At 39.9% G+C, this 72,089-nt stretch overlaps 1 protein-coding gene across 1 annotated transcript; it reads right to left on the bottom strand.

Moving 5' to 3' along the window:
• Positions 1-24,902: 24,902 nt before the first annotated feature.
• SHCBP1 (SHC binding and spindle associated 1) lies at positions 24,903-54,624 on the bottom strand. The gene is made up of 13 exons (XM_028091233.2): positions 54,508-54,624; positions 51,390-51,557; positions 51,099-51,214; positions 49,453-49,661; positions 44,169-44,261; positions 40,370-40,603; positions 40,111-40,279; positions 39,695-39,815; positions 35,763-35,894; positions 35,004-35,122; positions 28,368-28,454; positions 27,849-27,990; positions 24,903-26,032 (listed from the first exon to the last, which is right to left on the bottom strand). The coding sequence occupies exons 1-13, from the start codon at positions 54,614-54,616 to the stop codon at positions 25,707-25,709; spliced, it is 2,025 nt and encodes a 674-aa protein (XP_027947034.1). The 5' UTR covers positions 54,617-54,624; the 3' UTR covers positions 24,903-25,706.
• Positions 54,625-72,089: the final 17,465 nt, after the last annotated feature.

Genomic DNA, 72,089 nt, shown 5'->3' on the forward strand with positions numbered 1-72,089 from the left:
ATCCTGCAGGTAGGTACTATTGTTATTCCAGTTTGTAAAGGAAACAATCCTCACATTATCTCAAAGCATTAGCAAGAAGAGAGAGGAAAAGGGCTCAGCACAGTACCAGGTTGCTAGTAAGTTCTCAGTAAGTGTTGACTAGCAGTACCATGCTTTCTGCTACTCTTAGTAACACCAGTATGCTAGAAAATGTCTGAAAAAGACCTAGTGACCAGAAATTTTAGGAAAAGCTGCACACATCCTCCTCTGGGAGTCTGACAAGACACTTTTCCCAGTCTTTAAAATGTTAAAGGCACTTTTAACTTTGAGAAATATTGAGTTAAATAAATTAACTTACATATTTGTTGTTACGAAGAATACCTGCGAACATCAAGATACAGAAATATTATGAAGATCAAATCGAGAAATGCTGAACTTACACATTCTCAGCTCATTCTCCTCTCCCTTCGATAATAACCTACCATACACACTCCCCCAGGCACTGGAGCCCCACCCCCATCCCCTGCACAACAATGGAGCGGAGGCCCCAGGGAAAGCAGCAGGCAGAGGGGCGTGTCCAGCTTACTGTTCAGATACTGACTTCCTCTGTAGTACATTTCCCTCCCTCCAGATGGGATCATTCAGGCTGGAGGCCACTGTTCATTTATCCTGCATTTTGCTTTTGGACTTAGTAAGCTTTTAGCTGTTTTTAAATATCTTACCACATCTCTCTTTTTTTAATAAAAGACAAAAAACGTGGAAATTGGACTGAGACAATCAGGTTGTTCATTCCATCAGTTTCATCTCTGCAACCTTTTAAAAAAAATAAATTGGGTCAGTTCGTTCACTCTCTCAATATCTGCAGCCCCAGTGGAGAGCCTGCCTTTTTATTACAAAATCTAAATTAGGAACACGCTTCTCTTCAGGAAGGAATTTTTCAATATATGGGAGTTGGGCAGCATCACTCCACTACAAGGAAGGCCCTAACTAGCAAAGTGAGCTCCAGGACCCCCCCAAAAATGTCACTTGCACTGTTTCTTGTGCAAAAAGAGGCCAAGGCGCCTGCCAGTTAGACTCAGCCACTTCCAATTCATCATTACATTCCTGTCTTTCTAAATCTCCATGCTGAGCCCAAAGTCCTGCTTCACCTCTCCAGGAATTATGGGGGTTTCCAAGGGTTTCAAAAAAGATCCTTAGAAACTTGCATCCGTAAGTGGCAAAGCAGCATTTCCAGCCCCCAATGCCTTTTAAACTTTCCCTGCTACCAGAAAATTCAAATTCATACCCACAAGCGGCTTTCCTAAGGATAAGCTGGTGATGAGTTAAGACAGACAGTGGTGTATAAAGAGAGTCTCATTTGGCTTGTCCACTCTGTCCCCAGGTGGATGTATAGGGTCATTTCTTTATTTCCTTTCCAGACCCCAGGCCACCTTCTTATAGTCAGGGTCTGACCCAAGTGCAAGCCAATAAAAGGGGTTAAGAGTTCGAGTTCTAGAGTCAGCTGCTCTGGGCTTAACTTCCAGTTGTGTGAACGAAGGGAGGTGGCCTAACAACACAGAGGCTCACGGGCTCAGGTTCTCAGACAAAGAAGCTAACAACCATCCCACGAGCCAACATGACAGTTCTTAGCTCAGCTCCTGAAACATAATTATTTAGCCAACATTTATTGAGGACTGAAAATCATCATCATTAATAACTAACTAAGGGGCACTTAGCGGCCCAAAAGAAGAGGAGGAGAAAGAAAAGGTTTAGAATCAATCAAGAGAAAAACTAACATAAAATTTGCATGTTGGAGATGGGTTGGAGATGCATGGGTTGGAGAGCCCCCCCACAGACACTGCCTCCCTTTATTTTGGTGAATGTGTGAAAAGAGGCAAAACAGGCAGGATTATTCCCATATTCCCACACCACAAGGAGGAAAAACCGCAGGGGGGGTTGTGAAAGGATTTGCCCAAGACCACCTGGTCAGGTAGCGGAAAATCCAGGAATGGGGGTCCAGATCCTCTGCCCCAAATCCTCTGTTCCTCCCACTAAACTGTTTCCCACTAAAAACCATGAGCTCCATTCTTCATAACCTTCCCAGAGGGCCAACTTTGTTACCAAGCAGCGCTAAAGGTGAGTTGACTAATGAATCACCTTGAGAAAGACCAAAGGAATCTTGCACAAGTGACCTTCATCCTGGCCTCATATCTTGGCCCCCAAAACTCTGCTACTTGTCAGTGTTAGACAGTGAAGTAAGATTTGCCCCCAAATCTTCCTGGTACCTTTCCCATCCACCCTGCCCAGGGGTGGTAGCTCTGGAGCAAGTTCAGTGGTCCATTTCTTAAGAAAACTGGTGCTTTTTGAGAATGGGTTAAATGGTACTGAAAAAAATCAAGTCTCAAAAACAGAAAAAATCAGATGTAGTAATTTAAGATATAATAGGGCCTGCATGACTTTTGAGATGAAAAGTGAAACATACTGGGGGGATGGGTTAACCTGGTGATGGGTGTTAAAGAGGGCACGTACTGCATGGAGCCCTGGGTGTTATATGCAAACAATGAATCATGGAACACTACATCAAAAACTAATGATGTGGGTGCCTGGGTGGCTCAGTCGTTAAGCATCTGCCTTCGGCTCAGGTCATGATCCCGGGGTCCTGGGATCGAGCCCCACATCGGGCTCCTTGCTCAGTGGGAAGCCTGCTTCTCCCTCTCCCACTCTCCCTGCTTGTGTTCCTTCTCTCACTGTGTCTCTCTCTGTCAAATAAATAAATAAAATCTTAAAAAAAAAAAACTAATGATGTAATGTATGGTGATTAACATAACATAATAAAAAAAGGTGAAATGTATTTTAGAAAGAGATTTACTTCATATTTGAGGCTCCCCAGTGCAATTGCTATAGATTGCACCATTTTTACAGCTACACTCTCCAGCTTGGGGCCTTTTTGACTCACCCTGAGGCCATAGTGTAGCTTCCAGCACTGCAGCTAAGAGAGCTCTCCCAGGGAGGGCCTCTGCTTAAATGGCAGAGGGAAGTGTTTCCAAAAGTCCACTAATTCTTCTCCCTGCCACCAAGAAAAATCTGTGATCAAGTAAGCTTGGGAAATGTTGCTACTCCACCTGCCCCTCACTTCCACCCTTGGGAATTGACTGTGCACGCCAGCATGTTAACCCCGAGGTAGAAAGGTACACTGAAACCTTTCAAGCCCAGGTTCTCCAAACTTATTTCCCCCAAGCCCTTTCCACAGATAACACCTACAGAACTGGTATTCCTTGAAACATGCTTTGAGAAATACTTTCATAGTGGTCAAGAGAAATTCCCTCACCTTTTCTGGGCCTGTTCCATAACGTGGCCAATATCTACATTGTCAAGATTGCTGTGAGGATTAAAATGCTTAACACAGCGCGGGGCACATATAATAATGTGCTCAATAAATGGCAGCCTTAAAACAATTGTTTTGAGAAATATATTCAATAAAGTGCACAAATCTTAAGTCAACAGCTCGGTGAATTTATATATATGCACACACCACCCAGATCAACTACCCAGAACCTCTCCAACACATCAGAGGCCTCCCTCAAGCCCATTTCTAAAGAGGCCCACAAAGGTAGCAAATCACTCTTCTATCATATAGATTAACTTCCTGTAAATGGAATCATATAGATCTTATTTTTTAACTTCCTATAAATGGAATCACATAGATCCTGATATTTTTTATGTCTGGCTTCTTTTTTTTTTTAAGAATTTTTTAATTCTTTTTTTTAATATTTTATTTATTTATTCATGAGAGACAGAGGGAGAGAGAGAGGGAGAGAGAGAGAGAGAGAAGCAGAGGGAGAAGCAGGCTCCCAAGGAGCAGGGAGCCCGATGTGGGACTCGAGCCCAGGACCCTGGGATCATGACCTGAGCCTAAGGCAGACACTTAACCATCTGAGCCACCCAGGTGCCCCATGTCTGGCTTCTTTTACACAACATTATACCTGAGAAACTCACCCATGTCATTGTTATGTAATAGTCTGGCCTTTGAATATACCAAAAGTGTACATCCGTCCTCCTGTTGGTAGATACTTGGGGTGTTTGCTGTTTGGGGCTAGTATGAAAAATGCTGCTATGAAATAATTCCTTGTGGGTTTACAGCTGGGATTAAAATTGCTGGGTCATGAGGTGCTTGGGTGGCTCAGTTGGTTAAGCATCTTCCTTCAGCTCAGGTCATGATCCCAGGGTTCTGGGATCGAGCCCCGCATTGGGCTCCCTGCTTTGCTTCTCCCTCTCCCACTCCCCCTGATTGTGTTCCCTCTCTCACTGTGTCTCTCTCTGTCAAATAAATAAATAAAATCTTTTAAAAAAATTGCTTGGTCATGGGAGCAGGGGAGCAGGGGTATGTCAAGATATAGTAGCGAGGCACTTTCTTTTTACCAACACCTAAAATACTCCTTCAAGACACATTCCAGTCACTGCCAAGCCTTAGTGATAGCAGGGTGATGAACTTTCCTGTTCTGCTGAGGACAGAAGCATTTCTTGGGACATGAAACCTTCAGTGGGAAAACCAGGAAAGTCCCCGGCAAACCTGGCTGAGCTGATCCTGCCACCCAGTCTTCAGTGCCCTCTCCTCCTCTGTATACCTTTAATTGATATCATTTCGAACTTAATGTGGAATAGTATGTGACATTTTTCTAGGTGTTTCTCCACTCACAAAAGCTCCTTGAAACCAGGAGCTAGGTCTTACACATGCTTCATGTTCTGACAATGCCCAGCAGAGTGCCTTATATAGAGCATTCTCCAGGTAAGTCACTGGGTGGATACTGACATTATTATGGAAAAGTACATCAGCAAAGCTGTATTATACCCATTCCTCAAATGAGAAAACATTCAAATGGGTCATTCACATGCTCACAGTCAGGTAGTGGAAGTCAGGAAAAAGCAACTTTCACACAATTCTAGATATTGGGTTCTGGACTCTGCAAACATGGCCACCAGGCAACAAAGCAACAGCTGTGGAGGAGTTAGATCAAGGATTAGCAGATCTGTTTCTAGGCTTGAATATTAATCAGACCTATCACTTCTGCAGAACACAAAACACAGTGTTAAGAAATAATACAGGGCACAGCCCACCACCCTCATTCTCTAAACAGTATTAAGATACTATTCCCATTGCCTACCTTTCCTCACACGAGTGGTTATTCCTCCCAACACATCAGAATCTCCTGGGGTGTTTTTAAAAATTATCTATGCCTGAACAGACTCTAGACCAGTTAATTCAGAATTCTAGGGGGATGTGGGCACCTAAGTATAAGGTTGGGGTTTTTGTTAAGTACACAAGGTGATTCCAAACCAAGTGCATCATCTAATGCTCTTGCCTGGTGTCATTTTATTAAGCTTGTATGGAAACGGAACATAAAAGGGGCTGAAAAAATGTCCCTACTTGTGTGGTCTCTAAAAATGGCTAGAGCAATAATGGGAGATTCAGACTCACATGCATTCATAACCAACCCCATGAGTGACAAATCTGAAATAATTCTGCCTTCATGTTCTAAGGAAATTATCCTTAGACTCTCTTAAGCAAAAGTGCTGGATAGACATGAGATATTCAGACATTTTAACAATCTCTAAAATAGTATCTTCTGAGAGCCTCCTATACTCCTGCCATTTCCACGTCCTTAAGTCTTCAAAAATTGGATGTGAAAAGAGATCCAATCTCTTTCCTCAAGCTACTAGGTACCCTAACACATGCTATAGAAAAATTCCTGTAAACCAACATTTCTATCTTGGGGGAAATGACTTAGCTTTACTATTGTCAATATTTGCTTTAATATTCTCAGATCTTTCCATAGGACATTATGCAGTTAATTTCATAGTGTAAACACATGTCTAACATTACCAGTTCCCATCAGCCTCCCCTCCAGAAAAGCTTTTCTGTACAGTGTCCTACAGAGCAGAATTCCACCCTTCCCCCACCACAGAATAACGCCATCAGCAAATTAGTCATTGCATTCCACAGAGCCAAGCAGAACCCTCCCCTGTCAATTGCTGAATAGTCGATTACAGTCTGGACATACACGTTTTACACTGATTAAAAAAAGAATTACAGCCATTAATTCTGCTTTTGAAATTAAGGGACAACATCTATGTAATATGGAATTACAAAGACTTGGCTTAACAGAATGGTTATTTAAAAGAACAGAAAATTGGATTTAGAGGAAAACTCTGTGACCAAGACAATGTGACTTTCCAAAAACAAGTGGTATGAAATCTGTTAGCCCTTCTAAACCCATAAGATTGAAAGACCCTAGGGAACCATAAACTCTAACTTAATATCAATACTATGTTGAAAAGCCAAAATGTTAATTTCCTCCAGCACCAGAGAGGATTTGTCTCACTAGCAAATTTTGGATATAAACACCAAGTCAAAAATTATTCTCCAATGACTCTGAGCATTCTACCAATGACAACAGATTTGAAATGCATTTTAGAAGCAATGACAGGGAATTAAATAGATTTCTAGTGCTATAAAGCTTAATATTACTTTAGAAAGTGTTAAACTGTCTGCTCATCTTCCTTGCAGCTCATTTGGTACCTTGTAAGCACTGAAGAAAAGCTAAGTACTGGAGCACTTTATTAATGTATTAAAAGCCACATCACTATTAGTATGCCTAACACCTTCAGAAAGTTTTTTAAAGATCTAAAATAAAACAGTATGTGAGTTCCTAAAAGCCTTGATGGAAAATATCACCAGCTATCATCTAGAGAGCTGCCTCTAGCTCAAGGGCCAACTATAAATTAAGGATACTTGATTTTGCAAGAACATTCACAAGTAACTGCAATGTATTATGCTTCCCATGAAAATAATGCATAGATTCTAATTAGTTTTTAATTGCTTGCTAAATTGGTCCTTTTATTCAAAATATCCTTTAAAGAGCTACCTATGAAGATTATTTCCAATATTTCAGTAAGAAAGTTGTCAGCCCACTTGGGCTGAAAGTAGTAAAAGCTAAGCTCCAGAAGTATGTACACATGGTGAGCTCACACAGGCTTCTCAGTAAGGTAAGAGTTTGCCAACCAGCCATGACCTCGCCCACATAAATAAGCCTGAATGCAGAAAACTCTTAATTTTGGCTGTAAGCAAATGAAATTAAGGTTGACTGAGATTCTGGAAGGTGTATATATTCAGCTGAAAGATTTAATGCCCTGTGATACTACCCCACCCACATTCCCCTTTCGTTAAATATTTCAAAAATATTTTTATGGTCAAATACTAACTGTTCTAGTAAAGATTTCAACAGAAATGAGCTAGAGAAACTCAGAAATTTGAGCTGGTTACCAATTGGTTACTAATATAGAGTCCCTCACTTCCTTTGAAAATACTTCCAACCAGGATTCAAAAAGAGTTCCAGTTTTAGTCAAGATTGAGTAACAAGTATCAGCTCTACCATCCTGCCTTAATAGAAATAACTAGAAATCTGGACAAAATAAATGGAACAATGGTTTTCCAGACATCAAACAACACAAGACTGTGTGTGATACCTGAGAAGGGAAAAAAAGGGAAGTTTTATAATTATACCAGTCTTGTGCCTAGAGGCACTTTTCAGGCCTCAATACAGGGAAGGGAAACAGATGCCAGTTGATTCATGAAGGTAAGGAAACAGAAATCAGAGTTTAGGAGACAAGGCAGCCAGAATTTTCTAAGGTGGAATACTGGAAGAGGGAGAGGCACAGAGAGCTCTGGAAACCTGCAGTGGGTCCCCTTGAGTATTGGTTGAGTACCAATCTGTGTGTGTGTGAGAACTACCCAAGGCTGGGGAAAGGCCACCAGAAAATAATAAGCAAAAAAAAAAAAAAATTTGACTCCTACCAGCCAGAGTGAAAAGATCTTACAATACATGCGGCACCAGATACAATTCTAAAAGGGGGGGAGGGTGGGGTGGGGGTAATTTAGCCCTAGAATAAAAGCTGCTCTGGTCTTGCCCAAACAAAGCGTAAAAACAAACAGTAAAAGGATCCAACTGATTCCAAATAATGGCATTCCAGAAAAATATCCAACACTACTTAAAGGAATAAAACAAATTACAACAATAACATAAAATTCATAATGCCCAGCACCCAATCAGAAATAATGAGACCACAAAGAAACCAGAAAATATGATCCATAACCAAGAGAAAAATCAATCAATAGAAACAGACCCAGATACAATAGAGATGATAAAGCTAATAAATTAGGATACTAAAATAACTATTATAAATATGCTCTACATATTCAAGAAAGTAGAATATGATCGTGATGAAAAGAGAAAGAGAAGATATTAAAAAAAGTTCTCCCAGGGTCACATGGGTGGCTCAGTTGGTTAAGCGTCTGCCTTCGGTTTGGTCATGATCTCAGGGTCCTGGGATCAAGCCCCATGTGGGGCTCCACACTCAGTGGGAAGTCTGTTTCCCCCTCTCCTTCTGCCCCTCCCCCCACTTGTGCACGCACTCTCTCTCTCATATAAATAAATAAAATCTTAAAAAAAAAGTGTCCTCCCAAAATACCATCTTGGGATAAAAGATATATCTGGGGTGCATGGGTGACTCAGTCTGTTAAGTGACCAACTGTTGATTCTGACTCAGGTCATGATCTCAGGGTGGATCAAGCCCCACATGGGGAACAGCGCTCAGCAGGAAGTCGGCTTGAGATTCTCTCTCCCTCTCCCTCTGCCCCTCCCCCACCAAATAAATAAATAAATCTTTTTTTTTTCAAGTGCAGAAGAAAAGATTGGTAAACTTGAAGACACAGCAAATAAAACCACCCAAAATGAAACACCAAAAGAAGACTGAAAGATGAATAACGCATCAGTGACCCATGGGACAAAATAAAACAGAGTAACATGCATGTATTAAGAGTCAAGGAAAGAAATGACAAAAAACAAAAAACAGAACAACTGGGGGGCAGAGCAAGATGGCGGAGGAGTAGGAGACCTAGGTTTCCTCTGGTCTCAGGAATTCAGCTGAATAGGGATCAAACCATTCTGAACACCTACGAACTCAACAGGAGATCGAAGAGGAGAGTAGCAACAACTCTCTGAACAGAGAGGCGACCACTTACTGGAAGGTAGGACGTGCGGAGAAGTGAATCCGAGGCGATATTCTGGGGGATAGACGGCGGGGGAGGGGGTCTCCATCGGCCGCTTCTGGCAAGTGATAGAGCCACGGAGCACAAAATCGGAACTTTGAGAAGTTGGCTCTGCTGAGGGACGTCACTGCAGTGGCTAAGCGGGGAGTGGAATCCTCCCAGGACACTGTGGTCTCAGGACCCTTGGGGTCACAGAAAGACTGGGGGTGCCTGAGTGCGGCAGAGCTCCCAGGTATCGGAGCAGGGAAGCCGGCTGCTGAGACAGAACCGAGGCGCAGGCTCTCAGCTCAGGGTTGCCATAAACTGTGATCCATGACCCAGTCGGGGTACTGCTCCTCCAGCAGGGACCCAACAAGTGCCAGAGCTGGGGAGACTCCCCTTTCTCCCCTGGGAGGAGCGGAGCATGAACGCACCACAGGGATCTGCTGGGTTTGGAGACTCTACACGGGGTCAGGTGCCAGAGATAGAAATGCTTGGTCATAGGCCGGGTAAGCACGGAGTGCGGCCCGAGACCGGGGACACGGGAGTGACTGCTTTTCTCTGGGGGCGCACTGAGGAGCAGGGCCCCGAGTTCTCAGCTCCTCCGGGTGGAGATTGGGAGGCCACCATTTTCGCCCTGGTCCTCCAAATCTGTACCGAGAGCTTGCAGGGAACAAAAGCTCCTGAGAGCAAACACGAGCAGCTTGCTTAGTCCAGACCAACAAGGGCAAGGCAATTCAGCCTCGGCAAAGACATTTGGAAACCACGGCAACAGGCCCCTCCCCCAGAAGATCATCACGAACAGCCAGCAAGCCAAGACCAAGTTTACGGATCAAGGAGAACGGGAGAACTCCAGCGCTAGGGGAATACTGCACATAGAATTCATGCCTTTTTTTTTTACCATGATTCATTAATTCATCAAAGTTAATTTTTTTAACTGTTTTTTTCAATTTTTCTTTTTCCCTTTTTCAACCACCATCTTATCAATCCTTTAAAAAAATCATTTTAATTTTCATTTTTAGAGTCATATCTTATCCCTTCATAGTAGTTACCCTTACTTTTGGCATATATTTATAAGTTCTTCTCTCTTTAAAATTTTAAGATACAGTTTCTTCTAACAGATCAAAATATACCCTAAATCACTAGTGTTTGGCTTTGTTCTAGTCTCCTGCCTGACCGCATTCTCTCCCTTTTTTCTTTTTTTTTTAAAACTTCTTTCTTTTTTCCAACAACTTATCTTATCAATTCCTTTTATAAAATCTTTTATAATTTTCACCTTTACAGTCATCTTTCATCCCTTCATTGTATCAACCCTTATTTTGTACATATATGTCTTTCTTCCTTGAAAATTTTAGGAGGCACTTTTTTCTAACAGACCAAAATACACCCAAAATCTAGTGTGTGGCACTGATCTATGCACTAGCCTGATCATATTTGATCATATTCTGCTTTTTTTGTATTGTTCTGTTTTTGTTTTTATCTTTTTTTTTCATTTTCTTTCTTTTTCTCTTTCTTTTTTGTTTCTTTCCCTTTCTTTTTCCCTGGTTTCAGGTCTTTTCTGATTTGTATACAGTATATTTGCTGGGGACGTTGTTAACCTGTTAGCATTTTGTTCTCTCATTCATCTATTCTCCTCTGAACAAAATGACAAGATGAAAAAAATCACCTCAGCAAAAAGAACAAGAGGTAGTACCATCAGCCAGAGACCTACTAGATACGGACATTAGTACGATGTCGGACCTAGAGTTCAGAATCATGACTTTAAAGATAGTAGCTGGGCTTGAAAAAAGCGTGGAAGTTATTAGAGAAACCCTTTCTGGAGAAATAAAAGAACTAAAATCTAACCAAGTCGAAATCAAAAAGGCTATAGATGAGGTGCAATCAAAAATGGGGGCACTAACTGCTAGGATAAATGAGGCAGAAGAGAGAATCAGCAATATAGAAGACCAAATGATGGAAAATAAAGAGGCTGAGAAAAAGAGAGAGAAACAACTACAGGATCACGAGGGCAGAATTTGAGAGATAAGTGATACAATAAGATGAAACAACATTTGAATAATTGGGATCCCAGAAGAAGAAGAAAGAGAGAGAGGGGCAGAAGGTATATTGGAGCAAATAATAGCAGAGAACTTCCCTAATGTGAGGAAGGAAACAGGCATCAAAATCCAGGAGGCACAGAGAACCCCTCTCAAAATCAATAATAATAGGTCAACACCCCGACACCTAATAGTAAAACTTACGAGTCTCAGAGACAAAGAGAAAATCCTGAAAGCAGCTCGGGAGAAGAGATATGTAACCTACAATGGTAGAAATATTAGATTGGCAACAGACCTATCCACAGAGACCTGGCAGGCCAGAAAGGACTGGCAAGATATCTTCAGAGCACTAAACGAGAAAAATATGCAGCCAAGAATACTATATCCAGCTAGGCTGTCCATGAAAATAGAAGGAGAGATCAAAACCTTCCAGGACAAACAAAAACTAAAGGAATTTGCAAACACGAAACCAGCCCTCCAAGAAATATTGAAAGGGGTCCTCTAACCAAAGAGAGAGCCTAAAAGCAGCACAGATCAGAAAGGAACACAGACAATATACAGTAACGGTCACCTTACAGGCCATACAATGGCACTAAATTCATAACTTTCAATAGTTTCCCTGAATGTAAATGGACTAAATCCCCCAATCAAAAGACACAGGCTATCAGATTGGATTAAAAAACAAGACCCATCAATATGCTCTCTGCAAGAGACTCATTTTAGACCCAAAGACACCCCCACATTGAAAGTGAGGGGGTGGAACCCATTTACCATGCTAATGGACAGCAAAAGAAAGCTGGGGTGGCAATCCTTGTATCAGACAAATTAGATTATAAAACAAAGACTGTAATAAGAGATGAGGAAGAACACTATATCCTACTTAAAGGGTCTATCCAACAGGAAGATCTAACAATTGTAAATATCTATGCCCCTAATGTGGGAGCAGCCAATTATATAGGGCAATTAATAACAGAAGCGAAGAAACACATTGACAACAATACAATAATAGTGGGGGACTTTAACACCCACCTGACTGAAATGGACAGATCATCTAAGCAAAAGATCAACAAGGAAATAAAGACTTTAAATGACACACTGGACCAGATGGACTTCACAGACATATTCAGAACATTCCATCCCAAAGCAACAGAATACACATTCTTCTCTAGTGCCCAAGGAACATTCTCCAGAATTGATCACATCCTAGGTCACAAATCAGGTCTCAACCGGTACCAAAAGATTGGGATCATTCCCTGCATGTTTTCAGACCACAATGCTTTGAAACTAGAACTCAATCACAAGAGGAAAGTTGGAAAAAACTCAAATACATGGAGGCTAAAGAGCATCCTACTAAAGAATGAATGGGTCAACCAGGAAATTAAAGAAGAATTAAGAAAATTCATGGAAACCAATGAAAATGAAAACACAACTGTTCAAAATCTTTGGGATACAGCCAAGGCAGTCCTGAGAGGAAAGTATATAGCAATACAAGCCTTTCTCAAGAAACAAGAGGTTGCAAATACACAACCTAACCCTACACCTAAAGGAGCTGGAGAAAGAACAGCAAATAAAGCCTAAACCCAGCAGGAGAAGAGAAATCATAAAGATCAGAGCAGAAATCAATGAACTAGAAACCAAAAGAACAGTAGAACAGATCAACGAAACTAGGAGCTGGTTCTTTGAAAGAATTAACAAGATTGATAAACCCCTGGCCAGACTGATCAAAAAGAAAAGAGAAATGACCCAAATCCACAAAATCATGAATGAAAGAGGAGAGATCACAACCAACACCAAAGAAATACAAAGAATTATAAGAACATATTATGAGCAACTCTATGCCAGCAAATTAGATAACCTGGAAGAAATGGGTGCATTCCTAGAGATGGATCAACTACCAAAATTGAACCAGGAAGAAATAGAAAACCTGAACAGACCTATACCACTAAGGAAATTGAAGCAGTCATCAAAAATCTCCCAACAAACAAAAGCCCAAGGTCAGATGGCTGCCCAGGGGAGTTCTATCAGACATTTAAAGAAGAATTAACACCTATTCTCCTGAAACTGTTCCAAAAAATAGAAATGGAAGGAAAACTTCCAAACTCATTTTATGAGTCCACCATTCCCTTGATCCCAAAACCAAACAAAGACCCCATCAAAAAGGAGAATTACAGACCAATATCCTTGACGAACATGGATGCAAAAATTCTCACCAAAATAGTAGCCAATAGGATCCAACAGTACATTAAAAGGATTATTCACCACGACCAAGTGGGATTTATCCCTGGGCTGCAAGGCTGGTTCAACATCCGCAAATCAATCAACGTGATACAATACATTAACAAAAGAAAGAACAAGAATCATAGGATCCTCTCAATAGATGCAGAAAAAGCATTTGACAAAGTACAGCATCCTTTCTTGATCAAAACTCTTCAGAGTATAGGGATAGAGGGTACATACCTCAATATCCTAAAAGCCATCTATGAAAAACCTACAGCAAATATCATTCTCAATGGGGAAATGCTGAGAGCTTCTCCCCTAAGGTCAGGAACGCGGCAGGGATGTCCACTCTCACCACTGCTATTCAACATAGTATTAGAAGTCCTCGCCACAGCAATCAGACAACAAAAAGAAATCAAAGGCATCCAAATCAGCAAAGAGGAAGTCAAACTCTCACTCTTTGCAGATGATATGATACTTTATGTGGAAAACCTAAAAGACTCCACCCCAAAACTACTAGAACTCATACAGGAATTCAGTAAGTAGCAGGCTATAAAATCAATGCACAGAAATCAGTGGCATTCCTATACACCAACAACAAGACAGAAGAGAGACAAATCAAGGAGTTGATCCCATTTACAATTGCACCCAAAACCATAAGATACCTAGGAATAAATTTAACCAAAGAGGCAAAGGATCTGTACTCAGAAAACTATAAAATACTCAGGAAAGAAATTGAAGAAGACACAAAGAAATGGAAAAATGTTTCATGCTCATGGATTGGAAGAACCAACATAGTGAAGATGTCAATGCTACCTAGGACAATCTACACATTCAATGCAATCCCCATCAAAATACCATCCACTTTTTTCAAAGAAATGGAACAAATAATCCTAAAATTTGTATGGAACCAGAAGAGACCCCGAATAGCCAGAGGAATCTTGAAAAGAAAAGCAAAGCTGGCGGCATCACAATTCCGGACTTCCAGCTCTATTCCAAAGCTGTCATCATCAAGACAGTATGGTACTGGCACAAAAACAGACACATAGATCAATGGAACAGAATCGAGAGCCCAGAAATGGACCCTCAACTCTATGGTCAACTTATCTTTACAAAGCAGGAAAGACTGTCCAATGGCAAAAAGACAGTCTCTTCAACAAATGGTGTTGGGAAAATGGGACAGCCACAAGCAGAAGAATAAAACTGGACCATTTCCTTACACCACACACAAAAATAGACTCCAAATGGTTGAAAGACCTAAACGTGAGACAGGAGTCCATCCAAATCCTAAAGGAGAACACAGGTAGCAACCTCTTCGACCTCAGCCGCAGCAACTTGTTCCTAGAAACACCGCCAAAGGCAAGGGAAGCAAGGGCAAAAATGAACTATTGCGATTTCATCAAGATAAAAAGCTTTTGCACAGCAAAAGAAACAGTCCACAAAACCAAAAGACAACCGACAGAATGGGAGAAAATATTTTCAAATGACATATCAGATAAAGGGCTAGTATCCAAAATCTATAAAGAACTTATCAAACTCAACACCCAAAGAACAAATAATCCAATCAAGAAATGGGCAGAAGACATGAACAGATATTTTTCCAAAGAAGACATCCAAATGGCCAACAGACACATGAAAAAGTGCTCAACATCGCTTGGCATCAGGGAAATCCAAATCAAAACCTCAATGAGATACCACCTCACACCCGTCAGAATGGCTAAAATGAACAAGTCAGGAAACGACAGATGTTGGCGGGAATGTGGAGAAAGGGGAACCCTCCTACACTGTCGGTGGGAATGCAAGCTGGTGCAACCCCTCTGGAAAACAGTATGGAGGTTCCTCAAACAATTGAAAATAGAGCTACCGTACGATCCAGCAATTGCACTACTAGGAATTTACCCCAAAGATACAAATGTAGGGATCCGAAGGGGTATGTGCACCCCAATGTTTATAGCAGCAATGTCCACAATAGCCAAACTGTGGAAAGAGCCAAGATGTCCATCGACAGATGAATGGCTAAAGAAGAGGTGGTATATATACACAATGGAATATTATGCAGCCATCAAAAGGAATGAGATCTTGCCATTTGCAACGACGTGGATGGAACTGGAGGGTGTTATGCTGAGTGAAGTAAGTCAATCAGAGAAAGACATGTATCATATGACCTCACTGATATGAGGAATTCTTAATCTCAGGAAACAAACTGAGTGTTGCTGGAGTGGTGGGGGTTGGGAGGGATGGGATGGCTAGGTGATAGACATTGGGGAGGGTATGTGCTATGGTGAGCGCTGTGAATTGTGCAAGACTGTTGAGTCGCAGATCTGTACTTCTGAAACAAATAATGCAACATATGTTAAGAAAAAAGAAAAAGAAGAAAATAGCAAGAGGGGAAGAATGAGGGGGAGTAAATCAGAGGGGGAGACGATGGACTCTGAAAAACAAACTGAGGGTTCTAGAGGGGAGGGGGTAGGGGGATGGGTTAGCCTGGTGATGGGTATTGAGGAGGGCACGTTCTGCATGGAGCACTGGGTGTTATGAACAAACAATGAATCATGGAATACTGCACCAAAAACTAATGATGGAATATGTGGTGATTAACATAACAATAAAAAATTTAAAAAAAACTAATGATGTAATATATGGTGATTAACATAACAATAAAAAAATAAAAATTAAAAAACAAAACAACCTTCACACAATGAAGAAATACAATAAACTCCATGCAGAATAAACATAAAGAAGTCCACACAAAATACAGGATAATGAATTGCTGACAACAAGTGATAAAAACTAAAACAGCCAGGAGAAAAAAGATACATAACAGCAGTCTACTTGTCAGAAACTATGTAAGCCAAATGGCAATGGAGCAACATCTTTAAATACTGAAATAAACTGTCAGTTTAGAATTCTCTAAGCAGCAAAATTCATCTTTCAAAATTGAAGACAAAATAATGACATTTTCACAAATGCTAGAAGAATTCACTGTCAGCAGACCTGTACCAAAAGAAATGATAAGGGAAGGTATTGAAGTTATAATATGATACCAAATAGAAATTTGGATCTACACAAAATGAAAAACACCAGAAATGGTATATATGTTAATAAATATGAGATATTTTTAAGATCTTTTTGAAGAATAATAGTTCAAAGCAAAAATAACAGCAAAATATTGAGGAGCTTATAACATATGTAAAATATTTGACAGCAATAGCACAAAGGATGGAAGGGGGAAATTTCCAGACCTTACATATAAGGTGATAAAGTATTATTTGAAGGAGGGGTGGGGGATGAGATAACTGGGTGATGGACATTAAGGAGGGCACATGATGTAATGTGCACTTGGTATTATATAAGACTGATGAATCACTGAACTCTATCTCTGAAACTAATGATACACTATATGTTAATTAATTGAACTTAAATTTTTTAAAGGAAAAAAAATAATTTTTAAAAATATATTATTTGAAGGTAATACATGTATATTGTAAAACCTAGAGCAGGAGTCAGCAAACTCAAGACACAGGCCAAATCCAGCCTACTACCTATTTTTGTACAGTTCAGAGCTAAGAATGGCTTTCACAATTCAGAGGTAGTGGAGGGTGGAAAGGAGATGTAAGACCATATATGTCATACAGAGCCTAAAGTATTTACTATCTGGTTCTTTAGAGAAAAAGTTGCGGAGCCCAGTCCTGAAGCAGGATTTCTCAACCTCGGCACATTTGACATTTTAGGCCAAAATGCCATTCCATGATGTGAGGGTAGTCTTGTGTATTGTAAGGTGTTTAGTAGCATTCCTGGCCTCTACCTAATAAATGCCATTAGCACCACTCCCAGCTGTGACAGCAAAAATGTCTCCAGACACTGGCAAATGTCCTTTTGGGACTGGGGTAGGAGGCAAAACTTGCCTGTGGTTTATAACTATTGCCCTAGAGCACAGCTTAAAAAAAAAAAAAAAAAAGTATAGCTAATTCACCAAATCTGTATATATAGCTATATATATTAGCCAATAGTAAGGATAAAAAGCATCCACTAAAAAATATTTTTTAAGCCCTCAATCCAAAAGAGGGCAGGAAAAAAGATTTTTCAGATAAGACATAAAAAACTGTAGAAAGCAAAATGGAGTGTCTCATGTCAAGCAGGAGCGCGTGTCAAACAATGACACAAGCAGGTAAGGTCCTGTGGCTAGGAGATATTGCCGGGACCTGCATCACCTGACGCCCCCCCCCCCGCCCCCAGAACTGATAACGAGCAGAACCAGAGAAGGTCTGCAGAGAGCCGAAACTGATTAAATCCCTTTAAAAAGGAAGGATTTGGGCAGTAAACCGTCAGATTCTTCACACCTGACCCCTCTATGTCTGACCACTTAAAAAAGGCAGCTGCCCCCTGAAGGCTCTGCCTGATGGGTCTCCGAACAGAACCAAGAGCCTTCCCTGCTTGAACATCAGAAGCAGTCAGTGCCGAGAGCTGACCCCGACCTGACCGAGGCCTTATCTCAACTGCGCCCCCACAGACCGACTTCGCGTTTGGTTCGTTCACTTCCTGCACCCTTCTGTTAGCTTGTCTGTTGTGTGGCTTGTCTTCTGTCCTGCTTTGTGTGCTGTAAAAAGCCAAGTTTAATCACTTGGTGAATTGCCATTGAGTTTGGAATCCTGAACCTGCTTTATAACTGTGATTTAACTTCGCTTTATGATTAACTAAAGCTGACACCGTGAAAAGACACAACTCGTGTGTGCACCTTCTTAGTGTGCTCATGACAAAAACACAAACCATAAAAGAAAATGTTGATAAACTGGACTTGATCAAAATTTAAATTTCTGCTACTCAAATTATACTGTTAAGAAAGTGAAAACCCAAGCCACAGATGGAAAGAAAATATTTGCAAAACATATATTGGATTAAAAACTTGCATCCAGAATTAAAAACAACAAAACTTACTACTCAATAAGACAAATAACCTGATTGGGGCAGGGGAGGGAATAGGCAAAAGATTTGAATGCACACTTCACCAAAGATAAAGAAATGGCACATACGCACATTAAAAAGATGCTGAACATCATTAATCATAAGGGAAATGAAAGCACAATGAGCTATCACAGCATACTCATTAGAACACTTAAAATTTTAAAGACTATATCAGATATCAAATATTGGAAAGAATGTAAAGCAACTAGAACTCTCATATATTGATGGTAGGGAAGCAAAGTGGGATAGTCACTTTGGAAAACAATTTGGAATTTTCTAACAGAGTAAAATGTGCACTTACTATACAGTTTAGCAATCCCACTTGTAGGTGTTTACCCCCAGAAAAATTAAAACCTATGCTCAAAGACTTTTACTCAAATAGCCTTAGCAACTTAACCATAATAACCAAACACTACAACATCCAATGTGGCCCATCAACTGTTGAATGAATAGATAATACTCAATATCCACACAATGGAAAACTACTCAACAGTAAAAGGAAACAAACTAGTGACACATTAAACAATATAGATTTATTTTAAGCACATTATGCTAAGTTTAAGAAGATGGGCAGAAAAGATTACATACTGAGTCATTCTTTTTATTATGTACTCTAGAAAAGGCAAAAATGGTGACAGAAAGCAGATCATTAATCTCTAGGGTCCAAGCATTGGGGGAAGGGATTGACTGCAAAGGAAAATGAAGGAAATTTTAGAAATGATAGAAACATTCAACATTGTGGTTTTGATAGTGGTTACACAACTACATACATTTGTCAAGACCCAGAGAATTATATACTTAAAATTGACATTTTTTGGTATCCAAAAAACTGATAAGAGCAGATTAAAAAAAAAAAACCTCAATAGCCAAGAAGGTTTTGAAAAATAAGAATGGAGAGGGAGTAAGACTAAATTTTCCCCAAGTCACCTTACTAGGAAACACCTTGCTATATAGAAAGTAGCCAGGAAACAGTTTTTCCAGTCACATTTGACTGAGTACTAGTGATTTGGATCTTGGTAACAGAATATATATTTAGCTGGAGATTATTAGCCAGTAGTACTTAAGTCAGAGAGACAAACAGGGGAACTTAATAAGATTCCAAGAGGGAAAAGGATGAAACATTCAATAAATGGCATGGAGAGAACTAACCATTTAGCAAAAAAGAGTTCTATATCATATCATACATAAAACCATATTATAGATGGATTAGAAATATAAATTTAAACAAGATTATAAAAGTACTAAAATATAAAATATTTTTATAATCTGGTGATAGGTAAGCTTTATGTAAACAAGTCACAAGACACAGAAGAGCAGATTTGACAATTAAAATTTAAAAATTTCAGTGAATCTCCATACTCTTTTCCAGAGTGGCTGCACCAGCTTGCATTCCCACCAACAGTGTAGGAGGGTTTCCCCTTTCTCCACATCCCTGCCAACATCTGTCATTTCCTGACTTGTTAATTTTAGCCATTCTGACTAGTGTGAGGTGGTATCTCATTGAGGTTTTGATTTGGATTTCCCTGATGCCGAGAGATGTTGAGTACTTTTTCATGTGTCTATTGGCCATGTGGATGTCTTCTTTGGAAAAATGTCTGTTCATGTATTCTGCCCATTTCTTGATGGGATCATTTGTTCTTTGGGTGTTGAGTTTAAGAAGTTCATTATAGATTTTGGATACTAGCCCTTTATATGATATGTCATTTGCAAATATTTTCTCCCATTCTGTCGGTTATCTTTTGGTTTTGTGGACTGTTTCTTTTGCTGTGCAAAAGCTTTTTATCTTGATGAGGTCCCAGTAGTTCATTGTTGCCCTTGCTTCCCTTGCCTTTGGCGATGTTTCTAGGAAGAAGTTGCTGCAGCTGAGGTCGAAGAGGTTGCTGCCTGTGTTCTCCTTTAGGATTTTGATGGACTCCTGTCTCACATTGAGGTCTTTCAACCATTTTGAGTCTATTTTTGTGTGTGGTGTAAGGAAATGGTCCAGTTTCATTCTTCTGCGTGTGGCTGTCCAATTTTCCCAACACCATTTGTTGAAGAGACTGTCTTTTTTCCATTGGACGTTCTTTCCTGCTTTGTCAAAGATGAGTTGACCATAGAGTTGAGGGTCCATCTCTGGGCTATTTTGCTCCATTGATCTACCTGTCTGTTTTTGTGCCAGTACCATACTGTCTTGATGATGACAGCTTTGTAATACAGCTTGAAGTCCGGAATTGTGATGCCACCAGCTTGGCTTTTCTTTTTCAACATTCCTCTGGCTATTCTAGGTCTTTTCTGGTTCCATACAAATTTTAGGATTATTTTTTCCATTTCTTTGAAAAAGTGGATGGTATTTTGATGGGGATTGCATTGAATGTGTAGATTGCTCTAGGTAGCATTGACATCTTCACAATATTTGTTCTTCCAATCCATGAGCATGGAATGTATTTCCATTTCTTTGTGTCTTCCTCAATTTCTTTCATGGGTATTTTATAGTTTTCTGAGTACAGATTCTTTGCCTCTTTGGTTAGATTTATTCCTAGGTATCTTACGGTTTTGGGTGCAATTGTAAATGGGAACGACTCCTTAATTTCTCTTTCTTCTGTCTTATTGGTGTATAGGAATACCACTGATTTCTGTGCACTGATTTTATATCCTGCCATTTTACTGAATTCCTCTGAGTTCTAGCAGCATTGGGGTGGAGTGTTTTGGGTTTTCCACATAAAGTATCATATCATCTGCAAACAGTGAGAGTTTGACTTCTTCTTTCCTCAAAAAGTTGAAAAGAGAGCTACCATACTACCCAGCAATTGCACTAATGGGTATTTACCCAAAGACACAAATGTAGGGATCTGAAGGGGTACGTGCACAATGTCCACAATAGCCAAACTGGAAAGAGCCAAGATGTCCATTGACAGATGAATGGATAAAGAAGAGGTGGTATATATATACAATGGAATATTATGCAGCCATCAAAAAGAATTGTCATTTGCAACGACGTGGATGGAACTGGAGGGTATTATGCTGAGCGAAATAAGTCAATCAGAGAAAGACATGTGTCATATGATCTCACTGATATGAGGAATTCTTAATCTCAGGAAACAAACTGAGGGTTGCTGGAGTGGTGGGGGGTGGGAGGGATGCGGTGGCTGGGTGATAGACATTGGGGAGGCTATGTGCTATGGTGAGTGCTGTGAAGTATGCAAGACTGTTGAATCATAGATCTGTACCTCTGAAGCAAATAATACATTATATGTTAAAAAAAAAAAAAGGAAGATAACAGGAAGGGAAGAATGAAGGGGGGAAACCGGAAGGGGAGACGAACCATGAGAGACTATGGACTCTGAAAAACAAACTGAGGGTTCTAGAGGGGAGGGGGGTGGGAGGATGGGTTAGCCTCGTGATGGGTATTAAAGAGGGCACATTCTGCATGGAGCACTGGGTGTTATATGCAATGAATCATGGAACACTACATCAAAAACTAATGATGTACTGTATGGTGATTAACATAACATAATAAAAATAAATAAATTTCAGTGAAAAAAATATCATAAACAAAGCTCAGATAGCTCGAGATTATTTTATATATATATACATGTATACTACATATAAGCATATACACTTTTATGTAAGTATGCTTATATGTAATATGCATACTATATATGTATGTATATATATACATGCTTGCAATATAAAGGATTAAGAAACACCCTATATAAAACTCCTATTAATAACAAAGTTGAGCCACCCAATAGAACAATAGACAAAAGATAACAGGCAATTTTCTGAAAAACAGATATATGAAAATATAGTTAATGATAAAATATCAAATAAAATAGTAATCAAATAAACAAGTCCAAATTATTTTTTCACTCATGAGATAAGCAAATTTTTTAAGATTCTAAGTAATCTCTACACCCAAAATGGGGTTCGAACTTAACAACCGCAAGATCAAGGGTTGCATGCTCTACTAAGCCAGCCCAGTGCTCCAAGCATATTTTTTTAGTTGACAATATTTGGTACTATCAGAATATGGCAAACTGTCACTCCCACATACTGTGGGCAGAGTATAAGCCAGTGCTCGTTTTCTTACTGAACAGTTGGGCAATAGTTATCAAAATATAAATCTACAACCCTCAACCCAAAAAGTCTTCATCCAGTAATTTTTTTTAAGATTTTATTTATTTGTCAGAGAGAGAGCACAGGCAGGGGGTGCAGCAGGTAGAGGGAGAAGCAGGTTCCCCGCTGAGCAAGGAACCTGATGCAGGACTCAATCCCAGGACCCTGGGATCATGACCCGAGCTGAAGGCAGATGCTTAACTGACTGAGCCACCCAGGCGTCCCTTCATCTAATAATTTAACCACAGAAAATCTTAGAGATGTCACAAGTGTTGCATTGCATCCTTTTATGTGTCTATTTGTAATAATGAAAAACTGAAAACCTGAAAGCCCATCAACACAGGGGAATATGTTAAGTTATGCCTCATCCATCTCTGGCAAGACATCTATGTTTTTGCCTCCAAAGCAGCCCTTCCATCTGCTTCTAGAAACAGAACCTTTTCCTCTAGAAACTGCTCTTTCACCACCTAGAGAATGAGTCAATCACGAAGTTCGACCCCTCATTATGTGACTCAATGAGAGCAGATGGCACCATCCCTCAGGTTTCTAGTGACTGGTCAAAGGACAAGCAGATACTGGCAGAACCAACCAGACATTAGGTCTCTCTCCCTTCTGGGTCCATAAAAATGGGCTACTGATGGCCATTTTTGCCACCACATGGAAAAAGCCAACCTGAGGATGAAGCCAACACCAGGAAAGGCAGAATTAAAGGATAGAACCACCCAACCATGCCCAAAATCAGCTCTAGTCTTCAGACCTCCTACTTCCAGCAACCAACCCTCATCAGCCTGAGTTGGGTTTCTATCACTTATAAATGAAAGAATTCTGACAATGGAGTTTAACACAATCAACAAAAAGAATGAGATGTATCTGTACATAGATTTTTATGTGTTAAGAGAAAACGGCAAAAGTAATTTTCAGAGCATTATATACTATGCCTTTTTTATTGTTTTTAAAGGATATATATTTTTCTATTAATAGTGAAAACTGGGAAAAGAGGAGAATGTTCACTTTAACACATATAAGACTTTAAAAATAGAGGCACCCGGGTGGCTCAGTCAGTTAAGCATCACCTTCAGCTTGGGTCTTGATCTCAGGGTCCTAGGATCAAGCCCCGTATTGGGCTCCCTGCTGAGCGGGGAGTCTGCTTCTCCCTCTCCCTCTGCACCTCCCCCTGCTTGTGCTCTCTTGCCCTCTGTCAAGTAATAAAATCTTTAAAAAAACACTTAAAAATTTTGTACATATATGTAATTTTTTAAGTCATAGAATAAAATATTATAAAATTATATGCTAGATATAAAATTTGCATCAAGGCCTAATCATCAGTTTCCATAGAAGCCTATGGAATTTTTTTCCTAGAACGTAATAGAAATAAAAAGAGTAAACTGAATTACAAAGCAACATAAGCGGGATTACTCCTAGGGACTCATCAAAGTTCTATAGGTAAGTTTCCTCAACCTCCCTCCGAAGAGCCAAACCTGGTAAGTGGGTATTTCTCCAACCTCCTACAACTAGAAGTTTCAGAAGTCCTAGAAAAGTGGGATGGCCACACTTGAGAATAAATGACCTCTGGCTGAATGAATGAAAATACATTCATGTACATATCTGTGGCATAAGAGAATAAGAAATGAAAGGAGATACTTCTAGAGAATCTCAAATACTCAAAACTCGGTACAGAATTTTACTACCTGCCATAAACCCCGAGCTTACACTCAGAGCAGCCCACAAGGATAGGACATATGGTAATTCAATCAACACTGGGGATAGTCCTTCTTCCATGTCAATGTTTTTACCTCAAATGTCAAATCCACATCCTTCCAGAGCTCTCTCTACCCCCTGTACTAAGTCATCTAAAGTGTTTAACTCTTCACAACTGAAGCAAAATGTACTCTACATAACTTAAATAAGAATGCATTAGGGCCTACTCACTAATAACTTATCACATGAATAAAAATTAATATGTTTAGACTTAAACTAAGATAGAAATGAAATCTAAAAACTATCATGCTATAAAAAAGAATAAAGAAGGTATTAATTTTACTTATCTTGTTATTGTCATTCTCTTGACACTCCAGCAAGTTACAATATACGGAATCTAAACTCCAAGATAAAATGGAAATTTGATTGGAAAACCAATTTGATTTTTTTTAAAAGTTGAATAAGTGGTTTTTAAATCAGTATTTGGCTCAAGTTGATGCAGAATCAATGGACATTACCTCTGCAACAGGATTTAAAAAGAGTAAAAGAAAAATGCCTTTCAACGGTCAAACAAAATACCCAACATAAATTCTTCCACATTTAGTAGCATCTGAAAAATAAGAATAATGTATGCAAATTTAAGAAATAAACAACCACACTGAAGAAAAAATTTAATACTTCTTCTGAAAGACTAAAAAGATAAAAAATTTTGTGTGCGTTCCAAAGGACCACATATGCTACACAGCACGATGGCCCATAATGCGTCTGGAAAAATATAACAACATTCAATTTATTATTTTATCATTTTAATTTTAATAAGCATATTAATGTCACATATACTTTTTAAAAATATAAATATTTTTAAAAGCTGTGTTTTACAATACAATATTCAAGAACACAGAGCTGATATATATTGTAAAAGTAATCACTGTGTGTAAGACATTTGAATTTGATCAGAATACTGTTATGGTGAAAGAAAAACACCTTCTTTTTAATCATTCATATTCAGCAACAGTGAAAATGCTCTACATACGCATTGGCTCTGAATAACACATCTCATATGTTTCAAACCTGCCATGCTATCTATTACTGTTTTGATGATTACATAGTTCAACACAAAAATGCATCCCAGATTCTCAATAAGTCTGATTATGCAGATAACCTCCCAATCATAAAAGCTTTTAAGACAAGTATTATGCAAATACAGCATGGAAATCAGACTTGCTGTAATTGGGAGAAAAAGACAAGTGTAAGAACACTGCACATTTGACACCTATTGCATTTCTGAGCACTCACCTTGCATTCCCTGACTTTTTTCCTCATCTTTGAAGTGCTAGGTTAAAGTGTATTTACACTAGAAAGTTACTGATAGGCTTAATAATATGATAGAATGATGTGTTTGAGAAAGCAAGACTTTCTAGATAAGAAATCTTTAAATATTTTCTATTTTATGTTTTTATGACCTTCCTTATACAGAGGGAATGTTTCACGTGCAACACTTGCAGATAGAAATAGATGTAGGTACATTTCACTCAAACCCAATCAAATTTATCTAATATAAAATCCAGACATGAAGCGAACTATGATAGCAGCAGTGATTCTCGGGGCAGCATGTGCAAAATCCAATATTTTACTATCTATTTACATCATGGTGGTCAGAAAAGAAATGTGCCAAAACTCCCTTTCCCATTCCACTTGAACTGGTTCCCCACAATTGAAACAAACATCTCCTGTGACATTAAGTTGTCATCAGCTTGTATGATCCCCAGTTCACTCAACCTTTTCTTCTTCATCTGGCCCTTCTGTGTGGAGGCAGCAACTAGTTCATTTACAATTTCACAGTTGCCTTCAACTTGCTCAGAAAGGCTGGATCTTGTGTAAAGCTCCATTTTGCCAGTTGCACACTGAATCAGCTCTTCTAGATCCACCCTTTCCGCTGTGCCTGCCTCCTCACTCGTTGGAATTTTAAGGGCTCTATTTTCTGGAGAAACAAATTATAACAAAGTTAAATGTACAAAATAACCCAACAACAAAAAAAATACATATATATGTGTGTGTGTATATATATATATATGTGTGTATATATATGTGTGTGTGTGTGTATATATATATATATATATTTCTACATTCTATTAGAGCTTTCAAGTGTTTTCTGCCAAGGATTCCTGCTGTCATCCGACTGGATTCTGCAAATTCTTTGCCATTAAGTATCTCAATGAGCAGCTGTCTTACTCTTTGTACCAAGGCTTTCTGACCCTCATAAAGGATTACCAATTTTGAATTCTTTACTCTTGTTATCCTAGAATCTCATTCACTCCACGGACCTTTTGTGGGTAGGGTATTTGCCTACTAAGCGTGGTGTTAGAAGCTAGATGCAAAGATTAATAAGACAGTGCCACTCTTCCTAAAAGAACTCCCATTCTAGCAGCTAATGCCAGCATTATGAGTGTTTATAGAGGAGAATTCTGGATGGTTCCTATGATGCACAACCCCCAGTGTTACTTTCATGATTGTTAAATGGCAAAAGGATTTTCTGCATGTAATCAGCTGACTTTAAGAAGATAATTCAGGTGTCCCTAACCTAATCATATGGACTCTTTAAAAGCAGGGTTTTCTCTGGCTAGATGAAGAAGAGGAAAGCATGAAGAAATTCAAAACATGAGAGATTTGAAGCATAAGCAAAATTTGCCTTGAGGGAGGTTCTCTTAAGGAAGGTTGCTGAGATAGAGAGGTTATGGGGCAAGGACCTGACAGTGGCCTTTAGAAGCTGAGAACAATCCCAAGCCAATCCCAAGCAAAAAAATGGAGACCTCATGCCTACGGCCTCAAGGAAATGGATTCTGCCAACAATACGAATGAGCTCAGAAGCAGATTTTCCCCCCAGAGCTCTCAGATAAAAACCCACTCACCTTAATTTCACCCTGTGAGACCCTAAGTACATAATGCAGCCAAGCCCACCTGAACTTCTGACCTACAGAACTGTGAGAAGAAAAAGACCTCACCGAGAACTGGAGTGGGTCCTGAAGGCTGATGAGGACTACTTTCCTCACCCATGCCAATGCTTAATCCCTCGGACTGAGATTTCATAGTAATCTGGGTCATGGCTTGAAAGTCATGAATTTCCTACTGAATGAGCTCAGCTTTGCTGCCAAGAAAAACAGTTGACAGGGAGGCATTACTTCTGCCAATAAAAAGTAGAGATAAACGCCACGATTCCCTCCAGTAAGTGCAGCCCTCAAGCTGGGACACGCAACACTTCTCTGCCTCCATCTTTAACAAATGCCAGTGGGGCCTACCACTGCTATTATAGGCCCAGCTTTATTCTATAAACGTACAGAAAGCCAAGCATGTTATGAAGGGAACTGTGGGACCAAAGAAACCACACACCAAGGTTTTGAATGAATAGGTGAACTAGTTGACCTTGAAAGTTTCTTTCACCCTGAGAGTCTTTCCCAAGCTTCTCTACCTCCATGTCCAAGCATATGCCAGTGATCTTTGTTAAGGAGGAGAGGAAGACTCAGATCCTTAATCAAAGTTTAATGCTGAAACAAAGCAAACTAGATCTGGTTTTTATTTTTATTTATTTATTTGACAGAGAGAGACAGTGAGAGAGGGAACACGAGCAGGGGGTAGTGGGAGAGGGAGAAGCAGGCTTCCCACTGAGCAGAGAGCCTGACGCGGAGCTCGATCCCAGGACCCTGTGATCACGACCTGAGCTGAAGGCAGACATTTAACGACTGAGCCACCCAGGCGCCCAATCTGATTTTTATTTTAAAAAATCACTAAATATAGCATACCTTCAATTTCATCTTGGACATTTTCCTGCAGGTCAGAGAAGATTGTAGGTTTCACCAAGACAACACCATAACCTTCATTATTATGTATGACATTATTCACCATGGATATTTTGGGAATGTCATAATGCTCATCTAAGAAGTCCTGTTACATTGAAAACAAATGTTTTAAGGAACTGTCATATTCAACACAGCCTGATTTTAAAAATCTCACTTTTTTCAGGCTATTCTAAAAATAAAGGAGAAAGCTATGCTTATTAATAAGTGGTAACACAGTCTGAGTGACACAGCATTCCTCTGTCATTTCTGCAGATCTACAGACAGCAAAGTATTCTCACAAAAGACCCTCAATCACCAGCTACTAGTATCAAGAGCATTATTAAGATGTATATACTGTTTGTGCTTTTCAAAACCAGAAAACAATAGAACTCAACATGGGAATTTAAGGAAACATAACTATTTCTTAGATGAAACCATTCTAACTAACCTTCAGAAAGAGGGTATTTTAGCAGGTGCACTCACCTTAATGAGTATCCCTTCCTTGCAGTGATGGATTTCATTGTCACTTAAGGTACACTTACTCCCAGGATATATTTCTATACCAGCACCCTACAAGTTACATTTTAAGGTATCACAATCAGTTTTTTAAAAGCAGGACTACAAGAGAAGGTTTATTACAATCACTTCTTAAACCTTAATACAGTGCAAATATAAAGTGTTTTACAGAAAGTTTTATCAGGTATTTCTAATCAACATTTCCATTTGCTCCATTTCCAGCAAGTTGTCTATCATTTATCACTTTCAAAACCATACACAGATACACACACAAAACACTGGCTAAGATTATCAACACCTGATTACTGTCCCACTCCCTTTCATTCTGGGCAAGTCAGTTTTCTGATTCTGCCAAAGAAAAAGAACAAATTATTTGTTTTTGCACTTATTTAAAATGAACATCCTCTCTCAGATAGTCAAGTAGTTGGAGAACAGTATGAGTCTATTGAAATATTGTAACATAAGGATAGAAAAAAGACCCAATATTTTTAAAAACACATCAGTTTTAAAACATCCCAATGTAACTTAAAATCACTTCTATGAGCTAAATAATTAATGGCCTCCACTACTACACACATGTTAAAATTAGCAGCCAATTCAAGTGTTTCATTTATACAAAGTAACCAGAAAGATCCATGCATGGCCCAATTCTTTCACACTGTCCCTTGGGACCACAGGGTACCAATTAAGAAGTAATAGTAACAGGAATAATTTATTTCCTGAAGTTATACTAAGCACTTTGGGAAGTAAAAATAATTTACTCAAACCTTTATAGTTATTTAAGAAATCACTTTTTGGAATAATTTCATACACAATATCACACATGAAGAAGAGCTGCTATTAGCCATTTATAACACATCTACTACATATATATTGAGTTGTTTTTCTAAGAGTAATATATGCCATGAGAAAACATTTATTATTAATTCCCCCTTTGGGGATACAAGAACATATATGCCCACATGGCCCACCACACACCAGTCTAACTCTCTGTTAGGTAAAAGATCTGCTAAGTGGGCTTTCTTCCCCAGACTTGAGGCTGAAGAAGCTGGCAATCCATAAACACCAGACACAGACCAGAAAAGCCTCCTGAGAAGCCTGTTCTCTCTAGCCAAAGGACCAGGCAGCCCAGACAGACAGAAAACTTTCAGACAATTATAGCTCCATGCCAGCCAAACACCAAAGATAAAAACAGTGGCCCATCCTCATGCATGCTGGCTAATGCCAAGAGAGAATAGACTTCCACCTTCTCAAGGCTGTTACCAGGCACCCCAACTCTCCCCATGGTGTGGTGTCAGAGAAGGCCAATCAAGAAGCCAGGATATGCATACCCACCAGCCAATAACAAGGCCCTAGCAGCATCAGTGGAGACTACACACTCCCACCGGACAGTAACAAAGGGCCACTCCCCCTCCCCACTAGAGTGGTATCAGAGCAGGCCTGGTAGAAAGTCTGGACTTTCACCATTGCCCAGTGGTAACAAGGCCACTGCTGTGGGCCTCAGTGTCAGTGGACACCATGTGAGAAACCAGAATTTCCAACCCCTCTCAGCAGTAACACCTCCCCCATTCAAACCGGGTATCAGTGGAGGCTAAATGGGGAACCTGGACTTCTATGACCCTCCACCTGGCAGTAACAAGGCAGTGGCCTCCACCCCATCCCTTCCTGCAGTGGTGTCACTAAAAGAGAAGATTCAGGCTCTCATAATACAGTACAAGATACCCAGGTTTTAGTTGAAAATCACTTGCCATACCAAGAGCAAGGAAGATGTCAAACTGAATAAGATGGTCAATAGATGCCAAAACCAAGATGTCCAGAGATGTTAGAATTAGCTGACGATGATTTTAAAGCAGCCATGCTAAAAATGCTTTAATGAGCAATTATGAACATACTTAAATGAAAAATGAGGGGTGCCTGGGTGGCTCAGTTGGTTAAGCGACTGCCTTCGGCTCAAGTCATGATCCCAGAGTCCTGGGATCGAGTCCCACATCGGGCTCCCAGCTCAGCAGGGAGCCTGCTTCTCCCTCTGACCCTCTCCCCTCTCATGCTGTTTCTCTCTCTCTCAAATAAATAAAATCTTTAAAAAAAGAAATGAAAAATGAAAGGCACATACAGAAATAGAAAGTCTCAGCAAAGAAACAGAAGATATAAAGGACTAAATGGAAATTTCAGAACTCAAAAATAACAAAAAGCTCCGTGGATGGGCTCACCAGCAAAAAGGAAAAGACAAAGCAAAGATTCAGTGAACTGGGAAGACAGAACAACAGAAATTACCCAATCTGAACAACAGAGAGAAAATGCACTGAAAAAGAAAAGTGAATAGAGCCTCAGGGACCTGTGGGACTATAACAAACTACCAATATCAAGAATGAAATGAGACAGCAGCATTGACCCTACAGACATCCAAACATTAAAGGAATACTACAAAGAACTCAAAACATGTAAACTTGACAATTTAGCAGAAGAGATGTCACCTGCCTCCCCAGGCTGGTGTGAGGCCTAAGAGGCTGGGTGGGAGGTGGTGCATATAACACCCGTAACACCAGAAGCCATGCTGCCACTGCCAACAAACAGGAAAGCCCTTCACCACCAACCTGGTGCCCACTCACAGGAGCTCTGTAACCTCTGAGCATATCTGTTAACTCACCTCATGCGAAATAGGTCATTTGAACAGCCCTATAACTACTTAGGAAATTGAATTCATAATTTTAAACCTGCCAAAAAAGAAATCTTCAGGTCCAGATGGTTTCACTGGAAAAACCTACTAAACATTTAAAGAATTAATGCAAGCTAGGGAAGGGAACACTTCTAAATTTGTTTTATGAAGCTAATATCCTGATACCAAAACTTGACAAAGACAGTGCAAATAAAGAAAACTTCAATATCCCTCATGAATACAGATGTAAAAACTCCTCACAAAATATTAGCAAATATAACACAGCAATATATAAAAAAATATACACTATGACTAAATTGTGTTTATTCTAGGGATGCAAAACTGGTTCAAAATTTGAAAAAACAATGTAATCCACCATTTCTTTTGTCCAAAAAGAAAAATCATGTAATCATATGAAATGATGTAGAAAAAACATCTGACAAATGTCAACACACATTCATTATAAAAATTCTCACAAAACAGAAATAGAGAACTTCTTCAACTTGATAAAAAATATCCACGGGGCACCTCGGTGGCTCAGTCGGTTAAGTGTCTGCTTTGGCTCAGGTCATGATCTGAGAGTCCTGGGATAGAGCCCTATGTCGGGCTCCCGGCTCAGCGGGGAGCCTGCTTCTCCCTCTCCTTCTGCCTTTCCCACGGATTGTGCTCTGTCTCTCTCTCTCTCTCTCTCAAATGAATAAAATCTTAAAAAAAAAAAAAAAGAATATCTACAAAAAGCCTACTTACCCTTGTACTTAATGGTATAATACTGACACATTCTCCCTAATATCAAGAACAAGGTAAAGATGTCCACTCTGACCACTCTTATTCAACACAGTGCTACAAGTTCTAGTCAGTGCCATAAAGCAAAAAAAGGAAACAAAACCATACAGATCAGAAAGGAAGAAATAAAACTGTCCCTATTTGCAGATGACATGATTGTCTACATAGAAAATCCCAAGGAATCTACAACACTCCTAGAACTAAGAAAAGTCAGGAAGGTCACATGATATAAGACAAAAGTCGATTATGTTTCTATATAGTAGAAATGAACACATGGAATTGAAATTAATAACACAAGATGACTTATAATCACTTAAAAAAATGATTTACATACAAATCTAACAAAACACATACAAGACTTGTATACTGAAAATTATAGAAATGCTGATGAAAGAAATCAAAGATGTAAACAAATGGGAGAGACACAGTGTTCACAACATTGGAAGATTCAACATAAAAAAGATGTCCATCCTCCCCAAATTGATATACAGGTTTACTAGAATTCATATCACAATCTCAGCTAGATTTTTTATAGATAGAGACAATATTTTTCTAAAACGTTTATTGAAAGGCAAAGGAACTAGAATAGCTGAAGCAATTTTAGAAAAGACAAATAGAGTGGGAGGAATCACTCTATCAGATTTTAAGACTTTACAGTAGCAGGTTATGGTGGAGGGATAGCTACACAGATCAGTGGAACGGAATAGAGAACCCAGAAATGGGCCCACACAAATTTCCCAGATGATTTTTGACAAAGGTGCAAAACCAATTTATTGGAAGGACAGGCTTTTCAAGAGATGATGTGGTTACAATTGAACATCTATGGACAAATAAATAAACCTTAACCCAAAACTCACATTTACACCAAAATTACTCAAAAATAGATCATGATCTTAAGTGTAAAATGTAAACTATAAAATTTTTAGGAAAAAAAAATAAGAGAAAATCTTTGCGATCTAAGGCTGGGCAAAGAGTTCTTACACTTAACACCAAAAGCACTACCCATACCAGGAAAAATCAATAAATTGTGCTTCATCAAAATTTAAAGCTTTGTTCTATAAAAGCCTGTGTGAAGAAAATGAAAAGATAAGCTATAGACTAGCATAAAAATCTGCAGGGGCACCTGGGTGGCTCAGTCGGTTGAGCATCCAACTCTTGATTTTGACTCGGGTCATGATTTCCGGGTCATGGGTTCAAGCCCCAGGTAGGGCTCTGAGCTGGACATGGTGCCATGGCTGGACTTGGGATTCTCTCTCTCCTTCTCTCTCTGCCCTTCCCTCCCCGCCTGCTCGCAGACATGTGCGCATGTTCTCTCTCAAAAAAAAAAAAAAAAAAATCTGCAAAACAAAATACCCACCAGAGGACTAGTATCTAGAATATAAAAAGAACTCTCAAAACTCTACAGTAAAAAAGAATAATCTAATTAGAAGATGTGCAGAAGTCACAAATAGACATTTCACTGAAGAGAAGGATGGCAACATCAAAAGGAATGAGATCTTGCCATTTGCAACGACGTGGATGGAACTGGAGGGTGTTATGCTGAGTGAAATAAGTCAATCAGAGAAAGACATGTATCATATGACCTCACTGATATGAGGAATTCTTAATCTCAGAAAACAAACTGAGGGTTGCTGGAGTGGTGGGGCGTGGGAGGGATGGGGTGGCTGGGTGATAGACATTGGGGAGGGTATGTGCTATGGTGAGCGCTGTGAATTGTGCAAGACTGTTGAATCACAGATCTGTACTTCTGAAACAAATAATGCAATATATGTTAAGAACAAAAGAAGAAGAAGAAGATAGCAGGAGGGGAAGAATGAAGGGGAGTAAGTCGGAGGGGGAGACGAACCATGAGAGACGATGGACTCTGAAAAACTAAATGAGGGTTCTAGAGGGAAGGGGGGTGGGGGGATGGGTTAGCCTGGTGATGGGTATTAAAGAGGGCATATTCTGCGTGCAGCACTGGGTGTTATGCACAAACAATGAATCATGGAACACTACATCAAAAACTAATGATGTAATGTATGGTTATTAACATAACAATAAAAAAATTTTTAAAAAAAGAGAAGGATGGCAAGTAAGCATATGAAAAAATGTTCCACATCACTAACCACTAGGTAAATGCAAATTAAAACCATACACCTATCAGAATGGCTAAAATTAAACAGTAAAAATACCAAATGCTGGTGAGGATACAGAGAAACTATCATTCAAACATCATTGATGGGAATGTAAAATGATAGAACTACTCTGGAAAAGTTTGGCCATGTCTTTAAAAAGGGTAAACATGCAGCTACCATGTGACCTACAACTGCACTCCTGGGCATTTACTCCAGAGAAATGAAAACTGTTCACATAGTAACCTGTGCACAAATGTTTGTTGCAGCTTGATTTACAATAGCCAAAACCTGGAAACAATCCAGATATCCTTCAACAGGTGAACAGTTAAACAAACTGTGCAACAACCATATGCTGGAATACTATTCTGCAATAAAAAAGAACAAACGTTTGGTACCCACAACTTGGATGAAGCTCCAGAAAACTGTGCTGAGTGAAAAAAGCCAATCCCAAAAGGTTATGATGATTTACATTTACATAACATTCTTGAAATAGTGAAATAACAGAAATGGAGAAGAGAGTGATTTAAAAAGTCTGAAGGAGAAGCAAGTGGATGTCACTATCAAAAGGCAATATGCAAGATCCTTGGAATGATGGAAATACTCAACTTGACTGAGTGGACGTTATCCTGTTTTGCTATTGTACTACAGTTTTGCAAGATGTTACAACTGGGGGAAACTAGTACAGAATATACATATAGGATCTCTCTGTATTACTTCTTACAACAACATATTATCTCAGCAATTCTCTCAAAATAAAAAAATCTAATTAAAAAACAAAAGCAACTGAGCTTCAATTGCTACAAAATCATTTATAAAGTTAAGAAATGTGAAGGGTCTAAATTTCTCAAAGTTATCACAGAGAAACTGAGATTTCTTATTTTTCTTCCTTATACAACTGAAATCTGCCTGACTTAGTACATAAAAGTGCCTGACCTGCTTTGAAGAAAGAGAACAGGAGTCTGCATTTACATGTTGGCCCCACACTTTGTTTATGTATTTAGAACTTAAACCTAAACTACTTCCCCAAAGGATAAGAGATTTTCCTACCTTGGCACCATATAAATCCGAGTTCTTCATTAAAAATTCTGCTGATGTTCGCACTGTGACTCCTGTAGTTTCACACTGCAGCACACAGTTTTCCAATGTGGTCTTACCACGGTGAATGACTAGGATGAAAACATGCAATCAAATGCTTTTTGTGTGTTTTCCAATATTAGAAATGGTCTAGAGCTGACATTAGGTGGTCTAAATATTTCTCTAGCTACCATTTAAACTTTGTTACTGGAATTACAAATTCATAGTATACAAAATAATGACTAAAATCTAAAAGCAGCATTCTTAAAAACAAATGAATTGATCTCAGAAATGCAAAATCGGGTTAAAAAGCACTTGTCATTACCAAAAAAGTATCAGAAAGTAACTTTCATGAGTATCTTGGAAGGGAGAAAAAAAGGAGACCCAATTTAAGAAAGGGGAATACAGATTCTAGAAAACCAATACCAGCACAATGTGAATAGAGCTGCATTGAGTCTAGGGCTAAGTCAAACACAAAGAACACAGACCACAATATTGGAATGTTTAAAAGAAAAAAAATGATCACAAGGAAACCAATATTAAACTAACAAATTTTCAAGAATAGACTGAACTATTTTTCAGAGTAAGCTTCCTAAGTCATCATGTCATATACATAAATAATCAGCCTTCCATATACTCAAAAGTGGTTTATTAAATTGCATCTTCCAGGAAAAGTAAAGTTTTCTTTTAAAACCTGAAACAAAATAATACAGGAAATATTCAGATACTTACTCAAGATTCCTTCTACAGCATCATGCTGAATAAATTTTATTCCTGAGATTTTAATATTCACACCTGTACAATCCACAAAAGTATCTCCTTTGCCCATCTTTTCTATCACAATATCATCTGGTAGACCATATCCTAAGGAGAAGAACAAGAGCATTTAAGATGGGTGAGGGGAAATGTCTAAACATAAAATTGCTACAATTGATTTCTCTATTTCAATGGCTCCAAATGATATGAGACCAGTCAACCAACTTGCATTTAAATAAAATCTAATTATCTCCCCACATATCTTGTTTAATTTAAACCAGGGTATACAACTTTTAATAATAACAATTCCTCAGTTTGCCCCCATATCAGGAAGACTACCCAATCAACCATCTCAGACTAACTCAGCAGTAAATTTGCTTATAAAACTGCTATATAAAAATAAATAACCCTAAATACAGCTGGTTCAAAAAGCTTTAAAGCATTTAACCCTTACAGGTTTTTTCCCAACTCTAAATTCTATTATTCTAATATAAATTAGGTTTAAAAAACCTAAGTATTTCTCAAGATTTTCTGATTTTAGTATTCTCTTAGACTGACTTAGAATGTGACAAACTGACTTAAAACCATTTTAATTATTGAAAAAATAGGTCTACCTTGTGAACCAATAAAAAACATTGGATCTCTACAAATCCCAAACTAATAATATAGGCCAGACCTCTGAACAGGCATACAAAAAACTGGACTATCAGAAAACTAGAGAAGTTGCCTGACTTATCATAAAACAAAAGCATACAGACAAAGCTGTAAGAAATACCTCTCGTTGTCTAAGATGAGTCTTTGCTTGAGTAAATGAAAGCAGTCACTACATTAAAGGCAAAACCAGTGAAGTTGTACTCAAAGGACACAGACAAGCTTTCAGGGGCAGTGAAGGAGAATGCAAGAGGATTCCATACTCAGGAATGCTGCCAGTGGTGGACTCTGGATGACTGGATTATAAGTATTTTTTTTCCCTGATTCTTTTTGTGTCTGCCTGTAGTTGGAACATTTTCTATAATAACCATTATTTTTTATCATCAAAAAAATAAAAAATAAAATGTCATATTGAGAAAAAAACAGATTACTGCATAAACAAGCTACATATTCTTAGTAGTTTAAAACATAAAACCATCACTTAAGTGAATATATGTTCTAAACAAGAAAGAAAAACCCTACCACAAGTACTGTTAACACCCTACACACAGTAGGTACTCAATTATATACCTCCTGTGATAAGTGTTAGCTATAGATCAGAAAAGATATCAGATACCCTTTAATCTTACTCATGAACAAGTACTCCATAAATTCACATTAGAGATACCATAGGATTTCCCAAATTCTCAGAAATGCCTTCTGTCAGTAAATCTAGTTATCTTTACACTTAACTATCAGAATTCTATATGGTTATTTATTACACTTTGGCAATTTCATTATTAATATCCTTACCAATCTAGGAAGAACTCTTATCCACCATACAATCTATAGTATCAATGCTATTTTCACTAGGCCAAAAAGTAAAGTGTTTTTATTGCAGTGATTTATCCTGCAGATGTGTTATTTATACACACACATCTATCATATATCAAATATTGGAGAGGAGAAAGAACAAAAATTACATAAACAAAAAAGGGGGTGAGGTGATGTACTAGTGAACAGCAGGAAATTAAACTCCCAGCCTTGCTTCCATTAAGAAGTTTTGACAAGATAAAGAACATAGCTTAAGCAGTTTGTGAACAGCTGCACAAGTCCCAAAATGATAAACAATTTTTTGCATTACAAGCTTTATTGCTAACTTGAAGCTCTTTTGGTAAATAGTTGAACAGGTGCATCTAAATTTGACATGTTATAGAAATACACAGGACCAAGATGAACAATTGTAAAGTAACCTAAATTTAGGAATCACTCTAAATGTACAATAAGATTATGACTGCTAAAAAGTTATTTTTAATAGAATCTTTCAACATAAATGTTCTCAAAAGTACACTTTGGTTACAATACGAAGTGTACAATTTGACATTCAGCAAGCTTTTATTTATTTTTTTCTCTAGAGAGAGAGCACGCAAGAGCATGAGTTGGAGAAGGGCAGAGGGAGAGGGAGAGAAGCAGACTCCCCACAGAGCGTGAAGCCCATAGCTGGGTTTGATCCCAAGACCCTGAGATCATGACCTGGGCCAAAACCAAGAGTCAGACAGTCAACTAACTGAGCCACCTTTAAAAGCCCCTCAGCAAGCTTTTAAATAATTAATAAGGGTGCCTGGGTGGCTAAGTCCATTGGGCATCTGCCTTCAGCTCAGGTCATGATCCCGGAGTTCTGGGATTGAGTCCCTGCTCAGTAGAGTCTGCTTCCCCCTCTAACCCCCACCCCTTGATCGTGCTCTCATTCTCTCTCAAATAAATAAATAAATAAATAAAATCTCTTAAAAAGAAAATTAAAAATAATTTAAAATAAAAAATAAAGAATTAATAAGACAAAAGATTTTGGTCCACTTTCAAGTTGGACCTATACCTATGCAAAAATATGTTAAATTTAAAAACAAAAAACAAAAAAACATGCATCAACATATCCATAACATAAGAAATAAGAGTAAGCAAGAAATAAAAAATACTAAACTCTAAAAAAATATTGGTAGGAAAAATTTTTATTCTAGAAATGAGATTTCCTCGGGCGCCTGGGTGGGCTCAGTTGGTTGAGCGACTGCCTTCGGCTCAGGTCATGATCCTGGAGTCCCGGGATCGAGTCCCGCATCCGGCTCCCTGTTCAGCGGGGAGTCTGCTTCTCCCTCTGACCCTCCCCCCTCTTGTGCTCTCTCTTTCTCATTCTCTCTCTCAAATAAATAAGTAAAATCTTTAAAAAAAAAAGAAATGAGATTTCCTCTTCATAAACCACCTACAATCTAGAAAATATACTTCTTCCTAATAGTCTTTTTTTCTCTATGTGCTTGTTTTCCCCAACACATACAAAGAATCATACCTCAAGTTGCTCAAACATGGAGTCAATCCCCCATACACTTTTTTTTTTTAAAGATTTTATTTGACAGAGAGAGCACAAGCAGAGGGAGAGAGAGGGAGAAGCAGGTTCCCTGCTGAGCAAGGAGCCCGATGTGCCACCCGATCCCAGGACCCTCGGATCATGACCGAAGCCGAAGGCAGCCGCTTAACCGACTGAGGTACCCAGGTGTCCCCCCAATACACTTTAAATACTCTTAATATTTTAAGGCAACTCATAAAAAGGAATGAGATCTTGCCATTTGCAACAACGTGGATGGAACTGGAGGGTGTTATGCTGAGTGAAATAAGTCAATCAGAGAAAGACATGTATCATATGACCTCACTGATATGAGGAATTCTTAATCTCAGGAAACAAACTGCGTGTTGTTGGAGTGGTGGGGGGTGGGAGGGAGGGGGTGGCTGGGTGATAGACAGTGGGTAGGGTATGTGCTATGGTGAGCGCTGTGAATTGTGCAAGACTGTTGAATCACAGATCTGTACTTCTGAAACAATGTAATATATGTTAAGAAAAAGAAAAAGAAGATAGCAGGAGGGGAAGAATGAAGGGGAGTAAGTCAGAGGGGGAGATGAACCATGAGAGACGATGGATTCTGAAAAACAAACTGAGGGTTCTAGAGTGGAGGAGGGTGGGGGGATGGGTTAGACTGGTGATGGGTATTAAAGAGGGCACATTCTGCGTGGAGCACTGGGTGTTATGCACAAACAATGAATCATGGAACACTACATCAAAAGCTAATGATGTAATGTATGGTGATTAACATAACAATAAAAAAATATATTTTAAGGCAACTCATTTGAAATCAAATGGATTAAATCATATTCTTAGAGCTTCAACAAGATGAGTGACTTACTGTTTTCTTAAGCGTATCATGCAAGAGTTTGGTTGCATATCCCAGACTCACCTTCCAGCTCAATGGAATCAGCAATGGCGAATGTGCCATGTACCATGTAATGGCCAGGACAAACAATCACAGTGTCCCCTTCATAGCAGGCATTTATAGCAGACAACGGGTCACTATGGAACTAGAAAACAACAACAGATTGCAAATATAGACCCCCAAAATGGCAACCTACATATCACTCCAGGTACCCTCCTGCTTCACTTTATAAAGGGAACCAAAACTGCATACTCAAGTATCTCCTCATGATCAACACGTGCTTGGTAATTTACTAATGCTGATGAAAGGCAGGGCTCTCACTACTACCCATTTCACAAAAAAACAACTCTGGTAAGCTCCTGTAAACGCTTTGTAGGATTCAGGAAAACCGGAGTGAATCAGAAGAAAAAAAGCCACCTGAGGTAAAAACCTCCTTTTACCTGAATTTCTGTTTCCTCCTTACAAGGCTCCTGACAAAGCCTGTCCCTGAGCAGAGATCGCAGCAGACCAGTCATCATGGTGGAGGAGACCACATGCATGACCTTCTGACCATTTGGACGAATGCCCTTTGCTTGGATGTTCGAATTCTTCTGATAACCAAACACGTATCTTAGAGAAACCAACAGAGCCATCAGTTCTTAGTAAGATAGCTGGTTAGAAAAGATGCCAACTAACTAAGAATAACAAAGACACACATACCTCAACAAAGGATTCTCAATGAGTTTTAGCTTTTGTTTCAACTGTTCAATCTCTGAATACAATTTTAACCCTTCAACCATGGAGATGTTTTCCTGCTCAGAATCAGAGTTACAATTTGACAAACTGCTTCTCAGATTTAAAAATGTCCTGTAACTCTCCTCACATTGGGACAACAGATTGCGGTAATCAACAATAAGTCCTGAAGGAACTCGGTCTTCAAGGATGTCATAATGCCTGAAAGTTTAAAAGTAAATTGAAATCCACTGCCTTTCTGACACATTTTCCTATCATTAAAACAGCCCATTTAGTCCTCAAAAACCAGAAAGAAAAGCATTTTATCGTACATAACTCAGGTACATGTAAAGTCTTTCTGAATAGCGCTCTATTATAAGTGGAAGCTATTGAAAGTTTTAAGGACCACTTCATTAAGGTCACTAACTTTTCTTGTTTTGGGGAGTTGCTGGGTTTTGTCCTTAGATCCAAGCATTTGTGCTTTAGAAACACTGAAATTCACATTTTACCATTTGTAATCATTATTTAATAAAAAATGATGTTCTCATACATTAGATTCTTTTTTTTTTTTAAGATTTTATTTATTTGTTTGTCAGAGAGAGAGACAGGGAGAGAGGGAACACAAGCAGGGAGAGTGGGAGAGGGAGAAGCAGGCTTCCCGCGGAGCAGAGAGCCCGATGCGGGGCTCGATCCCAGGACCCTGGGATCATGACCTGAGCCGAAGGCAGACGCTTAACAACTGAGCCACCCAGACGCCCCTCATATATTAGATTCTTAATAAGCAGATGTCAGAGGGCAATCTGGGGGTGTGGGGTGGGGGGAGGGAAGTATCCCAATAGTTTCACAACAATGTTGAAGATTACCATATTTATAGGATCAAAAATTAAAAATGATTCAAGCATTGGGTTTAGTCCTTCTTCACATTTAAAGCACTACAGCACAAAATTATGCTGAATATTCCCTTAGGAAGATTATTACAGTATGTTTCAAAAACATAAGTCTTTGGGCGCCTGGGTGGCTCAGTTGGTTAAGCGACTGCCTTCGGCTCAGGTCATGATCCTGGAGTCCCGGGATCGAGTCCCACATCGGGCTCCCTGCTCGGCAGGGAGTCTGCTTCTCCCTCTGACCTTCTTCCCTCTCGTGCTGTCTCTCATTCTCTCTCTCTCAAATAAATAAATAAAATCTTAAAAAAAAAAAATAAGTCTTTGAGATTCTCAGAAAAAAATATAAAGCTGCCATTACTAAACTAGAGAGTGATTAAAACAAAATAACCTTGTATTGGACAACCTTATTGGCATTTAAAATTTATTATTACTTTATATACCTTCTCAAACATATAGACAGAACCAAAGTATTTCTAGATGCAATAATTTATGAATGTAGAACAATCACGTTAATGGATGTGAAATTAATGGATTTGAAAATAAACTGCAATTTTATTGTCATTACCTACAGTTTTAAATAATTGCTTTATTTCTCAGTTAAAAATGTATTGACTAGCTATGCCTGAGGCCAGAGTTTTTCAACCTTGGCTGCGTATTAGAATCACTGGGGAGCTTTTAAAAATACAAATGCTCAGGTCCCCATTCAGACCAATTAAATTGGTCTCTAGAAGTAGAGAGGTTTTTTTTAAAGTTCCTTGGGGAATCTAATGTGCAGTCAAGGTTGAAAACCATTGCCTTAGATGATGTTTTTTCAACTTAGTCATGCTCTAAATAAGATAGGGGGAAAAACAGAACCACATCCTAAACAAATTTACATGAAATTACAGTTAACATTCAAACAGTATTTAAAATAAATAAAAAATAATTTTTTTCCACTTTTCAAGTAAATGAATTAGGTGAAGCTTGAAAAGCATGGATTTTGTCTGCTTTGGTTAATCCATACTCATTTAAAGATATTCTAGAAATCCACTTTGCAAACAAACAATTGGGAACCAAACCACTGACTGCTTGATTAGGTCTATTAAGTTATGAAGATTAAGACTCAAATTTTAGGGCGCCTGGGTGGCTCAGTTGGTTAAGCGACTGCCTTCAGCTCAGGTCATGATCCTGGAGTCCCGGGATCGAGTCCCACATCGGGCTTCCTGCTCAGCAGGGAGTCTGCTTCTCCCTCTGACCCTCTTCCCTCTCGTGCTTGCTATCTCTCATTCTCTCTCTCTCTCTCAAATAAATAAATAAAATCTTTAAAAAAAAAAAAAGACTCAAATTTTAAAAGAAGTTTCTTAGCATTTCCAATATCCATGCCAATCAGCTAACTTCTTCTCATTAAAGTGATACTTTGTGGTCTGGAAGCAATGAGCCAACATCTGTGTCTCAGACCCATAAGCTTTGAAGCACAATGTTTTGAATTAAAAAGGAAAAACATTTACCTTACAGTACAAAATCAAGACAATATGGCTTGATTCCCTTTAAATCCTGCCTGTTGATAACACTACTCCTATCTTTGCCTAGGGACCTTTTATAGAGTCTGCCTACATTTGATAACATTCCAGTTTCCCCAACAAGTACTGTAGTTTCTTCTCCATAACTGAAAACAATTCCTCCCTTAGGCTTTCCCACCTGCCAGTGATGTACAAGGTATATATGTAAATCATTTCTTTTTTAACATGTAAAGCAGTCAACTCAGAATACAGTCCTTTCCAAGATCAAATTTGCTAGATACACGATACTCACCTACCATTACATTTCACTTCAATCAAAACCAGTCATTGCTTTCTAAGAGCAAGTGTACCAAAACTAGAAAATATGTAAGCTTATTGAAATCCTGGCATTTTATTGAGTACACTATGGGAAAATAGGAAATGCACAATGGAAAAATTGGAAAGGCTAAATAGAAATCATACATAATTCTAAATCAGGTAGAACCATTAACCAGATTTTTCACATATTTTTTTACTTATTATTTACTATATAAACCAAGAGAAACTTACTAAATACAATTGGGTTCCACAAAAATGTAAAGGGTTACTGCCTTATCTTATGTAACCAATCATCTTTCACAGAGGAAAAAAAAATTTTTTTTGAGTGCAAGTTCTAATTTCTTATTGCAGCGCTGCCTTTAAATTACCACTTATGAATACAAGAAAAATTACCTGGTCTTAGAGTACCATCTAGTGGAAATCTGAATGAACATTTAACAAAATCAGTGCAGAACAACTACTTGGGTTGCATGGTTAAGCTAGGTTTTTTATAACTTAAGCATTTTTCCCTATTAAAATATGACAAATTAGAAAAAGAATGTGTTTCAGTATTTAGGAAATTTTTATGCACCACCAATATTAACTGTTTGGTATTTTCATCCATTTGTCAAATAAGATTCAAGGACAAGAACTTGACAAAACACCCTGAAATAACTCTGTTAGTTTAACCTAGTGTGTTTTACTGTAGGAACTTAGAATAAAGCCAAATATTTTTTAAAGTATTCTTTTAAAAAAGCAAAAGTCTTCTATAATTCAACTAATTTCACTATTTTTCAAACTGTCTTTGAACTTAACACAGAGCTTTTTTTTGTTAAACACATTAGCTCAACTAAGTTTTAACTTATAAAACAGTTAGCTATTTAACTTCAATGTCCCTGAACTCTGCTGTTACTCAGTTTATAAACTATGAGTAGGTTACTCTGCCCTTGCACAAGTTTCATTTAATAACTTTTCAATGGGTTATACTATTTGTATGGTGGCCTGTTCTTCTGTGTGTGGGCCCCTGAAGTATATATACACCAGATGGGTAAAATTAAACCATGGACAATTTTTCCAACATGTACAAGGTCACTAATAAATACTTACAATCTCAATCGAGGTTCAACACATCTGACAAAATAATCATACTCATCCTCCTCTTCTTCATCCCAGCTCCTCCAAATGTTTTGATAGAAAAACCTGAAAAGGAAATTCATATCATTCAAATTCAATCACTGGCTCAGTGTTAAGGTTCTGGAGGGGTGCAAGTTAAAGAGTAAAACAAAACTGTATCGGCTCCAGTAGACAATGTCGCATAAATGTTAGACTCGATAGTCATGAGTCATAGAACTTCTATGGACTGGCTAAAGAAATTTTTCTACAACACTGGTTCCATTATGATCTTTAATTAGAACTATTTATTGGGGTGCCTAGGTGACTCAGTTGCTTGAGAGTCTGCCTTCAGCTCAGGTCATGATCCCAGAATCCTGGGATCAAGTCCCAGGTCAAATGAGCAGGGAGCCTCCTTCTCCTTCTCCATCTGCCCCTCCCCCCACCAGCTCGTGCTCTAAATAAATAAAATCAAAAAAAGAAAAAAAAAAGATTTACTGACCATCTGTAATTGGGTGGATGGTAGTGCCATTTGTTAAGACAGAAAAGACTGGTAGAGAAACAGGTTTAGGTTAAGAACAGAGTTGTTTTCTCCATGTTTGAATGGAGATGCCTATCTGACCTCCAAGTGGATGATGTCAAGAGTGAAGATGAATATACAAGCCCAGAGCCCAAGGGAAAGGTCAGGGCTAAAAACAAAAATCTGGGAGTTGTCAGCATATTGATGGCATTAAAGCAACAGATGAGATCATCTAGGGACATAATATAAAGCAGCAGGTCTCAAACCTGGCTGCATGTTAGAGTCCCCTTGGAAGCTTTTAAAAATTGGTTCCCAAACCTATTCCAGACCAATAAAACAGAATCTTTGGGGGAGTTGGGGGTTAGACACAGAATTCAATTTTTTTAAACCTCTCCAAGTGATTTAACCAATTTTTATTATGGAAAATTTCAAACATATACAAAAGCAAGTAGTATAATGAATACCATGTATGCATCACCCAGCTTCAACAATTATCAATGCATAGGCAATCTTTTTTCATCTCTGCCCTACCCACTTACTTCTCTGCTCCCCACCCCCACCATCCCAACACTGGATTACTTTAAAGCAAATGTTAAACATATAACATCATTCACAAAATTTAGTACGTAGCTTTAAAATAAATCTTTATACCAAGAAAATGTTATAATTCCCTTAATATCCAAATATCCAGTTAGTGTTGAATTTTCCCTATTCGTCTCTTTGACTATTGTTGCTGTTGTTGTTTTATCATTGGCTTGTTCAAGTAAGGGTCCAAACAAGGGTCAACCATTGCATTTAATTAAATCACTTTTATTCTATAGATTATCCTCCGTCCTTTTCTCCTTGCAATTTATCTAACAGTTTTCCACACTCTGAATTTTATTGATTGCATCCCCATGGGGTCATTTAACATGTTTTTCTGTTTCTTTTACTTCTGATAAACAGATAGTAAGATCTAAAGACTTGATCAGCTTTAGGAAAGATTTTTTTTTGGCAAGGGTACTTAAAAGGAGACACAATGTACTTCCAACAGGAAGTATATGATACCTGGTCATCTCCTCTGATGATGAGGTTAAGAAACCATTGGATTCAGGTTTGACAGTCTGATCCATCCACTACCAAGTTCCCCTTGTGAGTTTTTAACCAATGGTTGTAGTAGCCAATCATGATCATTGCCTAGAAACTTTATTTATTATAAGTTGTAAAATATTAATATTCTGATCCTATCATTCTTTCTTCATGTATTAGTTAGAATACTCCTATAAAATAACAATTTCAGGTGATTCTAATGTGCTTCCAAGGCTGATTAAAGAGAGAGAAGGGTAACTAGTCTAGGATGGATCCCTGCGTAACTCCAACATTTTAAAGTTTTGAGCAAGAGAGGAAAAGCAGGTCAAGATGACTAAGAAGCTGGAGGGGAGTGTGTTAAAAAGATGGGAATGATCAAATAACTAGAATGTGATCAAGAGGGAAATCAAGATGTGATCAGAGGGTGATGAGGAAGGAGAACATGGAGGACTTTGGTGACCTCAAGCACAATTTCAGTGGTGCTGTTGGGCAGAAGCATTACTGGAATGCCAAGAAGTGCAGACTGAAACTACACAGAACTCTGTCAAGAAGTTCTGCTGTGAAAAGGAGCAGTGAAGATGAAGCCATCTCTTAATCCTTGTAGATTGGACTGCCAGTCTCTTCATCCTCTAGAGTCATCTTTTCTGTTGTTCTTTGGCGGGTTTTTTATTTATTTATTTATTTTTTTAATTTGAGGGGGAGAGAGAGAGAGCACAAGAGCAGGGGGAGGGAGAAGCAGACTCTCCACTGAACAGGGAACCTGACACAGGGCTCGATCCCAGAATCCTGGATCATGACTTGAGCTGCAGACAGACGCTTAAAAGAGAACCACCCAGGTGTGCCCTATAGAGTCATCTTAAAAAAAAAAAAAAACGAACCTGAGCATGCCTTTACTCCATTAAAAAACTGCTGGCTCCTGCCCTCAGAATGAAGTTCAAAATCCTGAGCGTGGCAGTGTTCCATGGGTTCACAGTCTGGCTCTAGAGCTCCTCTCTTGCCTCAGACCTCCTACATGCCAACTCTCATTTCACAAGCTCTTGCAAACCTCCGTGTGACATGCTGGTCAGGCTGTCCATCTTCTCCACCTGGTGAGCTTATACCTACATTTCAAGACCCAGCTCAAGTAGTAAGCTCACCAGTACCATACTGGATATTCATACACCATTCACATCTGCACCTCCTCCGGTGTTTATTCCCTCAAGACAGAAACCTTGACTTCTGCCATATCCACTCATATCTCCTCATCCCCCAGATCCACTCCACCACCAAGTCCCAGCCATCCTACCCTGTCAGAAAGCCTCCATGTGTCCTCTCCATACCCCACTCCCGTCCACTCTCTTGCCCCTCCCCTGGTCTTCCTAGTCCATCTCCCTGCATTTGTTTTCCAAACAGCAGCCAGAACGAACCTTTTAAAACACAAAGCTGATCCTATTCACCTTTGAATAAAAACCTTTCAGTGCTTCCCCAGTGCTCTTAAAGACAAAAATGACTAACTGGCTGACAAAGCCCTGCATATTTTCCCTCCGGACAACCTATAAGCTGGTTTCCTAAGCCTCCCCCATTACTGTCTGTGTTCCAGCCACACTGGCCTTTCAGTGCCTTAAACTTACTCAGCTCCTGAACCTGTTCCCTCCCCACTCCTGCCATAGTCCCTTTCACCTTGCCAACACTTCAGACTCAAGTTCAAATGCCATTTCCTCAGGAGACAACCATGTAACAGTCAGTGACCTAGTCTTAGAACACTCTACCTCTTCACTGCACTCACTGCAGTTTCCAATCACATATACACTGTTGTGTGATTAAGATTCATCTCCCACCTTTAGATTGACAGTCCCCTGGTGATGGTGATTGTGTCAGTTTCATGTATCAGTCAAATCTCCCCTTCAATTCAGGACCCAGTACTTGAATATTCATTGAATAAACAAATGAGAACCTGAATAATTTGAAATTTTCTGGGCATGACCAGAATCTGAGCCCTCAAAATGAAGAATAAATTTAGCTAGACTCACCTTCAAATAATACCATTACTAATTCTAAATACAAGTCTTTCTACCAACTTCAATACCCCTAGAGATTAGCTCCCTGACTCTTAATTTCCTAAACTCATCATTTATCCCTTTTCCTTCAAATGCTTCAATTCACAGATTTTTTTTTAAAGATTTTATTTATTTATTTGAGAGAGAAAGAGAATGAGAGATAGAAAGCACGAGAGGGAGGTCGTGAAAGGTCAGAGGGAGAAGCAGACTCCCCGCTGAGCAGGGAGCCCGACACGGGACTCAATCCCTGGACTCCAGGATCATGACCTGAGCCAAAGGCAGTCACTTAACCAACTGAGCCACCCAGGCGCCCAATTCACAGATTTTTTTCAAGTGAGAGAAACATAAGAGAATTATTCTGGTTCTGGACAGAAGCCAGTTGTTTAGATTTATATTGCTTGGCCTAATACTGAACATATAGGGTTAAAAGTTCTTGGATACAATTAGAAATTTTCCATAAGATCTTGGAAGCAGGGCCCGAGAAACATCCTGCTTCTTTGTAGAGCATTCAAATTAAGCTCAGCAAAACCAGGTTAACTCACTAATGGTTTAAAAACTGAAAACTATAAGACATTATGCCACACTATTAACATGATCATTATATTATCCAGTCTCCCAGTTCCTAGAGGCATAGAAGTCCATTTTTAAATAGACAAAAGTCAGCCTTCCTTAGTGAATATACTTACAACACAGAAGATCCAAAAGAACTATCTGTATCAGTAACTATCTGACAAAAGATTTATCTGATGATGGTTATCAGAGGGGAGGTGGTTGGGGGGATGGGTGAAATAGGTGATGGGGACTAAGGAGTGCACTTGTGTGATGAGCACAGGTGATGTATGGAACTGCTGAATCACTATATTGTACACCTGGAACTAATATAACACTGTATGTTAACTACACTGTACTTAAAATTAAAAAAAAAAAACAAAACGCTCACCACTTAATCCAGGTAGGAGCTTTCCTCCTCACTCAAAGGACAAGGAGTGCACAAGCTCAAGTGGAAATCAAGTATTCCAAAAAAGGTTGAAAGGCATGAACATATACCCTAAGGATCCTGAAAATGACCTAAGAAGACACCTTCTTTGGCCAGATACATTCTTGGGGCCAGGGCGGGGGCGGGGGGGGGGTGCGGGGGGTGTGTGTCTTTTATCGGTACACAAGACATGGTGTACCACCTACCTCACTTTCTCTCCTTTCCTCATATTCAAGTACATCAACCATAAACCTTAGCATCCAGAACTTTTAAGAGTTTCTAAACATATGCAAACCAAATGAAGAATCCCCTATCCTTTGTTAACATTTGGGGACACTGAATGAAAGCTATACAGGAATCCTGTGTATTTTTTTCAACTTTTCTGTAAGTCTGAAATGATCTCAAAATGAAAATTTTTTATAAAAAATCATATTATAGAATTATTAATAAATACAGATAAAAAATAGTAAAAACATCCAATTCTTCTTAGACTGTTTTCACTTTTCTGTATATTCTTTTTTGTTTGTTTTTTAATTTTTTATTGTTATGTTAATCACCATAAATGACCAACTTTATAGTATGAGTTTTAAATCTGGGTATATAACACAGACCAGAATTACTGCATTTCATCCTAAGTTTCTGGCCACGAGGTTATTTTTATCAACTCTCCTCTCTTCCTACCTGACATGTTCAATTGCAAGAGCTGTCTGGTCAAATACTCCAGAATCATCAAACACCACCCACAGCTCCTGCAGGGGCAACCGATGTTCCTTCAAATTGAGGAGCTCATTCATACACTCCAAGGTAAAAGAGCTCACTTGAGATTCACAGAGGTATGGGTCGGCAAGCCTCACCACTGCCTTCAAGGCTGCAAAGTCCACATCGGTGACCTGAAATTTAAAATAATATGACTTACATGGAAATCAAAATGAAGATACTTACAAAACACTACTAGTAGCCTGATTTTTTTACACGTGTAATGGGAACAGGGAGCCTTCTTCCATAATATAAAAAATAAACAAGAAGGGCCTGGCTCTTACCCAAATGGAGCTTACACTGTAACTGAGGAGACAAACAAGACGGTGATGAGCATGTGACAAAGTGTAACCAGTAGGGGTGGTGGTCTGATTTTGCTGGGATGGTCGGGAGAAGTCACTTCTTAGCTGTGATGTACAGGACGAAAGGGGAGCACCCATCTGAAGAGCAGGAAGGTGAAAAGGCCCTGTGGCAGAGAAAAGCTTGGCTGCTGGAGTAGCAGACACGCAGTATTTTTTTGCTGGAACCAAAGGAAAGAAACGGGCCAGGAGGGGGCAGCAGGAGATGAGGTGAGAGAAAAGGCCAAAAAGATCAGGACAGAAAGGGCATTGGAAGGAGCTTGGATTGTGTATTCTCTAGACAATGAGAAGCCACAGAGCCAACACCAGGGCTTTGGTGAATGCAATGCATTCGAGGTTTTAAGCAGAGGAATGACACATTTCTCTTTTAAACAATGACTTTGACAACTTTTAGAGGGGGATCAGGGTGGAGGTGGGGGGCTGGACGTGGACGGCCGACAGGGCAGTTGACAACATCACCATAACCAAATTAACAGGCCTTTACTGCAACCAAAGATATTAACATAATACAAAATTTAAATCACCAGGAACAGCTGCAACCCACTGCCTCTTCCATAATCACTGCAGTAAATGATGTCATTTTCTAAAAGAGCTGCAGCAACAACTTGTATTCTCACTCCCTGGTTTAACATTTTAGGTTAACAGGGTTTTCTGTAGTCCAGTTAACAAACACTGAGAAAAATTCACAGCTGTAATTAGAGTGCAAATTTAAGGTAAAAGGCCCAGTCAGTTGAAAAATAAGATTGTTTTTACTTTTGACAATGGGACACATTATCAAGAGATTAACCACATATCTACAAATTTGTTAGGCAAAATATAGGCCAGTTTTAAAATGGCTGTTTGGTTTTGGTTTGAGTTACTTAATGGACTACAACTTAGAAGGTAAAAAATTGAAATTCTGTTGACTTCATAATGAGACCTCTTTATTTTTTAAATGGTCTCAAATACCTCCTCCACTTCATAGGTTTATAATTCATTTCCCCTTGTCAAAGGACACTGGAACTTTAACCATCTCAATTCCCTGGTAGCTCCTCCTTGGCTGCCTTTAAAATTTGCAGAACACTTCATATACCATGACAATTAGATGTGAAAAACATGCTATTTTCAATCAGCTCATAAACTTTAATTAAAAATAAGCACTTTGGCTGTAACAGTCTGAAGGAAAGTGCTTTTAGCCAGAGACAAATGTCTTAACAACAGAATTAAATTTACCTCAACCAGCACCTCAAACACATTAGTGTGCCAGACTGCCCGCCATCCAGATGGTTCAAGGACCTTCTCCAAGAACTCAGCTGTGAATTCTCTTACTTCAGACGCCTTGCAGTCAGCTACAAACAAATTAAACACAATAAGAATTGAGACTGCATAAAGCAGAGAAAAGTTAATAAATCCACTTTCTCAGAACCAACTGGCAATCTGGAGACTGAGACAGACAATCTACTTGTAAACTGAAAAGATAAAAGCAGAAAAAAAAAAAGGAAAAGAAAAGAAAAACCTACTCACCTAAAATGTAATCTTGATAAGCTTTGAATCGCTCATAGAATAAAAGTTGACTTGTCTGGAATATTTCTGGGAAATGAATCTTTCCTGAAGGCACAAAACTTGGTAAACTAGAACCTGGTTTATCATGATTGCTACAATCACTGCATGAATCTTCATCTTGGAACAGACCTAAAAGAAAAAGGAAAATAAGCAGGTTTAACTATCCCAGACACCTCCAGTGCTTATAGACTGCTTCTAATTTCATATCCTTGCTTAGAAATTCCAAACAAAATACAAACAAGGGATTTGGGTGTGATGTTTTATTTACCTTTATCACTGTCAGAAGAAATTAGTTTTCCAAACTTGAAAATATCTCAAAATCCAAGTTCTACTTCAAAACAATAAGAACTTAAAATCTTTCATAGGTTAGGTCTTTGTTGTTCTGTGAAGTTTTTCAGGGAGGCAGAGAAAAAGGGTTTTTTGATTCACTAGAAATCACTAAAGATCTCCTTCAAAGGATAAAGCTATGATTCTTACTATAGTTAGCAACTTAAAATGGTCAAATATCTTGTTATTTTTTTTCCCAAAACAATTCCATAAAGCTGCATTAAAGTTAGGAGCTGGTTTCCTATATTCCTTCACAAATGAGCTGAAGCCTCCCTTTCTTTTCTGCAATATCAGTCTGTCAATGGCCCCTCAATAAACAGGGATAAGAGATTCTTAATACATAAGGTTTACTTCACTAAAGCTACTTCGCTAAACTTTCCTCCTGATTTCAGTGACTGTGTCTAAAGAAAGGATTAGAAAATGCTAATCACATTAGGTTTGGGCTATATGTAATTATGTTTCATAAGGCATGATTTGGTCAGTGGCATATCTAATTCTGTATAATACGATGTTTTTAATAGACAAAACAACTACTAAATAAACAATGCTGAGGGTAGCATTTAAGCTGGCAAAATAGTCTCCACAGGTTGTTTCAGGAAGGGTATCTGAGACTATTATTAACAGCAATCTTTCTCTCCACCACACCCCACCCCACCACGCCCTGCTCCTCATATTCTCTCCTTCCTTCGACTTCTTTGCCTCTATTCAGGCCACCAGAACTACTTGATCCCACAAATGACCCACAGCCTACTCAAGTCTACTGCTCACATGCTAATGCACATGAGCCTCAAAGGACATCAATACCTCACTAGCTGTGTGGCAATCTCTCTGTGCCTCAGTTTCCTCTCCTATAAAGGGAAGATGAAAATAGCATGCCTATTTCAATTAAATTAATTAAATTACCTGTTAATCACTTACAACAGTACCCATCAAATAGTATATATAAATGTTTATTAATGAAATAAGGGGCGCCTGGGTGGCTCAGTCGTTAAGCATCTGCTTTCAGCTCAGGTCATGATCCCAGGGTCCTGGGATCGAGCCCCGCATCAGGCTCCCTGCTCCACAGGAAGCCTGCTTCTCTCTCTCCCACTCCCCCTGCTTCTGTTCCCTCTCTCACTGCGTCTCTCTCTGTCAAATAAATAAATAAATTCTTAAAAAAAAAATAATACCTTCTCACACCCATTAGGATAGCTATTATCAAAAAACAACAACAAAAACTATCAAGGAAACAAGTGTTGGTGAGGATGTGGAGAAACAGGAACTCTTGTACACTGCTATAGGCAATGGAAAATGGTACATGGCTATGGGGAACAGTATGATGGTCCCTCAAAAATTTAAAAATAGAATTGCCATACGACTCAGCAATTCCACTTCTGAATATATATCCAAAAGAACTGAAAGCAGGATCTCCAAAAGATATTTGTACACCCATGCTCATAGCAGCATTATTCAATAGCTAAGAGGTGGGAGCCACCCAAGTGTCCATTATTGGATGAATGGATAAGCAAAAGGTGATATCTACATACAAAGGAATATTATTCAACCTTAAAAAGGAAGGAAATGCTGACACCTGCTACATCATGGACGAACACTGAGGACATTTCATGAGGTTAAATGAAATAAGCCATTCACAGGAAGACAAATACTGTATGAATTCACTGATATGAGGTACCTAGAGTAGCCAAAGTCATAGAGACAGAAAGTATAATGGTGGTAGCCAGGGGCTGGGAGAGGGGAATATGAAGAGTGATAGGTACAGAGTTTCAATTTACAAGATGAAAGAGTTATGGGGACTGATGGTAGTGACAGCTGCACAACCGTGTGAATATATTTAATACCACTGAACTATACAGTTAAAAATGGTTAAGATGGTAAACTCTATGTGTATTTTAACACAATATAAAACAAAGACTACCTTACTTCCGCACAATTCTTTACAGCCACTTTGAAAGTACTAATTTTCACACATTATTTCAATTCACCTTCAACATTCTGTAGGACCATGGCTCTGTTTTCCAGATAGGAAAACTAAGGCCAAGTGATTTTTGCCAGTTAACAAGAGGGATTAGTAGTGGAATTAAGTCACATGTATGTTTTCTCCCTTTGCCAGGACCCTTCCCACTACATAATCCCACTGAAAATGTTAAAGGAAAAGTCTGAACAGCTTAAAATATTAGGAAAAAAAAACATAACGGAATCTCCATAAAGAGGTAGACAGGACTGTAAATTATACTTGGGCTCTATTTATAGACTCTGCCCCATCCTGGCTCCCCTAACTTTGGGCGTGTCAGCTACTCTCAGTGCTCAGGGCAGCTACTGAGGCCAAGGGTTCACGTTTCTTCTCTTTTGGGAAAGGGTTCGTGATCTCCTCTGAGAATGAGATGAAAAAGAGGAGATGTCTCTCCACAGATGAACGCGCAAAAAAAACAAAAAACAAAAAACAAAAAACCCGGAAGCCCACCCAGACCTCCAGGTTGGAAATTCCTGAGCGGGCCCAACCCCCTTCCGTGTCAAGGAAGCTGAAGCCAGATGGGGAGAGGGGAAGGGGAGATGCCCAGGGTACCTCCCGACTTTGACGTTCTGAGAACGGGTCGGAGCCTCTCACAGTCACCGCCGCCACCCTAGCCAGCCGGGTCCGGAAGGCCGATAAGACCCAGGGGCCCTCGGAGGGTCCCGACGCCCCAAGCCACCGCGGGGGACACGGTCGGCTGCTAGGAGGCGGCTCCTCGGACCCGACAAGACGGGTACTCACCTTTCTCCAGAGGCGCTGGCTCCTCCTCGACCGCCCAGCCCGTGCGCTCCGGCTGCGGAGTCATAGCCTGCGACCCCAGCCCGACACCCGCCAGCAGTCCGTCAGCCATTTCAAATTTCCGCGGGCAGCCGTCTAGCCCTGGAACAAAGTGACGCAGGCGTTTCTGATTGGATGGTGGGCCGAGGCCCTCGGGCCAATTAAAGGAAAGCGTACGTTGCCGCGTTTCCGAACGAGCTCCGCCCTCTTCCAGCCTCCTCTAACCCCCATAACCGCGCCTTTGCGCCACCTGCTGGGCGGGCGGACCGCTCTTCCCGTCCAAGCTCTTGGTCTTTTGTTTACTGTGACTAATGTGGACAAAATTGAACTGGAACATAATTTGGGATGATTTCTGAAACATTACCAAACCATGCCTGGAAAGGGGTATTAGCATAAGAAGCACTGAATTGGGGATCAAAAAACATAGTATTTAGACTTGTTTCTGCCATTACTAGTGGTATTACCTTAAGCAGGTCACTTGACCTGTCAGAAGATCATCTTCAGTTGTAATAGTGCATTGGCCTAGGTGGCTGTGAACTTTTCATCACTAAAAATCAGCCTCAGTCTCTCTCAACATCCCCCCCACCTCTCTCTCATTTGCTGTGTATGCACACACACAATATTTTCAAAGAATGTCAAATCAAATTTAGTAAGTAAAAGTGTGATTTACCCATAATTATTAATCAAAGGTAACTAATCTCCAATAAGAGCTAACATGTATTGAGTATTGTGTGCAAGACATTACCTATACAATCTTTTTTTTCCAGTTTTATTGAGAAATAATTGACCTACATCACCCTATAAGTTTAAGGCGTCCAGTGTAACAATTTGATTTACATATATTGTGAAATGATTACCACAGTAGGTCCAGCTAACATCCATCTTCAAAGGTAGCTACAATAAAAATAAAAGAAAGAAGAAAAGAAGAAAAAAATTTTTTTCTCCTTGTGATGAGAGGATTTAGTCTCTTAATTTTTCTATAGATCAAACAGCACTGTTAGCTATAGTCATCCTGTTGTATATTACATACCCACATTATTTTATTCAATCTTCAAAAAAATCCTATGAGACAGGAAATATTATTATTCTCATTTCACATTTGAGGAAACAGAGTCACCAAGAAGTAAACTAACTTGCCCAATTTAACCCAGCACAGTCAAGATTATAAACCAGCCAAACTCCGGAAGCCACCCCTTTATGCTTCAGCAGGGCCATGACCTGTCAGAACCAAGGTGGGCGGGTGATGGCAGAGGTTACCAGAACACCAAGTGGGCTGAGTTCCACAGAAGGCCAAGAGCCTGGTTGTGACAGTTAGGCTGTGCAGTCTTTCATAGGGAAAATGTATCCACTTACTGACTTGAAGGAATACCTTGGGCTAAAGTCCCTCAGATCCCTTATGACCGAAACAAAATGAAGCCAGGGGAGGCAACTGTGGAAACCTGCACTTAATTCCACTAGCTTTTCCAGGAAATACGATTCCTTTGACTCTTGTACAGCATCTGACCTTACACTTATTCATTCACTGAGCAAATATTTACTGAGTTCCACAAGGTGAAAACACACAAAACAAGAAAAATCAAGACAAGCATCAGGCCTTGAAGATGAAGCTAGCTTTCTCATTATTGTCCTTTTAGCCCTCTCGCCCACAAACACCACAGGTAGCAGGATTTCTCCCCACCTTTTTCCCTCAGCCCTGGAGATAACATAGCTCTCTTCTTGTTCAATTACCAAATATTTCATCGGCTGTCAAGATATTACCGAAACCAGTGCTTCTGGAAAAGTCTTGGAAAGGAACAGGAGACCACAGAGTCAGAGACAAAATACCTATGCTGCTGCAAACTCCATTAAGGACAAATTATTTATTAAACCGGATGCATTTCCAAACCTTCATCAAAGTTTATTCATTACTTGCTCAATCATATCAAAAGTTTTTACAGTTTTCCCCTAAGTGGAGACCTGTAAGGTACACACATTTCTTGGGAGTTTGCCTTCCCTGCCCCCTCCCTGTTATCCTAAGGAAAGGATTTTTTTTCCTTCTTCCTTTCCCCTTGTGGCCTATCTCAACCTTCCACCTACCCTAAGTTAGGATTGCACCCGTTTTTCCCACTCTTTTCTATATCTTTTCTTTTTTCATTTATTTTATTTTATTTATATATATGAGAGAGTGAGAGTGAGAGAGATCACAGAGGGAGAGGGAGAAGCAAACCCACCGCTGAGCAGGGAGCCCAATGCGGGGCTTGATCCCAGGACCCTGAGATCATGACCCAAGCTGAAGGCAGACGCTCAACTGAGTGAGCCACCCAGGCACCCCTCTTTTTTATATCTTTGCTCTCTTTCCCACCACTAGATCCTTATAATTATGTCTACACAAGTACTCAAAACTAACTGCCCTTCCCAAAAATCTCCCCAAAGCCCAGTTGCAATCCTAAGATACAGCCTATGTGCTTTCTTTCTCTATAGTGCATTCCTCTCCTGCCTTCCTGAGGGCCAGTAGCTCCCTCCATCACCCTCCACTTCACAGGAGCACTGACTGCCCAGCACCCCTCCTCTGTCTTTCCTCCCTTGGCCTCTGGTTGTTCACTCTCCTGGTCTTCCTTCCTGCCCTTGTTCCTCTTCCTTCCCCTCAGGTTCCCTAAACCTAGGGGTTTCCCAAAGGCATGTCCTGACTCCACCTTTCTCAGGAGGAAACATAAGTGAGTGAAGAGGGCCAAGGACTGTGGCAATCACTGTAAGCACATAGGAAAGTGGATTTGCTGATTCACTTGACAAATAATAAACATATAGAGTGTAGACTAAGTGCCAGACACCATTCTAGATTCAAGGGAAATGGGCAAACAAGACAGGTAAGGCCCCTGTCTGCATGGAATTCACAGCCTAATGAGGATACACAATGAACAAATAAAAAAAAAAGCAATTAACAAGAGTCTATTATGAAAAAATACTAAAAATAAAATAAAATTTAGTGATATGATAGAGAATGATGAGTGAAGAGGAAAAATTCAGATTTTTATGTGAAAATGCCTGATTTTCAAGTAACAACTACTTTTTTAAAAAAACTTAAATGCTATGCAACCCAGAAAAACTTATTTCCTAGGCCAGCTCTGACCCATGGGCCACTAGATTGCAGCCTGTGTTCTAAGCCCCAACAACTCAAAGTATAGCCCAGGGACCAGGAGTGTGTTAGAAATGCAGAGTCTCTCCCCCACCCCCAGATCTGCTGGATGGGATTCTGGATTTCAGATCCCTAGTCCCCGACGACATCATTCATATTTGACACAAAGCCCTTCACACCTGACTTCTCCCCTGCCGCCAGTTCAGTTTTCATCTTTCTGCTGGAACACTTGACCTGGAATTCTTGCCCCTGATTCACATTCACTGTGCTGTAAAGCCAAGCCCAAGTGCAGTTTACCTTCCAGCATACATGACACTCATCTCACTCCACCTTCCCGGCCACAGCCCCGTAGAGCCACCACCATCTCCCATTCAGGCTGTCAAGATGACATCTGGGAAGTCACCCTGTCTGAGAAGACTTCCCACACCCTCTCACTTGCTTCCAGAATCAATTGCTCCCCTTTCACTGCTCCTACTACAGGGGTCTCAAGCATAAATGCCCAGAATGGCCAGACAACTGACATAAGAAAAGAAGTGGACCCCTGTGTAAGTCCTATAGGTAGGTCCAACACAGTGGACCCCGTGTTGCCATGTTGGCTTTCCAAGAGAAGCCAGAAATCTGATTTTTATAAGAAATCTCCCATATTAAAAAGTTGGCAACTAATTTTAGAAACTTAAACACTGTGCCAGCCAAATAAACATATCTGTAGAACATCAGTTTGCAACTTCAGAGATTTAATCTACTTGTGACATGATCAGAGACATTGCTATAGGTTCTTTGAAGACAAGTACCTTGTCCCATTCATTTTTGTATTGCTGGCACTGATGACTAAATTTCACTTAGTAACCGTACAAACTAGATTAATACTGCTCTTCTTATATAAAATGTGTGAAGAGAGACAGATAGACAGACAACAGGCCCAAAATGGAGTCACTTGGGCTAAATCCACATCACCAAACCTAGATTTAATACCTAATCTAACTGCAGTTTCAAACTCTCCCAGGACTGTAATCTTAAATCATTAAATCTGGAACTTCCTGGTTAGCACTAGTGAGGTAATCCACTTGATAGACCCCTTCTGCCCCCAAAGTAGGATAAGGTCACACTTCTTCCTTGCCCCTGTCCCCTTCTGCTTATAAAATCTCCCATTTTGTTCAGCTTTTTGGAGCTCCTTTCTATCTTCTAGACAAGTTGCTGACCTATTCATGAATCACTGAATAGTGCCCATAAGATCTTTAAGGTTTATTCAGTTGAATTTTGTTCTTTAACAAATGTAATATTACAACGCCATTAAACCAAAGGCTCAGGTTTAGAATCAAGTGGCCGGGGGCCTGGACCGCTCCTGCAGCTGCTGCCCAAAGACCTCCTGGAATCACAGACTAATCATTAGCCTGTTTCCTAAGTCAGAGTCACTGAAGGCTACCTGGATTGAGGGCCCTCGGCCCCCAAACCAGCCCACTAGCTTCCCCATGGACAGAAACCCCTCTAAGCTGGTGGGTGATTCTTTGTATAGCTGAAGGCTATGACCCTCTGGGAGACAGGGGTGCACTGTAGTCCCACTATACCACTATGGAAGGTAACTGCCCATCCACATGAATGAGTTATTGGGAGCAGACATAAATCAGGATAGACAGTACAAATTCTGACCATCACAGATGGGTACGGAGAGGTCCTAGAGCCTGGGAGGGGTTCCACTGGGAGAGGCTTGTCCCTCCACCTGCTGTTGTAGGGAGCTCCATGTGGGCCCAGGGTGGGCATGTATTCCACGATGTCCACTCTGGGACAGGGAGAGACAAGATGCTAGGTCTCTGCTACTCTGATTTGAAAGTCTGGGGACACCATTCACAAGAACAAAAACAAAGCAAGCAAGGGGGCGGAGCAAGATGGTGGAAGAGTAGGAGACCTGGATTTCATCTGGTCTCAGGAATTCAGCTGAATAGGGATCAAACCATTCTGAACACCTACGAACTCAACAGGAGATTGAAGGAAAGAATAGCAACAACTCTCTGAACAGAAAAGCGACCACATACTGGAAGGTAGGACGTGCGGAGAAGTGAATCCGAGGTGATATTCGGGAGGATAGACGGCAGGGGAGGGGGCCCATCGGCCGCTTCTGGCAAGTGATAGAGCCGTGGAGCACAAAATCGGAAATTTTAGAAGTCAGCTCCTCTGAGGGACGTCGCTCCAGTGGCTAAGCGGGGGATGGAACCCTCATGGCACAGTGTGGACTCAGGACCCTCAGGGTCACAGAAAGACCGGGGGTGCCTGAGTGCGGCAGAGCTCCCAGGTACTGGAGCAGGGAAGCCGGCTGCAGAGACGGAGCAGAGGCACGGGCTCTCAGCTCGGGGTTGCCATAAACCGTGATCCGCAGCACAGTCGGGCCACTGCTCCTCCAGCAGGGACCCAACAAGTGGCAGATCCAGGGAGACTCCCCTTCCCCCACCAGGAGGAGTGGCAGGAAAGCACACTGCAGGGATCTGCTGGGTTTGGAGACTCCAAACCGGGTCGGGAGCCAGAGATAGAAATGCTTGGTCACAGGCCGGGTGAGCACAGAGTGTGGCTAGAGACTGGGGAGACGGGAGTGACTGACTGCTTTTCTCTGGGGACGCACTGAGGAGTGGGGGCGCGAGTTCTCAGCTCCTCCAGATGGAGATTGGAGGCTGCCATTTTCACTCTTCTCCTCCAAAGCTGTACGGAAAGCTTGCAGGGAACAAAAGCTCCTGAGAGCAAACCCGAGCATATTACTTAGCCCGGACCAGCAAGGGCGGAGCAATTCCGCCTCCGGCAAAGACATTTGGGAACCACAGCAACAGGCCCCTCCCCCAGGGGATCACCAAGAACAGCCAGCCAACCAAGACCAACTTTACCGATCAATGAGAATGGGAGAATTCCAGCGCTAGGGGAATACTGCACATAGAATTCATGGCTTTTTACCATGATTCATTAGTCTTTCAAAGTTAAATTTTCTTTAACTGTTTCTTTTTTTTAATTTCTCTTTTTCCCTTTTTCAACCAACATCTTATCAATCCCTTTTTTTAAAAAAACATTTTTATTTTTCATTTTTAGAGTCATATTTTATCCCTTCATAGTAGTTACCCTTATTTTTGGCATATATATATATAAGTTGTTCTCTCCTTAAAATTTTGAGATACAGTTTCTTCTAACAGATAAAAATATACCCTAAATCACTAGTATATGGCTTTGTTCTAGTCTCCTGCCTAATCACATTCTTACCCTTTTTTTCCTTTTTTTTAAACCTTCTTCTTTCTTTTTTCAAAAAACTTCTTATCAATTCCTTTTATAAAATCTTTTATAATTCTCACCTTTACAGTCATCTTCCATCCCTTCATTGTATCAACCCATATTTTGTACATATATAAGTCTTTCTTTCTTTAAAATTTTAGGAGGCACTTTCTTCTGACAGACCAAAATACACCCAAAATCTACTGTGTGGCACTGATCTATGCACTAGCCTAATCATATTTGACCATATTCTCTTTTTTTTGTTTGTTCTGTTTTTGTTTGTTTTTACCTTTTTCTTTTTCTTTTTTTTTTTCTCTTTCTTTTTTCTTTCTTTCCCTTTCTTCTACCCTGGTTTCAGGTCTTTTCTTATTTGTTTAGAGTATATTTTCTGCGGACATTGTTAACCTGTTAGCATTTTGTTCTCTCATTCATCTGTTCTCCTCTGGACAAAATGACAAGACGAAAAAAATCACCCCAACAAAAAGAACGAGAGGTAGTCCCGTCTGCCAGGGACCTACTCAATACAGACATTAGTACGATGTCAGACCTAGAGTTCAGAATCATGATTTTAAAGATACTAGCTGGGCTTGAAAAAGGCATGGAGGTTATTAGAGAAACCCTTCCTAGAGAAATAAAAGAACTCAAATCTAACCAAGTCGAAAACAAAAAGGCTATTAATGAGGAGCAATCAAAAATGGGGGCACTAACTGCTAGGATAAAAGAGGCAGAAGAGAGAATTAGCGATATAGAAGACCAAATGATGGAAAATAAAGAGGTCAAGAAAAAGAGAGAGAAACAACTACTGGATCACGAGGGCAGAATTCAAAAGACAAGCGATACGATAAGACGAAACAACATTTGAATAATTGGGATCCCAGAAGAAGAAGAAAGAGAGAGAGAGGGGCAGAAGGTATATTGGAGCAAATTATAGCAGAGAACTTCCCTAATGTGGGGAAGGAAACAGGCATCAAAATCCAGGAGGCACAGAGAACCCCTCTCAAAATCAATAAAAATAGGTCAACACCCCGACATCTAATAGTAAAACTTACGAGTCTCAGAGACAAAGAGAAAATCTTGAAAGCAGCTCGGGAGAAGAGATATGTAACCTATAATGGCAGAAACATTAGATTGGCAACACACCTATCCACAGACACCTGGCAGGCCAGAAAGGACTGGCATGATATACTCAGAGCACTAAACGAGAAAAATCTGCAGCCAAGAATTCTATATCCAGCTAGGCTGTCATTGAAAATAGAAGGAGAGATAAAAAGCTTCCAGGACAAACAAAAACTAAAGGAATTTGCAAACATGAAACCAGCCCTCCAAGAAATATTGAAAGGGGTCCTATAAGCAAAGACAGAGCCTAAAAGCAGCATAGACCAGAAAGGAACACAGACAATATACAGTAACAGTCACCTTACAGGCAATACAATGGCACTAAATTCATACCTTTCAATAGTTACCCTGAATGTAAATAGGCTAAATGACCCAATCAAAAGACACAGGCTATCAGATTGGATTAAAAAACAAGACCCAGAGGGGGTGGAGCAAGATGGTGGAGGAGTAGGAGACCTAGATTTCGTCTGGTCTCAGAAATTCAGCTGAATAGGGATCAAACCATTCTGAACACCTACGAACTCAACAGGAGATCGAAGAGGAGAGTAGCAACAACTCTCTGAACAGAGAAGCGACAACTTACTGGAAGGTAGGACGTGCGGAGAAGTGAATCCGAGGCGATATTCGGGAGGATAGACAGCGGGGGAGGCGCCTCCGCCGGCCGCTTCTGGCAAGTGCTAGAGCCGCAGAGCACAAAATCGGACCTTTTAGAAGTCGGCTCCGCGGAGGGACGTCGCTCCAGTGGCTAAGAGGGGTGAAACCCTCGCGGGACAGTGGGGTCTCAGGACCCTTGGGGTCACAGAAAGACCGGGGGAGCCTGAGTGCATGAGAGCTCCCAGGTATCGGAGCGGGGAAGCCAGCTGCAGAGATGGAGCCAAGGCGCGGGCTCTCAGCTCGGGATTGCCATTAACTGTGATCCGCGGCCCAGTCGGGCCACTGCTCCTGCAGCAGGGACCCAACAAGCGGCAGAGCCGGGGAGACTCCCCTTCCTTCCCGGGGAGGAGCGGCGCGGGAACGCACCGCAGGGATCTGCTGGGTTTGGAGACTCCACACGGGGTCGGGTGCCAGAGATACAAACGCTCGGTCACAGGCCGGGTGAGCACAGAGTGCGGCCGGAGACCGGGGACAAGGGAGTGACTGCTTTTCTCTGGGGGCGCACTGAGGAGTGGGGCCCCGAGTTCTCAGCTCCTCCGGGTGGAGATTGGGAGGCCACCATTTTTGCCCTGGTCCTCCAAGGCTGTACGGAGAGCTTGCAGGGAACAAAATCTCCTGAGATCAAACCCGAGCAGCTTGCTTAGCCCAGACCGACAACGGCGGGGCAATTCAGCCTCCAGCAAAGACATTTGGAAACCACAGCAACAGGCCCCTCCCCCAGAAGATCAGCACGAACAGCCAGCAAGCCAAGACCAAGTTTACCAATCAAGGAGAACGGGAGAACTCCAGCGCTAGGGGAATACTGCACATAGAATTCATGGCTTTTTTTTTACCATGATTCATTAGTTCATCAAAGTTAATTTTTGTTAACTGTTTTTTTTTTTCTTTTTCCCTTTTTCAACCAACATCCTATCAATCTCTTTTTAAAAAAAATCAAAACATTTTTTTATTTTTCATTTTTAGAGTCGTATTTTATCCCTTCATAGTAGTTACCCTTATTTTTGGCAAATATATATAAGTTGTTCTCTCTTTAAAATTTTGAGATACAGTTTCTTCTAACAGATCAAAATATACCCTAAATCACTAGGGTATGGTTCTGTTCTACTCTCCTGCCTGATCACATTCTCTCCCTTTTTTCTTTTTTTTTTAATCTTCTTTCTTTTTTCAAACAACTTCTTATCTTATCAAGTCCTTTTATAAAATCTTTTATAATTTTTATCTTTACAGTCATCTTCTATCCCTTCATTGTATCAACCCTTATTTTGTACATATATGTCTTTCTTCCTTTAAAATTTTAGGAGGCACTTTTTTCTAACAGATCAAAATACGCCCAAAATCTAGTGTGTGGCACTGATCTATGCACTAGCCTGATCATATTTGATCACATTCTGCTTTTTTTGTATTGTTCTGTTTTTGTTTTTATCTTTTTTTTTCTCTCTTTCTTTTTTCTTTCTTTCCCTTTCTTTTCCCCTGGTTTCAGGTCTTTTCTGATTTGTATACAGTATATTTGCTGGGGACGTTGTAAACCTGTTAGCATTTTGTTCTCTCATTCATCTATTCTCCTCTGGACAAAATGACAAGACGAAAAAAATCACCTCAGCAAAAAGAACAAGAGGTAGTACTGTCAGCCAGGGACCTACTCAATACGGACATTAGTACGATGTCGGACCTAGAGTTCAGAATCATGACTTTAAAGATACTAGCTGGGCTTGAAAAAAGTGTGGAAGTTATTAGAGAAACCCTTTCTGGAGAAATAAAAGAACTAAAAATCTAACCAAGTCGAAATCAAAAAGGCTATTGATGAGGTGCAATAAAAAATGGGGGCACTAACTGCTAGGATAAATGAGGCAGAAGAGAGAATCAGTGATATAGAAGACCAAATGATGGAAAGTAAAGAGGCTGAGAAAAAGGGGTAGAAACAACTACAGGATCACGAGGGCAGAATTCGAGAGATAAGTGATTCGATAAGACGAAACAACATTAGAATAATTGGGATCCCAGAAGAAGAAGAAAGAGAGAGAGGGGCAGAAGGTATATTGGAGCAAATTATAGCAGAGAACTTCCCTAATGTGAGGAAGGAAACAGGCATCAAAATCCAGGAGGCACAGAGAACCCCTCTCAAAATCAATAAAAATAGGTCAACACCCCAACACCTAATAGTAAAACTTACGAGTCTCACAGACAAAGAGAAAATCCTGAAAGCAGCTCGGGAGAAGTGATATGTAAGCTACAAGGGTAAAAATATTAGATTGGCTACAGACCTATGCACAGACACCTGGTAGGCCAGAAAGGACTGGCAAGATATCTTCAGAGCACTAAACGAGAAAAGTATGCAGCCAAGAATACTATATCCAACTAGGCTGTCATTGAAAATAGAAGGAGAGATAAAAAGCTTCCAGAACAAACAAAAACTAAAGGAATTTGCAAACATGAAACCAGCCCTCCAAGAAATATTGAAAGGGGTCCTCTAAGCAAAGAGAGAGCCTAAAAGCAGCACAGATCAGAAAGGAACACAGACAACATACAGTAACAGTCACCTTACAGGCAATACAATGGCAATAAATTCATACCTTTCAATAGTTACCCTGAATATAAATGGGCTCAATGCCCCAATCAAAAGACACAGGATATCAGATTGGATTAAAAAACAAGACCCATCAATATGCTGTCTGCAAGAGACTCATTTTAGAACCAAAGACACCCCCAGATTGAAAGTGAGGGGGTGGAAAACCATTTACCATGCTAATGGACACCAAAAGAAAGCTGGGATGGCAATCCTTATATCAGACAAACTAGATTTTCAAACAAAGACTGTAATAAGAGATGAGGAAGGACACTATATCCTACTTAAAGGGTCTATCCAACAAGAAGATCTAACAATTGTAAATATCTATGCCCCGAACATGGGAGCAGCCAATTATATAAGGCAATTAATAACAAAAGCAAAGAAACACATTGACAACAATACAATAATAGTGGGGGACTTTAACACCCCCCTGACTGAAATGGACAGATCATCTAAGCAAAATATCAAAAAGGAAATAAAGACTTTAAATGACACACTGGACCAAATGGACTCACAGACATATTCAGAACATTCCATCCCAAAGCAACAGAATACACATTCTTCTCTAGTGCCCATGGAACATTCTCCAGAATTGATCACATCCTAGGTCACAAATCAGGTCTCAACCAGTACCAAAAGATTGGGATCATTCCCTGCATATTTTCAGACCACAATGCTTTGAAACTAGAACTCAATCACAAGAGGAAAGTCGGAAAGAACTCAAATACATGGAGGCTAAAGAGCATCCTACTAAAGAATGAATGGGTCAACCAGGAAATTAAAGAAGAATTTAAAAAATTCATGGAAACCAATGAAAATGAAAACACAACTGTCCAAAATCTTCGGGATACAGCAAAGGCAGTCCTGAGAGGAAAGTATATAGCAATACAAGCCTTTCTCAAGAAACAAGAAAGGTCTCAAATACACAACCTAACCCTACACCTAAAGGAGCTGGAGAAAGAACAGCAAATAAAGCCGAAACCCAGCAGGAGAAGAGAAATCATAAAGATCAGAGCAGAAATCAATGAACTAGAAACCAAAAGAACAGTAGAACAGATCAACGAAACTAGGAGCTGGTTCTTTGAAAGAATTAACAAGATTGATAAACCCCTGGCGAGACTTATCAAAAGAAAGAGAAATGACCCAAATCCACAAAATCATGAATGAAAGAGGAGAGATCACAACCAACACCAAAGAAATACAAAGAATTATAAGAACATATTATGAGCAACTCTATGCCAGCAAATTAGATAACCTGGAAGAAATGGGTGCATTCCTAGAGATGTAGCAACTACCAAAACTGAACCAGGAAGAAATAGAAAACCTGAACAGACCTAATCACTAAGGAAATTGAAGCAGTCATCAAAAATCTCCCAACAAACAAAAGCCCAGGGCCAGATGGCTGCGCAGGGGAATTCTACCAAACATTTAAAGAAGAATTAATACCTATTCTCCTGAAACTGTTCCAAAAAATAGAAATGGAAGGAAAACTTCCAAACTCGTTTTATGAGGCCACCATTCCCTTGATCCCAAAACCAAAGACCCCATCAAAAAGGAGAATTACAGACCAATATCCTTGATGAACATGGATGCAAAAATTCTCACCAAAATACTAGCCAATAGGATCCAACAGTACATTAAAAGGATTATTCACCACGACCAAGTGGGATTTATCCCTGGGCTGCAAGGCTGGTTCAACAACCGCAAGTCAATCAACGTGATACAATACATTAACGAAAGAAAGAACAAGAATCATATGATCCTCTCAATAGATGCAGAAAAAGCATTTGACAAATACAGCATCCTTTCTTGATCAAAACTCTTCAGAGTATAGGGATAGAGGGTACATACCTCAATATCCTAAAAGCCATCTATGAAAAACCTACAGAAAATATCATTCTCAATGGGGAAAAGCTGAGAGCTTTCCCCCTAAGGTCAGGAGTGCGGCAGGGATGTCCACTATCACCACTGCTATTCAACATAGTATTAGAAGTTCTAGCCACAGCAATCAGACAACAAAAAGAAATCAAAGGCATCCAAATCGGCAAAGAGGAAGTCAAACTCTCACTCTTGCAGATGATATGATACTGTATGTGGAAAAGCCAAAGAGTCCACCCCAAAACTGCTAGAACTCATACAGGAATTCAGTCAAGTGGCAGGATATAAAATCAATGCACAGAAATCAGTGGCATTCCTATACACCAACAACAAGGCAGAACAGAGACAAATTAAGGAGTCGATCACATTTACAATTGCACCCAAAACCATAAGATACCTAGGAATAAATCTAACCAAAGAGGCAAAGGATCTGAACTCAAAAAACTATAAAATACTCATGAAAGAAATTGAGGAAGACACAAAGAAATGGAAAAACGTTCCATGCTCATGGATTGGAAGAACAAACATTGTGAAATGTCAATGCTACCTAGAGCAATCTACACATTCAATGAAATCCCCATCAAAATGCCATCCACTTTTTTCAAAGAAATGGAACAAATAATCCTAAAATTTGTATGGAACCAGAAGAGACCCCGAATAGCCAGAGGAATCTTGAAAAAGAAGAGCAAAGCTGGCGGCATCACAATTCCGGACTTCCAGCTCTATTCCAAAGCTGTCATCATCAAGACAGTATGGTACTAGCACAAAAACAGACACACAGATCAATAGAACAGAATAGAGAGCCCAGAAATGGACCCTCAACTCTATGGTCAACTAATCTTTGACAAAGCAAGAAAGAATGTCCAATGGAAAAAAGTCTGTTCAACAAATGGTGTTGGGAAAATTGGACAGCCACATGCAGAAGAATGAAACTGGACCATTTCCTTACACCACACACAAAAATAGACTCCAAATGGTTGAAAGACCTAAACGTGAGACAGGAGTCCATCAAACTCCTAAAGGAGAACACAGGCAGCAACCTCTTCGACCTCAGCCGCAGCAACTTCTTCCTAGAAACATCACCAAAGGCAAGGGAAGCAAGGGCAAAAATGAACTATTGGGATTTTATCAAGATAAAAAGCTTTTGCACAGCAAAAGAAACAGTCCACAAAACCTAAAGACAACCGACAGAATGGGAGAAAATATTTGCAAATGACATATCAGATAAAGGGCTAGTATCCAAAATCTATAAAGAACTTATCAAACTCAACACCCAAAGAACAAATAATCCAATCAAGAAATGGGCAGAAGACATGAACAGACATTTTTCCAAAGAAGACATCCAAATGGCCAACAGGCACATGAAAAAGTGCTCAACATCACTCAGCATCAGGGAAATCCAAATCAAAACCATGAGATACTACCTCACACCCGTCAGAATGGCTAAAATTAACAAGTCAGGAAACAACAGATGTTGGCGGGGATATGTAGAAGGGGGAACCCTCCTACACTGTTGGTGGGAATGCAAGCTGGTGCAATCCCTCTGGAAAACAGTATGGAGGTTCCTTAAACAGTTGAAAATAGAGCTACCATACGATCCAGCAATTGCACTACTGGGTATTGACCACAAAGATACAAATGTAGGGATCCGAAGGGGTACATGCACCCCAATGTTTATAGCAGCAATGTCCACAATAGCCAAACTGTGGAAAGAGCCAAGATGTCCATCGACAGATGAATGGATAAAGAAGAGGTGGTATATATACACAACGGAATATTATGCAGCCATCAAAAGAAATGAGATCTTGCCATTTGCAGTGATGTGGATGGAACTGGAGGGTGTTAAGCTGAGTGGAATAAGTCAATCAGAAGAAAGACATGTATCATATGACCTCACTGATATGAGGAATTCTTATTCTCAGGAAACAAACTGAGGGTTGCTGGAGTGGTGGGGGGGTGGGAGGGATGGGGTGGCTGGGTGATAGACATTGGGGAGGGTATGTGCTATGGTGAGCGCTGTGAATTGTGCAAGACTGTTGAATCACAGGTCTGTACCTCTGAAACAAATAATGCAATATATGTTAAGAAAATTAAAAAAAAGAAGAAGAAGATAGCAGGAGGGGAAGAATGAAGGGCAGTAAATCAGAGGGGGAGACAAGCATGAGAGACGATGGACTCTGAAAAACAAACTGAGGGTTCTAGAGGGGAGGGGTTGGGGGGATGGGTTGGCCTGGTGGTGGGTAATAAAGAGGACACATTCTGCGTGAAGCACTGGGTGTTATGCACAAACAATGAATCATGGAACACTACATCAAAAACTAATGATGTAATGTATGGCGATTAACATAACAATAAAAAATTTTAAAAAACTAATGATGTAATGTATGGTGATTAACATAACAATAAAAAATTTAAAGTAAAACACACACACACACACACACACAAAGCAAGCAAACCAGGCCCGAATTTTGGGTTGTATATTCCACTAGAGGGCAGCTTAAACTTTCAAAAGAAAATAACTCTTTAGCACTTGGTAAAAGGATGAGTTCTCTCAGCAAGTCTCCTCTTGAGCCTCCAGGCCCTGTGTGAGGCTCTGGGATGAGAAGGGAACAAATAAACATAGCTCTTCCCTCGTGGAGCTCACGGTCCAGTGGGAGAGAGACATATTAAACAAGAGAACACCCCATGAATGTGAAGTCAGAACCTGGTATAACTACCGTTAAGGCGAGAGAATCCCAGAGCAGGAACCGCTTTGCATTGGAGGCCTTGGGAAGACCTCACTGAAGGGAGGATACTGGACTGAAACCTTCAGGATAAGGCAGAAGCAGCCATGGTAGGAGGTGGCAGGGGATTCAGGAAGATGAGGGGGATTCAGGAAGGAGAGTCGGGTGATACAAGAAGAGGGCAGTCCCAGCTCTAGAGTCTCTGAGGCAGAAGAGAGTTCTGTGTGTTGCAGAAACAGAACATAGTCCTTCAGTAGAGAGTGTGAGGGAGGAAGTGGCTGGCAAGAAGACTGTTGGGGTAACAAAGCCTCAAAGGCCATCTTTCATAAGAAGTTCAGATTTTATTCAACATGTAATGGGATGCCATTGATGAGCTTCAAGGAAAAAGAGGTGATTTGACTGGCGCTCTGGCAAAAGCGTTCTGGCCGCTTTACATAGAATGCATTGCAGAGGGATTTGGGCATTTGGGTACATCTGCTGCCTGCCCACATAGATTGTGTAAAACTAACAGGAACACCCCACATTTGCACAGTGCTCTCCAGTTTGCAAAAGTGATTTCACTTGATCCTCAACCCTCTGCCCAATTTCTTTCCCCCTCTCCAACTTTACTATGAGATATTTACCTAGAGGAAATGTGTTTGGTGAATTCTCATGAGTCAACCAAAGTCAGAGGGATCCATAAATGGGGGAGTCTGGATTCTAACCAAGGTCTGCTGGACTTCCAATTCAGGACTCTTCTAATCTTGACGTTAACCATCTGGTCCAAATACATATTACTTTATATACTTGTGTAGATAGATATAAATATATTTATATATCTGTATTTTTATTTTATTTATTATTTATTTACACTTGTCTAACATATCAAGTAAAAGTGATTCCTATATCCTGATCTTCAAAACCCTGCAGAGAATAGGTCAGGCATTTAGCTCTCCATATGTCTGGACATATGCAGTCTAGGGAACTAGTACAAGACAGATTTGGGAAATTATTAAGAAAATTCAGAAGCAGCAAAAGAGCAAGTGCCGCTCATCTAACTCCCCCACTCCAACTCTTGGACATCACCAACCTGCACAGCCCAGTGTTTATGCTTACATTAACCAACTGTAAGAACACAGATGAGTAGTTCTGCTTCCAGCTGGGGATGAGTAACGGGAACTAAACTTAAGTTCTCACAATAAACAACAAAAAACTGGACAAAATATATGAAACAACAGTTTTCAAACAACAGCTGTTGCAGGACCATGGTCCCTGAGAGAAGAGAAGTGAATGACATGAATCCTGTGACTGCCCTGCCTTTGTACCAAAGGCAGTTGCCTGGTTGTGGTGTATGAAAGGGGGACTTAAGCAGAGTCTGGCATCTCACTGAGCTGAGGACACAGAGATTAGAGTTTAGACAGGCAGGCTTGGGATTTTGAGGAATGAAGACCAGGAAAAAGAGCCGATCACACCCACACACACACAAAAAATTTCCAGCAATCAGCAGAAAATTCCCCTCTGGTCTGTTCCTGAATACTGAGTCACAGATGCATAGGGTGGGACTTCAGGAGGCACAGCCAAGAAGCTCTAAGTTAAGTAAGTACTCATAACTCACACAGGCCTGAGAGACATTTGACTTCAGACCAGCCAGAAAGGAGACTCCTCAAAGGACTAATATCTACAATATATAAAGAACTCTCAAAACTCTACAGTAAAAAAAAAAAAAAAAATCTAATTAGAAAATTGGCAAGAGACATGATCAGACATTTCACTGAAGGGGACTTAAGGATGGCAAATAAGTACATGAAGAAAATGTTCAGTATCATTAGCCACTAAGGAAATGACAATTAAAACCACAACAAGAGGGTTGCGTGGGTGGCTCAGTCATTAAGCGTCTACCTTCGTCTCAGGTCGTGATCCCAGGGTCCTGGAATCAAGTCCCACATCGGGCTCCCTGCTCAGCAGAGAGCCTGCTTCTCTCTCTCCCTCTGCTGCTCCTCCTGCTTGTGTGCTCTCTCTCTCTGTCAAATAAATAAATAAATAAAATATTTTTAAAAAACAACGAGATATTACTAACACCTATCAGAATAGTTAAAATAAAAAATAGTTTAAAAAACCAAATCCTGCTGAGGATACAGAGCAACTGGATCACTCAAACATTGATGGCAAGAATGTAAAATGGTGAAACTACTCTGGAAAACAACTACTTTGGAAAACAGTTGAGCAGTTTCTTAAAAAAAACTAAACATGCAACTACTATATGACCTATAATTCC

This window comes from Eumetopias jubatus, unplaced genomic scaffold (assembly GCF_037043125.1).
Source record: "Eumetopias jubatus isolate StellerSeaLion01/CBP00866 unplaced genomic scaffold, mEumJub1_p1.0 scaffold_10, whole genome shotgun sequence".
Taxonomy (NCBI): Eukaryota; Metazoa; Chordata; class Mammalia; order Carnivora; family Otariidae; genus Eumetopias; species Eumetopias jubatus.

Excerpts from the sequence above, each read along its gene's own strand:
- SHCBP1 (XM_028091233.2), bottom strand. The coding sequence starts at position 54,616 with ATGGCTGACGGACTGCTGGCGGGTGTCGGGCTGGGGTCGCAGGCTATG. Across the intron at positions 51,215-51,389 it reads TTATCAAGATTACATTTTAG|CTGACTGCAAGGCGTCTGAA; the intron begins GTGAGTAGGTTT and ends ATTTGTTTGTAG. Across the intron at positions 39,816-40,110 it reads AGGAGGAAACAGAAATTCAG|TTCCATAGTGACCCGTTGTC; the intron begins GTAAAAGGAGGT and ends GTTGTTTTCTAG.